Genomic DNA, 52,762 nt, shown 5'->3' on the forward strand with positions numbered 1-52,762 from the left:
CAAGAAAAAAATCTAGCGCAAAATAATAATAATCTTATAGTACTATAACAAGGTCGTGCTTTGGTGCTATATAAACATCATTACATTTGTTTAGTTTAAATTTGCCTCCATGATTGATAGTAAAAAGAAAAATATTAATAATTTCATCAGAAGGGATCTTAGCTGTTAATTTTCAATTTTTCTTTTTCAAAAAGGGGTTTCCCCGCCGCATTTTATTAGAAAAACGAGGCATTTACTAATTATCTTTCAATGTAGATTACCAAGCAATAACAAAGCAAGCCGTCTCACATTTTACTTCTAAGACACGTGTTCATAATTTTAATAGTAAAAAAACTGGTTTGCACTTGTAGTTGAGATTGGGAGAATTATAACTAATTACAGCAACATGCTTCGAAATGAATTAACTTGATGATGTTTGGTAGTACTAGCGCTTTTCTCTTCGTGGCCGCTGAACTAAAGTTTCAAATTCGCTATATTGTGTATAGGATTGTCATATAAAATCTTTGCACCACATATAGAAACTAGTATATACGATAATTTGCATTACATTGATTTCTAGAACAAATACAATATAGAAACTATCACGGCATCACAGATCACCCAAACAAAATAAATAAAATCTGGTGTTCGACACATACAAAATAAAGAATCGAGAAAGATTAGAATATACTGCAGGGTCTTAACCTTGGCAAGTTTACTACGTTGGCTGGAGCCTAAAGAATCGGCGAGTGGCTGACCGAGGTGCATGTTTCTTCACATGTGGAGCTCCAGCAACGTGCATAGGCATCTTGCCCTTGGCAATATCACTAGCTGGGTGGAACTGAATGCACAACAGCAAGTTGACGTACCCCTGAAGAAAACGGCAGGAAGCTTCGGTTGGCGGAGGGACTTTCTCATGAGTTATCTCGTTACGTACGTGCCAAACACGCCAGAGAGTCATCAGCAACACCATTCGGGATGTCTCTGGCAATGGTTCCAACACACCCAACAGCCATTCCGGGCCGGTGTTTTGGATGAACTTGACCAAACACAGATTAAATAGAAACAGAGGGAGTATATGTCTATGGTCTATTGTTGGATGGATGACTAAAATATCCATTGTAGGTGCAAGGATGATCTTCGTTTGTTGGTTTGCATGTCAACTGTCGAATGGGTTGGGATAGCAGATGTGGTGGATACCTCTCGGACTAATAAATCTAGATGGAGGTAGTATTTGCTAAGCGCACCAATTAAGCCAACGATTAACTGATCATATGCATGCATGGTCGCAGATTGTTAGTATTACTACTAAAAATGTACTGGAATTCATGTAGTTGTGGAGTGTGGATTCTATGGTTGAAGCCCATGGCAAGTGATTGTCCTTTTCATGTGCTTTTGGTTGGCCACTTTGTAAGAGACGACCACCGGCCGTGTTAGAACAAGGAGTATCCATCCTCATGGCTCGTGACCAGAAACAACAAGAAAAATCAACAAGCGGGAGAGAAGATGCGATGAAAGAGGAACGGATTGGGAAATGTAATGGGTGATGATAGGGAAAAGGACATGTCAATGTTTTCATGAGAGAATAACTACAACTACATCAAAGTTGATGTCTAGCCCAAAAAGTCCCTTCCTCTCTCACCTCAGCTAGCTCCAGCCTTCAATTCATGCATGGCCCCAACATATCTGATGTGATGGGTCCTGCCATGTTGTGCTGGGGTTGCTACAACAATTGGCAATTCATTGCACTTTACTAGGTTTTTGTGGATCCTTTGCTTGCCCATGCTGTTGAAATACTAGAACCATGTTTGTGTTTTGGCTTTAAAAGACAAGAGGTTCTTCTGCTAGCATTTCTTAAGGTTTTGTTTGGCTGTTGAGGGAGATACTCCCGTGAAAGAGATGCCTTGGGTGAAATATTCTTGACAAGATTAATACCCTGTGGAATATTCACATGACCATTTGGTAGACGAGAGCGCCCACGCGAGAGTGACGGAGATTTCCTCCCACGGCCCTAGGGTAGATTTTTCCTGTCCCGGGGGTTCAGCAGGGATGGGCCGAGATTTCCCTCCTCCAAGGACCAACCAAATGAACCTAACGAATTCCATAGGTGAGTTTACCTCGTGCTTTTTTATCCTAGGGATCGGGCTGGGTTCCCCGTGTTTTCCCTGTTTACCAAGTGAGCCCTAACGGTATATGCAGGAATGGTTTTGATCAGTAAAAATTATCTCTCTTGGATAAGTTACCTCCATTAGTGGAGAATTAGTACGTACTCCACTGGTGCTAGTAAATAATAGTAGGTAGTAGTACCATACTACTACAAGCAGTGTTCAAAAATACTAATGGAGCGAACCAGTCACTGTGTTCCCGAGGCGAATTAAGAATGAACCATGAACCCAAGAAAGATCTATGGTGAATATACATAGATCCACTGGTTAATAGTGTACATTATTTTTCAAGGGGAAAAAACACTAAGCCATACTCCCTCCTTCCCAAAATATAAGGCACGGTTGACTTTTTACGGTCTTTGATGCACGACTTTGATCACTAATATATATCAATGTATATGGATTGAACGTGTATAAATGGCATCATTGTATTTGTCTTGCAGAACAATTTTATTTCATATGTATGTATACTAATTTTATAGACATAGAATACATGAAAATCATAGTCAAAGTTCCGTAACGAAGACCAGAAAAGTCAAACCGCGCCTTATATTTTGGGCAGGAGGGAGTAATATATATTACGGTTCTGGATGGCCAGCAGGATTCTCAGAGAAAGGTAGATTAGCGAATTCATTTTGATAACTTTACCTAATTATTTCCTGGCTGTTTTTTAGCATCTGAATGATGTTTTGTTATGCATGGATCGATCTCCCTAACTTTACTTAAGCATGTACTATTCGCTGGAAATCCCCTTGAAATGTGTTAGCCTGGCTCTTCTCATTCCCTGGCCAGGCAGGCCCCAGCGGTCTTAAAAAATTTGTTTGTCAGATGGTAATTTTATCTTTTACCCTACGTGTCCTACGTCGAGGGGCCAGGACGTAGACTTGGGACAAACAAAAATCTACTAGTAGGACGTGCATGCAACTGTAGCAGTAGTAGCTGCTGTTGACCAATCAATCCGCCTTGACAAACAACTGATTAACGAAAGCTCCCGTGAAGTAAGTATAGCCCATCGTACTCTTTAGAGGGTAACAGTGGATCAGAGATGTCATTACAGAGTGCACGCTGACGCTCGAGCATTGGTTTCATTTGTGGTTGCAGTAGCATGGTACCGCTTGCGTTTAAGGCATGCCTCATTATGCATATGTCATGTGATGTGATAGGCACATTGAATCGAATAAGATTCAAACAAAAATTAAAGGAATACTACGTTTCGTATGTCAGCTGGCGTGCGAATCTCCAGGCGATGATTGATCGAGGATCTATGCCTGCGTGCGTGCATGCATGTGCTCATGTGCAGCTGAAGGAGGAGACAGCACTATCATTACTCTTTTTTTAGGAGCACTAATTATTACTCCACCTTTTTTTTTGCGGAAAAATTATTACTCCACCTTGGTGATGATGTACCTAGGCTGCCAAATCATACTTGCCGCTCTGTGCGGCAAACTCTCACGGCCTGCCGTCGAGAGACGGTGAACAAATGCAAAATCATAACATAAAAAAACCCTTGCTTGGGGTTTAACAAAAAGTTCATATTTTCAAAATGGTTTTCTGACCTGTGAAATATTAGTGTTTTAAACAAATATTTAGTATTTCGAAAATTGATTCAGTTTTCAAAATTTGTTCGGGAATTTCCAAAGAAAATGTTCGGAATTGAGCAACAATATTCATGGTCTAAAATAAATATCAATTTTTCTAAAATGTGTAGAAATTTTGAAGAATTTTATCCACACTTTCAAAATGTATTTGGTTTTATTAAAAAAGCTTCATTTTTTTTGAAAATGTTCAATTATTCCACGATCGCTCAAGAAAGGACAACAAGCCAGTCTCTACAGTACAACGAATCGCTATAGTGTGTCACTCGCTATATGGGACGGCCCAATTAGGAGCGCGCATCTGAGATCGCTCGCGTGTTTGAAGCAGCGATAAAAAAAAGAATATTTGACGCAGCGTGTTTCAACCTTTTTTTGTATGTAGTAGCGAGTGTCAAACTGGGGCTCCCCCTGAGCTTGTCAGTGCTGATCAAATGAACGAATATTGATCTACTTTAAGCCCACTTAAAATATTATAGTCTCTGCTCGGGTCCAAACTACAAGATGTATTTTTTTGGGATTCCTAATTGGTTGAGGGGTGCAGCTATGTCCCAATTGTTACAAGCCAGTAGCTGGAGTCACCTAGGGATGTGTTACTGGGCTGGGTTTTTTCCTTTTGTCCTCCAGTTTTTTCTTCACATTTCCCCCGTTTTTTGTTGAATTCTTTTTATTTTTTATTTATATTTCAAAAAATAATATAATCAAAACAAATTAAAATTTTATTTTCAAAATGTTAATATGGCATTTAAAAAAAGTAAAAAAACATGTGTAGAAAAATTTGTAACATTTTTAAAAATTATTTGTACAAAGAATCTTTATGCAATTTTCAAAAATTCACGTGGTAGAAAAAAAGTATGTGCCTATTAAAAACTGTTTATACAATGTACATTTTTTTGTGGTATTACAAAATATGCATTACATTTTTAACATATGTGTTCGTCACATTTTGGAAAAAAATGTTCGCACAAATAAAATGAAATGTTTGTACACGAAAAGAATGTTTTAATCATAAAAAATATAAATTTTTATTTAGGAAAAATGTTTAAGACCTATTCGAAAATTATTCAATTTAAAATTGTAAAATTACATGTTTATTAGTGTTAAATGTACATAAAAATGTTTTTGGTGTATACAAAAAATGTTAGCCATGTACTTTATAAAACATGTTTAATGAGTACAATAAAAATGTTCCTACCATACGCAAAAAATGTAGAGCGTCTCTAAAAAGGTATACATATGTCTTTTCACGAAAAAAGTATACATATGCTGAAAGGAGAACCCGATAAAAACAAAGCATGAAAAGAAAAACATAAAAAATGATAAAAACCACACTGAAATAAAGAAGCAAAAACAAAACCGAAGAAAACCAAAAAGTAACAAAGGACACCACGGTATATATAGAAGAAAAGAAAGGAAACCAGAGAAAACCAGAAAAAAAAGTAAACTAAAAATATAAAGAAGAAAAAAAGACCAAGGAAATACGGTGAAAAAAAGAAAAATAATAAGAAAAAGGCCGAAGCACAGTGTGTGACTACAATGACGATTTCTAAACGGCTGCAGCTAATGTGCTGGCCCGGTTACTTCGCCGCTAGGCGATTTCTGAACGGAATCAGTATGGGGCACCCTATCCCTCGCCCAAAGCGATACGTCGGGGACCCTCTCTTCAAGGGGAGGCCATAGCCTCGTTTTTTTAACACTTTTTTTTTGATTTTTTACATCCGTTTATGTTTCGAAATGCTCTAAATAAATATATTATAAAATGTTTACCATGTCTTCAAAAAATGTTAATCTTGTATTTGAAGTTTTTAGTCAAGCATTTGAATTGTTTTTCAATGTTCATAGAAAAATGTTAAATATTGTTAATCTTTATATGAATTTTTTAATCAAGCACTTATAACATGTTAAATTTGTTTAGAAACAATTTCAACCTTGCATTCAGAAAATCTTACTCTTGTATTTGAAAAATGTTAATTAAGCATTTGAAAAAAATGTTAAATATTTATATAAAAATTGTTGACTATGTATACAAAAAAGTTAATCTTGTATTTGATAATAGATAGGAATTTCTTTTTCGAAAAATGTTAATCATATATTTCAAAAATATTAAAAGGGTACATACGAAAAATATTGAATGTGTACTGGATTTGTTTTTCAAAAAATCCGATGAGTTCGACAAAGAAAGTTAGAAAAACAAATAAACCCAAAAAAACCAAAGATAAAACAAAGAAACCTGAAAAAATAGAATGAAAACCGAAGAAAACAATTGCTAAAGAAAATAAAGATAGCCGAGAAAGAAACAAAAAACAACAGAGGAACCAGATGGAAGCCAAGATAGAAACCAAAAAAACGTAGAAAATAAAAAAAGCAAATAAAGAAAGAAAAGTATAAATACAGTGAAAAGCGAGAAAGAAAAAAATATGAACAAAGAAAAAGCCAGTGAAAATTGTGAGGAAACGAAAAACCGGTGAATTGAAGAAAATGAGAAAAAGACCTGAGGAACAGATCAAAGCAAAAGGAAAACATAAAAGAAAACAAAAAAGAAAAAACCCGGACAAAACCTGTTATGTGCCCTGCATGATACTGGTTTCGAGGGAGAATGCTGGGGTCGTCACAGAGGTCCATCTTGCCCATCGCTCGCTACCTTGAGCTGATTCCACATGTGAGATGATGCAGATTGCTGCCCGCCGTGCCAACTTGTGGTTTCATCCCATGGTAAAGCAAAGCAGTCCGCCTGGCCTTCACATTAGGATTGCACATTGATGTTTCTAGCAAATATATCTTGGTTTTGCTAGTTCTCTCTCATATTTTTTGATAAAGAATTCTCACTCCATAAAATAATACTTGTTCACAAACTTGAAAGAAAACACTCTTGTTTTGATATATATATATAGACCACCAAAAATATATTACGTTTCACTCAAAATATATTTCTCAGGCTGTTTTGATGAGGTGAGAGAGGGATGTGGTTGCTTTCAAGATAATAAGGGGTTTTCTACAAATTAAAGCAGAGAAGTGGGCTATTGTTGCAAAAATGTCAGAATTTACCTCGCAGCCGTTAGATGCAGATCTAATGGTCAGAAATGACGGATGACAGACACACCATCATCACCACCTGAGTCTTTTATAGGTGTAGAGAAATCTCACTCGGCCTTTCCACCGTATGATTTTACATGTATATTCATGCGGATTTTCTCTTTTTGTCTCCTCTTTTGTCCTTTGTCGATTGAGTGGTTTACATTTTCTCATCATTATTTTGGGTTTTTTCCCATTTTGATTGAGTGACGCTTGAAAATTGAAATGCATGAAATGTGTCACTCAGCTGAGATCTAGCTACAACCATAATATATAAATAATCATAAAGAAAAAAACCATGATTGATTGACGCTTGAAAATTGAAATGCATGAAATGTTTGCAGATTAAGCGTGCCGAGGAAAATGGCAGCGTGATGTTCCAGGAAATTACAAATCATAAAACCGAGGGCGATCGGCATAGTGCAATACCTTCGATCCCGAGATTTGGCCCTTCAAAAAGGGTGAAATTTTGGGGGGACACTGCATTTTCTCCAGCCGGCAGGTGCTACTCTTGCAACCGATTCAGAACCTGCCGAAGCATCAACCAGCAAAGAGATGGGGGGCTCAACCCCCTAATGCCGGGATGGCGCACCTACCATGAGCCCCGAGGGTGGTCCGAGGGCCGTGTCGATGGAGAGGAACCCCGTGGTTGCATTGATGGAGAGAAAGATGGAGTTCGCAGGAGCATGTACCAGATTTGGGCGGTGGGGTGGTTGTGTGCTCGAAGACGAGGTAACGAGGAAGCGGGCGATGTACGGCGCAATCGGAGAGGTTGAGGTGACGCGGTTGACGGCAAGCTCCGGGCGACACAATTGACGGCGAACTTGGAGGCCAGAGGACGAGGGGATTGCATAGCGCAATTAGCGAGGGCTGACGGGATTTTCTTTTTTCTTTGGGAATACGAAGCAACGAGTGAACCTGTTTCTACACCGTGGGATCCAACGAGAATCGATGGTAGTCAGTCCGTCTGACGATTTGCTTCCAACCAGACTACTGATTAAAAGCGTTTCCCATGATAAAAACACCCTAGGACAATTAAAACCCAATCCAAGGTACATAAAACAAAACAAAATAACCGACTGCAATAATCTGCTAGAGAAATAAGAGCTAATCCCATAAATGCGGTGAAGCACGCGTTAGCATCTAGTTTTTCTTCTATATATTCAAGAGCTAGTAGAAACCTTGAGATTGCACACAACCAAATTATTAAAAAGGAAAAATAAATAAATAATACATGATTCCCAAATGCCTACCCAAAGTGATCAACGCCCGTTGGTAGCACCCTAAGCTATGTGAAAGATTCTCCAATAAAGACTTCCTTTTGGGCTTGTTTCTATGTGCAATGTTATCTTCATCTTATGCAAACCAAACTGAAATGCTTTAAAGTATGATTTTCTTATTCCTTGACTTACGAACTTATACAATCTATATACATCATCATTGTCGTGGCAGAGCACGCGCTAAGTAACTCGGTCTTAGAAGACAAAATGTACATCCACGATATTACCATCGAGAATAAAATAGAGAGATTCCTTTTGAGAACAATAAAACACTATTAGAATGAGCTACAACAATCAAACCATGGAAAAAATAGCTTATGAAAACCATGGTGGGTGCAAAGAAGCCTGAAGATCTGCCTACCGAAGAAGTATAATAAACGATAGCAAAAGGGCTCGTGCGTTGCAACGGGAGAAAAGAATACCACATGCTTTTAATTTATAAAAAATGGTCTATAATATGAGTATTTGTAGTTACGGTCCAAACAATGATGGTCTTACGGGCAAGTGATCTTCAACTTCATCTTCAATCCTGATCTTCAATTTCGTCTCCAATCTATTTAAACACCCTGCCGCTAAACACTGACGAGGCGCCCCCTTCCCTTCGCCGCGGTGACACGCAAACCCGAAATGAATGAAAAAAAACTCAAACAGAGCAAAAAGAACCCGACACAAGCAACCCGGTACGCGAGAACGAGGACCCTCGAGCTACCGAGATTCGTGCGGATCGGACGGCCACAAAGAAAACCTGAGGCGAAATATTTTTTTGTAGGAAACGTGCAGAATTAAAAGCCTAGAACAGCCACGTGCAGGAATAACAAGCCAGCACGTGAATCTTCAGCCAAAATTGCTTTTCGTCATCATCAAATCAAAAAGGGAAAAAAAGAAGGCGGCTGTGAAGACAGCAGATTTTTTTTTGAAACTATAATGATTTTTATAGCAAATTCGGAAACTATACACCCTAATGCAGAAAAATCAAAAGTATCACCCCGTCGGCCTCCTGTTGGCCGAAAAGAGACTTTTCGGCCTTCTGTTGGCCGAAGAGGGACTTTTCGGCCAACCGTTGGCCAAAAACGACTTTTCGGCCAACCGTTGGCCAAAAAGTACTTTTCGGCCAACAGTTGGCCAAAGAGTCCCTCTTCGGCCAACATCTGCTCTACTTTTTAGAAAATTCATATCAAATAGGATTTTTAGTATTTTAATTTGATTCTTTTTGCATTAGATTAGAAATTTTATGAAGTTTCTGTAGATATCAAGTTTGACTAGATTTGAAAGTTTGAATTTGAATTTTCATGAATTTTCTTAAATCACTAGATTGCCTATAATTTGAGCTAGGAGTATTATTTTTAGATGATTCTTTTTGCTACTGGTTCTTTGTGACTTTGTTTATCAGTAGTAATTAATTGGTGAATTTTAGGATTATTTAAAATTAGGTTTTTACGAAAACAGTTCTGTTCTAGTGTTTTATAGGTTTTCTGCTATCTCTTTTAATTTTAATTGTTTTAAATTGTTTTCTTTATTTTTTGACATATTCTTTTAGTTTCTGTTAAGTTATCAGTAGATATTTATTTGTAGTATATTTTTGTATTTTATGTCTTTTATCCTCCATTTTCTTTCCCGTCGTTCTTTCCCTCCATTTTCTCTCACTATTTTCTTTGCCACCATTTTCTCCGGCCATTCTTTGCTGCCATTTTCTTCGGCAATTCTCTCCCGCCATTCTTTGCTGCCATTTTCTCCTGCCATTTTCTTTCCCGTCATTTTAGTTGCCGCCATTCTCTCCCTCCATTTTCTCCTGCCATTTTATTTCCCGCCATTCTCTCCCGCCATTTTCTTTCCCTCCATTCTCTCCCGCCATCTTCTTCCCCGTCATCTTCTTTCTCGCCATCTTCACTTCTCAACTTATAAAACAAGCCTCGTGGTGTCCACGATCGTAGATAACATCGTCTGACATGGTCTGTGTCTCCTGCGTCGGTGCTGCTGGTGGAGTGTGAAACACTGTCTGAGAGAATTCATAAGTGTTTGCAGCTTCGTCATCATCATCGGAGAGTGTTTCACACTTATGACTTCTCTCACACAGTGTTTCACACTCCACATGAAGGCATCATCGTCATCCTCCGTTGATGCAGCACTCCTTAGTGTGGCGGGAGAAAATGGCGGCAAAGAAATGGCGACAAAAAAATGGAGGGAAAAAGGTTGCGGGAAAATATATTTTTCATGTATAAAACGGCAATTGTTGTACAGGATTTACAAGGCACTTTTAAATATTAACTCCTATGAAGCTCAAATCAAGTTTTCTTGTAGGATAAAAAAAATAAAATACAAAAAAATACTACAAATAAAATAGCTACTGATAACTAAACAGAAACAAAAAGAAGATGTAAAAAAAACTAAATAAAAAAATTTAAAGCAATTAAAATTAAAAGAAATAGCATAAAACCTATAAAACACTAAAACAGAACTGTTTTCATAAAAACCCAATGTCAAATAATTATAAAATTCGCTAATTAATTATTACTGATAAACAAATTCACAAAGAACCAATAGCAAAAAGAATCATCTGAAAAAAATACTGCTAGCTCAAATTATAGGCAATCTAGTGATTTGAGCAAATTCATGAAAATTCAAATTCAAACTTTCAAATCTAGTCAAACTTGATATCTACAGAAACTTCATAAAATTTCTAATCTAATGCAGAAAGAATCAAATTAAAATACTAAAATTTTTAATTGATATGAATTTTCTAAAACAGTAGAGCGGGTGTTGGCCGAAGAGAGACTCTTTGGCCAACTGTTGGCCGAAAAGTCCCTCTTCGGTCAACGGTAGGCCGAAAAGTCCCTTTTCGGCCAACGGTAGGCCGACGGGGTGATATTTTTAATTTTTCTGCATTAGGGCGTATAGTTTCCGAATTTGCTATAAAAATCATCATAGTTTAAAAAAAAAAATCAAGACAGCAGAACGCGACTTTTCCTCCTCCTGCGATGCCAGCCGATAGAAGCTGAAGATTCGCGAGCAGAGCACGCCACCGACTTCCCCCCTCCTCCTCCGATGCCGTCCCGCTCGCGCGTCGCCGTCATCGGCGCGGGCGCGGCGGGCCTGGCGGCGGCGCGCGAGCTGCGGCGCGAGGGCCACGCGCCCGTGGTCTTCGAGCGCGCCGCGGCCGTCGGCGGCACCTGGCGCTACGACGCCGATGACGACGCCGACCCGGCCGACCCGCTCGGCGCCGGCGGCGCGCACTCGAGCCTCTACGCGTCGCTCCGCACCAACCTCCCCCGCGAGTCCATGGGCTTCCTCGACTTCCCTTTCGTCGCCGATGAGGGCTCCATTGACCCGCGCAGGTTCCCCGGGCACCCGGAGGTGCTCCGGTACCTCGAGGAGTTCGCGCGGCGGTTCGACCTCCTCGCGCTGGTCCGGTTCGAGACGGAGGTCGTCAGCGTCCGCCGCGGCAGGAACGACGGCGCGGGCGGGGCCGGCTGGAGGGTCTCGTACCGCTCGAGGAGGCCCGACGGCGCCGGCGGCGAGCCGGAGGAGGAGGTGTTCGACGCCGTGGTCGTTTGCAACGGCCACTTCACCGAGCCGCGCGTCGCCGCCATCGCCGGTAATTAGCTCCGCCCGATCCATTCTATCCCCGCATCATCGGCGAGCTGGAGGCAGTAGGCAGTAGGCAGCTAGTACTTCGATCGATCCGTCCGACGACAGCACTGTCAACTTGCAGGATCACCGAATCACCGGTAAACTTTGGGTAATTCTTTCAAGCCAATCAGCGCTGCTACTGTCTCACTGTCGAGCAACGATCAATGGCTTGGCATACAGATTGTTCTCATGATTCCTGGCTACCGCAACAATCTATCTGTCACCAGATTCAGAGAAGGAGGCGGCGTCAGAATTCAGCTTCACCAACAGTTTTTTCCTTTTGCAGTATCAGTGTTCTGCGATGCTTCATTTAGCTCCTCAATCAAACCTGTTTAAGAACACCACTGATTCTAAGACTGTATCTTTTTCATCCCCACGCGCCATGTTGTTTCTTAGGTGCCAAGCTTGCCAGAGTAGCAACAGAGTTCTATTTCTGCCAGTTTCAGATTGCGGATCCAGCAACATCTGAAGCCAGTCCTCTCCGGTGAACCTGAACGCGTCCTCCATTTCATTGCCGCAAATCTCACACGTGTTCTCCTTGAAAATTGTTCTCCTGAAAGCATTCTGTTTTGTGGCAAGGGATTGTGTGGCAACACGCCAGACAAAGATTTTGATTTCATCAGGAATGCTAGCTTTCCAAATCAGCTCCCAAAAGTTTCTGTCACCCACATCCCTAGAAGAGCTAGAGGCTGCAGCTGTATCATTGTTTTTTATCTCATATTCCAATTTATATGCACTTTTGACAGTGAAGACTCTGGGACTTTTTCATAGTGTCATGCTACACACTCCTCTACCATATTTGAGGTAATTCTCATTTTGCAGATATCGTCCGCACCAATTGGTTGGAAAATTTGGTTGATCAACTTTGTGGTCCACTCACTTGTATTTGGATGCGTAAGTTGATTAACCAACCAAAGCCTCGATCTCCTTATAAATTCAGCAGTATTGAGCCCCTCTTTCCTAGGTATCGATTGGTCCCTCTGAATCTGAATGCTTCTTCCGTGTACCACTCACGGACTCACCAAATCAGACCCCATTTTAAGAGCTCAAAGCCAAATTTGATGCCTCTCCAGGCTGGAGACGCGTCCGAGGAGAAGACTGTATCCAGAAGGTTTCCATGTGGGTAGTATTTGGACTTCAGCACTTTAGCACAGAGGCTATCCGGTTTCTGGATAAGTCTCCAACCTTGCTTAGCCAACGAGGCTTGGTTGAAAAAATGCATCTCATGGAAACCTATGCCACCGTCCCTCTTAGGTTTTGTCGTGCATCCCAGGACATGCAACGAACCTTGTGCTGATCATCTTTATGTCTCTTATGATTTTCTCATACTTTTCACAAAAGCCTATGTTCAACTTGAACACTCCCATGACAATGTTGGCAATGCTTGGGCAACAGCTTTAATGTTGACTTCTTTTGCCGCCTGAGACATTATCCTCTCATTCCAGTCATTGCACCTCTTCCCAAATCTGTCCATGATTGGTTGGAACTTGTCATTCTTCATTCTTCCTTCAGACGTGGGCATGCCCAAATATTTACTTTCAAATGAGGAGGATTCCATGCCCAAGATTATCTTAATCTCTTCTCTGACTCGTTACGAGCAAGCTTCTGTAAACAAAAGAGAGCATTTACTTTGACTGAGGAGCTGCCAGGTACATCTTTGGAATAACTTCAGTACATCATTGATTCTCGTGGTATGCACAACTAAGGCCTTCAAGAAGAGCATGCTACCATCCGCAAAGACGAGATTTGATATTCCTGGGCTCCCTCGAGCAATCTTTAAGGGGAGAAGAGATCCGTTGTAACCTCCTTGTTAAGCAAGCTAGCCAGCCCATCAGCTACGAACAAGAAAAGGTAAGGACTCGATGGGTCACCTTGTCTTAAGCCCCTTGAGGGTGTAAAAGCCTCCAACAATTCACCATTGCATCTCACCGGTCGATATGATTTTCTGACGTACAATTTCGTAGTGCAGGTATCCATTGCTGGCCTGGGAAACAGATGCACAGCCACAGCTACCGTGTGCCTGATCCATTTCGCGGTCAGGTGCGTCGTACAGAATGCATACTATTGTTCATTGTTATTACTTATTACTCGATCGTGATTAATGTGCTAACAATTAGTTACTATTGTATTATTGGTGTCTAGGTTGTGATGGTGATAGGGTACCAGCCGAGCGGCATGGACATCTCGAGGGACATCGCCGGTGTGGCCAAAGAGGTCCATGTCGCCATGAGATTGGAACCTCCTGATCAAATGCACACTACTACTGCCACTAGCCATGCTAACCTGTGGCTCCATTCCTGCACGGTACCCGCCGTATATTATATACTATACTACACACTTGTTTGAAAAAAAATTAATATACCTAGATGATACCCCATGTATTGCAACAGATTGTCATAATATACACATATATATTTCAGTAAGATTTTGTTGTATATATATACTCCCTCCGTCCCATAATATAAGATTGTTTTGCAAGCTGTTTTAGCATGCAAAACGATCTTATATTATGGGACGGAGGGAGTAATTTATTGTATCTCTGATTATTGTATAGTTTCAAAATATTTGTTAAATATGAATATCATGACATACCTTTTCTCATGCATGATTGCATATGTTAAGGTGGTGCTTTTCCCCTGCATGGTTACACATGCTGAGGTGACTTATCTGAATATCTGTAAGACAAATATGTTAGCGAGGATCACCTAGCTAGTTATTTAGAATTATGTTCGCACAATGTTCAAATGCGAACGTTTGGCAGATTGAGCATGCGGAGGAAGACGGTAGCTTGGTGTTCCAAGACGGCAGCAGGATCAAAGCTGATGTCATCCTGCACTGCACTGGGTACGTTACAACTGATTGTCAAATTATGTCTGACATGATTGACGGATTGTTTATGCTAATTGCGTTGATGGATTGTTGGCTTGCTTGCAGATACAAGTACAGCTTCCCATTCCTAGGCGGCGACGATGACGAGCTGGCCAGTGCAATCTCCGTGGACGACAACCGCGTTGGCCTGCTGTACAAGCACGTGTTCCCGCCCATATTGGCTCCTCACATCTCCTTCATCGGATTACCCTTCAGGGTCGGTCAATCAACACTTTCAGTTAATTTGATATTGTGCCAACTTGGCAATTAATTTAGCAGATTTGCTAATTCTGAGTTGCCTGAAATTTTCACAAAACCTCAATCACGTGAAATTGCACATTGATTGGCCTAAACTTGCACTTCTCAAATCATGCAACTTTTTTGCAAGTTTAATAGAAGTTTTTGTTTCCAAGTAGATTATTTTTATACTTGTTTTTGTTTCTAGGAGGGCAAAACTACTCCAGAAATCCTATCTATTTTCCATTCATTTTTATTTTGTTTTCCGGTTATAGCACGTACTCCCTCCGTTCCTAAATATTTGTCATTCTAGGAATTTCAACAAGTGACTACATACGGTTGTATATAGACATATTTTTGGAGCATATATGAAATAAGCTTGCTTACTAATTTGATATATGAAATTAATTAATGCATATATATGTTGATATGTCCGGGCTGATGTATCGTCCATCTGGGCAGACGATCCCTTTTCTAGTGTTTCAGCTCCAAAGCAAGTGGGTGGCTGGGGTTCTGTCGGGAAGACTTGAGCTCCCATCACAAGAGGCCATGATGCGGGATGTGGATGCGTTCTACTCGGACATGGAAGCTCGCGGATGCCCCAAGAGACGCACTCATGACCTGGGACAAGGCTATCCGGTACGTGAATGCATACATTCTTGCATTCATCCATGTACATATACATAATCAATCGATACTTCGATTTGGGCGTTTGTAGTTTGAGTATGAGGACTGGGTGGCGGAGCGATGCGGGCTGGGGAGGATGGAAGGGTGGAGGAAGGACATGTTCGTTGCGACGTGTAAGAACCTGGCCGATCGCCCGGACAGCTACCGGGATGAATGGGACGACGACCACCTGTTGCCACAGGCTCATCAGGATTTCGCCAAGCATTCCTGCCTGGCCGATCAATATTGAATAGCAGCAGCCACTGAGTTGTTTGGCTTCGAGTCACTTGCTCTTTCTTTTTTCTTTTTAACACAGGGAATCCCCAAAGATTCATTCAACTCATAGACAGTATACAGCATGCATTACATGGCCATTATTTATAATGGCTGGCCAACTGTTTCAGCAACTCCTTCAGTTTCCAATATGCGAAATGCTGTAACCTGGTATTACAGTGTTGTACAGTACTGTTCCTCTCCCTCTGTTTTTTTTTCCAGTGCTATCCTTTCCATTTTAGGGGATTTTGAGGGCTATCCTATCCTTCTGCTTGTCCATGCATGTGCCCAGCAGGCAGGCAGAAGGATCAAAGGATACGGGAGCTCTTGTTCTTTTATCTTTTTATAGGACAACAGGAGCTCTTATTCTTTTTTTCTAACCCCATATTGCGCGGGTGAGCTGGCCCAACAACAGCGCTCCGATGCACTATGCACGATATAGTAACAAGAAAGAAAAAGGATAAACTGGTTCCTGCTGTTTGCCATAATATTTTTTATAATGGATTAAAAATATATTACTAAAAAACTGCTAAATTGACAGTTTTTTTTAAAATTACTGAAGAATTAAGAAAATAGTATTGGAATAAATATTTACGAATTTCATAGGAAATATAGAATTTAGAAATGTTTGTGAATTCTTATACTGTCTGCAAAATTTAGAAAAATACAGGAATTTAATAATTTTCATGAATTTGGAACCCAGAAAAAGGTGAAAAAAGATAATCAAAAGGAAGTAAACTGGCGAAAAATATTAAACAAAGGTACCAAAAACAGCTAAAAAGGGAAAAACACATGCATAAAACAAAATTATAAAATAAAAAAGAAATGGAAAAAGAAAGATAAAAGCAGATTTTTTTTCTATAATACATGAATTGTTCTTTTTCATGCATAACTATAGTTATAGACATGTGTACATTTTTCCCAAAATACACTAACATTTTACGTTTTACATATATGTGAATTTTTCTTCATTTTAAATATGAACTTTTTTTTTGAAACATTTTACATAAAATCTAGGAAATACTTTTTTGAAATTAACGGGTCCTAATAAGCCTGTTCATAAGGGCATCTACAACGATAGATGTTAATCGAGGCCCTAGAGAGAAAAATCAAATTCAGGTAATTAAAAGAAATCTAATTGCTCTGTCTTTCATTGGTAGGCGCTAATCAGAGTCGCTAAAAACATATCACAAAAAAGGCCCAGTGCTATGTGGCTTGCTCATGTATGAAAGAAAAGAGGAAGCGCTCGAACATCAGGGGCGTGTTTGGTTGCCGTAGGCTACAGTAGCCGTATTGCATAGCCTTCTTAACTCAGCCTGGCTATGCAAATGCACCCTCAAATACATCATATGCAAGTTGTTTGATTACCTGCATGCCCTCTTGCCTGCATGGGCTGAACCACACTGCCTGGTGTTTGGTTGCCTGCATGTTAGTGGACAAACCAAGGCATGGTGTTTGGTTATATGCAACGCCTGGTGTGTGCTAATCTCTTTGGCTAGTTGGTGAGATTATCAGTACACTTCGGCACAACCATGTAGCACACATCATAAACAGAGCAGAGTATACACAAAGGATCAACTACTTAACATCATATTTCATATAAGCAGTACCACACTTCATAACAGTTCAATGCATAAACCATAAACAATTCAAAGTAGACTCAATAGTAATTAGGAAGGAGGTGCCCCGGCCCTACTCCTTGGCGGTGAAGGCTTCGTCGTGCTTCCCGCACTTGTTGACGACCTCAATGCCATCCTCGTCGAAGATGATGACCTTGAGGGTGTCGGGAGTGAGGAGCTTGAACGTCACCATGTAGCCGATCTTGATCTGATGAATGACTGCGTAGGTGGCCCAACCCTGATCCAGGGTCACCCTGTCGTTTATCAGCTTCACCGTCACCTTCCAGGAGCAGCCGGTGTTGTTCCTGAGCTTGAACTCCGTCGGCACCGCGACGAAGTGCTTGGTGAAGTCCAGGGGCATGGGGATGTACTCAAGCTTCAGTGCAAGGATGACCTTGCACAGAAGTGAGTTGGGCCATCCTCCTCATGCTAGTGGCCGTAGTTACAGCGCTTGTCATCGCCAACCTCAGCGTGTTCGGGTCTTCCTCGGCGGTGGGCAGCAACACAACCTCCTCGGGCATTGGATAAAAGGGCCGCTTGCCCTTGTTGTCAACGGCCGGGAGCTCGATTTGCACACAATTTATGGAGTCAGGCACAACACAGAGTTCATGGCTTATTGAAGAGCATGTGTTAAAATGACATGACTGGCACTCTTCTCCTCCTCTCCATCGCCCCTATATTTACTCACCCTGCCCACCACTACTTACCCACCCCCTCTCTTCTCTCACTGTCAACCTTCCTCCTCTCCATCGCCATGATCTCTAGCTCCAGCTCCAATGCCAACCCCTTCCCTTGGGGTATTGGCTGGAGGGCCTTCTTCCTCGGGTGGTCGGTTGGTGACCGCACCAAGTTCGAGAACACCATGGAGGTGTGCTTGTACTTTGGCTCCATGCCTAACAGGCAGAAGGAATCTGATGCAGTGCTCATGAGGGCCACTACACAAGAACTGAAGACGCTGACCCAGCGAAGGAAGAGATGGCAGTCGACATCATTCGCTGGGCCATGAATCAGGCCGTCTCCGACGACGCTAAACAGAGGAAGAAGTGGTCTAAGTACAAGAACTACTGGGATCCTAATGACCATCGTGCCGCGGTGTACTGGGAGACGGCAATCGTGCCGCCGGCGGTCATCGGTGGGGAGCCTAAGGAGGAGGAGGAAGAACCGGTGCAGATGATAGCGGGGGCGTCGGAGCTAGGATGTCGTACCTGGCAGATCGACCTCGACTCCATCGAGGACGACGATGATGACCCGCCGCCCCGCACAACGATGAAAAAGAATATGAAGGCCAGCCACTCGACCCGCCGCTCCGCACGCCGGTGACGGCGGCCGCGGTTAGCCAGTCTGTTCTGTACCCCCAATCCCCTAATCCCCCTTCTACTCCAACCGCATCTACCTCTATTCCGATCTTGCATGAACTTCTAAGAACTCGTATGTACTAGTATGAACTACTATGAACTGCCATGCTTATCTACCTCTATTCCCCATTCCCCTCTCCGTCGTGGATCGAGAATCTACCACCGTATCGAACGCAAAAAAGTAGTGCAGGACGAACAGAGAAGTGTTTACCACCATTGCCGCCGGCCAGGTGATGATCCGCTCGCTGGTGATGGAGTCCGGTGGTCTTCTTGCTCTCCTCCAATCCGGTGCCGCCGGTGAGAGTTGGGAGAGTGGGGAGAGGGATCCATGAGGGGCGGTGAGGCTAATAACTGTCGGTGCTTCGCGAAGCAACGCGGCTTCTCGAGCGTGGTCGCGCGCGTGCAGCCACCGCCGCCCACGTGCACCGCTCGGGCCTGGCCCTGGAGAAATTGCCGATTCGGGCGTTCCCAGGGAGCCAGGCCCAGGAGTGCTTTAAGGTTCATGTCATCCAGACCGAACAGTAAAAGCAGGCAACCAATCGGCCCGTTTGCGTCCCGCGCGAGCCAGGCCGGGCCTCATGCAGGCAACCAAACACGCCCTAGTGGCTTCGATGCCGAAGGTGACACGAGGAATTAAAGGCCGAATTGCCGATCGGCCGGGAATTATTCCCTGGCGCTCTTCGCTAGCGCAGCGCTGGAGATGCCCTAAGTGGTTGCTGCAGGCAAGCTGTTGTGTGCAATGGACGAGTTATATGAGTGCTCTTTTGGTGGAGGCCACCTAACTTAGTTGTACCCACTCTAAAAAAACCTAACTGATATGTACACTCATTGACTAGGTGCTTGGAAGACAAGGCAACGTGTTGATGATCAGGTTCAAGTACCCAAGTGATTAGCTACGATCGATAATTATCCTTATGACAAACTTGGAGATGATGTTGAAGGAGAAGAGATGGTTGTGCAAGCCATTTGAAGAACCCCGTGAAGCTCAATGTCAATATGTCGTGTGACGAGAGCACCAGAAGTGGCGCCACATGCGTCATCACATGAGATTGCAGGAGTTTCTTTAGTGGCGCCACAAATCAACAAATTACATACGCATAAGATGTTGAATGTGTGGAATCATAGGCTTTGAAGAATGGGCTCCCGTTGGCAATTCATTTAGGCTGTAGTATAATTGTTGTTAACTTTGCCAGTTGGTGATCAAAGCGATGATGCAGGGCGGAGCATTTCTTTCAAAGTAAAGCTCAAGACAACCCTGGCTTCAAACTAACGAGACCATCAATCAACTAGGAGTATAGTGATCACCAACTTAAATAGAAGAAATAACGAAAAGATACATAGTGTTGTGAAAACAGCCAACAAGCTTAACATTTACTACAAGCAGGCAGAGGGAGACGGAGGGAGTACGTAGTAGGGTTCCCTGATCATCTTCATCTGAGCCGGCTGACGATGACTGAAAAATGGAAAATGTAAAGAGAGGCGACTATGCAAAGCAGCAGAAGCAACTAGTTTCTGATATCTCAAAGCGAGAAATCTAACGATGAAAACGGTTTGGGATTTGGACGCACGGTTCAAGCTATAAAATATTTTGAATAAACAAATCTAAAAAAAGGAAAACACACAAGCTGCAAAAAGTAGTGTCACTTGTTAGCGCCTGAGAAAGTGGGATGACCATTGCCAGGGGTACCTGATGAGGATATAGACCTGGGGTAGGGTCATAGGCCTGACCTATAAGTCCTACCCAAGGTCACTACCCTAGAAGATAAGAGGTCCAAGAGACAACAAGAGACCATCAGCCGAGGACGTCGAGTGCAATCCACTCGACGGTCGTGTCACTCGGAGGTCTTCCTCCCTACCATCACTCGACCATACAGAGAACCACTCGACCTATCGAAGACCAAGAGTCACTCAGCAGGGCAACGGACAGGCGTTCACTCCGTAGTCTTTAAGGTCATTAACAACACTTAAGGCTGGCGTTTCCAGTAACGCCCCCACTTTATGTACATTAAGTTCCTTGTAATGGAGGATGGCTGGGTCCTAGCGCACTCTATATAAGCCACCCCCTCCTCTGGCACAAGAGTTCGCACTCCCTGTAATATCACACACATAATCCAATCGACCGCCTCCGGGCACCGAGACGTAGGGCTGTTACTTCCACTGTGAAGGGCCTGAACTCGTAAACCTCGTGTGTACACCTTCACCATAGCTGGGATCTTGCCTCTCCATACCTACCCCCCTTTCTACTGTTAGTCTTAGGACCACGACAGTTCGTGCTCACCGTGGGGCAGTGATGACCCACAAGTGTAGGGGATCTATCGTAGTCCTTTCGATAATTAAGAGTGTCGAACCCAACAAGGAGCAGAAGGAAATGATAAGCGGTTTTCAGTAAGGTTTTCTCTACAAGCACTGAAATAGTAAGTGATAGATAGTTTTGTGATAAGATAAATAGTAACGAGCAAAAAGTAAATAAAGTAAATAAAGTGCAGCAAGGTGGACCAATCCTTTATGTAGCAAAGGATAAGCCTGGACAAATTCTAATAATGAAGAAGGAGCTCCCGAGGACACATTGGGAATTATCGTCAAGCTAAATTTCATCACGTTCGTAAGATTCGCGTTCGGTACTTTGATAATTTGATATGTGGGTGGACCGGCACTTGGGTACTGCCCTAACTTGGACAAGCATCCCACTTATGATTAACCCCTATTGCAAGCATCTGCAACTACAAAAAGGAGTATTAAGGTATACCTAACCACAACATTAAACATATGGGTCCATATCAACCCCTAACGTAGCAACACAGAAACTAGGGTTTAAGCTTCTGTCACTCTAGCAACCCATCATCTACTTATTACTTCCCTATGCCTTCCTCTAGGCCCAAATAATGGTGAAGTGTCATGTAGTCGACGTTTACATAACACCACTAGAGGAAAGACAACATACATCTCATCAAAATATCGAACGAATACCAAATTCACATGACTACTAATAGCAAGACTTCACCCATGTCCTTAGGAACAAACGTAACTACTCACAAAGCATATTCATGTTCATAATTAGAGGAGTAATAATATGCATAAAGGATCTGAACATATGATCTTCCACCAAGTAAACCAATTAGCATCAACTACAAGGAGTAATCAACACTACTAGCAACCCACAGGTACCAATTTGTGGTTTTGATACAAGATTGGATACAAGAGATGAACTACGGTTTTGAGAGGAGATGGTGCTGGTGAAGATGTTGATGGAGATTGACCCCCTCCCGATGAGAGGATCGTTGGTGATTACGTTGGTGATGATTTTCCCCTCCTGGAGGGAAGTGTCCCCGGCAGAACAGCTCCGCCAGAGCCCTAGATTGATTCCGCCAAGGTTCCGCCTCGTGGCGGCGGTGTTTCGTCCCGTAAGCTTGCCCACGATTTTTTCCAGGGTAAAAGTGATGATATAGCAGAAGATGGACGCCGGAGGCCCACCAGGGGGCCCAGGAGATAAGGGCCGCGCCCTACAGGGGGGCGCGCCCCCTGTCTCCTGGACAGGGTGTGGGCCCCCTAGCCTATTTCTTTCGCTCATAAATTCTTAATAAATCCAAAAGGTTGTTTCCTGGAGTTTCAGGACTTTTGGAGTTGTGCAGAATAGGTTTCCAATGTTTGCTCCTTTTCCAGCCAGAATTCCAGCTGCCGGCATTCCCCATCTTCATGGTAAACCTTGTAAAATAAGAGAGAATAGCCATAAGTAATGAGATATAATGTGTAATGACAGCCCATAATGCAATAAATATTGATATAAAAGCATGATGCAAAATGGACATATTAACTCCCCCAAGCTTAGACCTCGCTTGTCCTCAAGCGGAAGCCGAAATCGAAAAATATGTCCACATGTTTAGAGATAGAGGTGTCGATAAAAAATAAAATACGGACATGAGGGCATCATGATCATTCTAATAAGAGTAACATATATAGATTTGTCATATGGTTTCCTATGCTCAAGTAATAAGCAATTCACAATGTCAAGTATGGTTCATAAACTTCATTGGGAACTAACAAACTATAATCTCAGTCATTGAAGCAATTGCAATTTATCGTAACATCAGAAAGAGTCAATAATAGAGCTTTTCAACAAGCTCACATACTCAACTATCTCGTAGTCTCCCATAATTGCTAACACTCACACAATACTTGTGGTTATAGAGTTTCAGCCGGACACTGGGAAAGATAGGGGCTTATTGTGTTGCCTCCCAATGTATTCACCTTTAGGTGATGTCAACAATAATAGCCCATACCAACTTACATCCAATTGGATATATGTATCATGATCTTTTAAACACGAGGAGCTTGCCAAAGTATAAAATGAAAAAGGGGAAAGGTGAGGATCACCTTGACTCAAGCATAAAGTAAAAACATAAAGTAAAAGATAAGCCCTTCGCAGAGGGAAGCAGAGGTTGTCATGCGCGTTTAGGGTTGATGCACGAAATCTTAATGCAAAAGAACGTCACTTTATATTGCCCCTTGTATGTGGACCTTTATTATGCAATCCGTCGCTTTTATTACTTCCACAACAAGTTCGTACAAAGATTATTTTCTCTGCACTAATAAGTCATACATATTTAGAGAGCAATTTTTATTGCTTGCACCGATGACAACTTACTTGAAGGATCTTACTCAATCCATAGGTAGGTATGGTGGACTCTCATGGCAAAACTGGGTTTGAGGATATTTGAAAGCACAAGTAGTATCTCTACTTGGTGCAGGGAGTTTGGCTAGCAAGAGGGGGAAAGGCAAGCTCAACATGTTTGGAAGGTCAATGACAATATACTTTAACTGAGATGTCGGAAAACATAAACCATTACGTTGTCTTCCTTGTCCAACATCAACTCTTTTAGCATGTCATACTTAATGAGTGCTTCACAATCATAAAAGATGTTCAAGATAATATATCTATATGTGAACCCCTCTTTCCTTATCACTTCCTATTAATTGCAACGATGACCAAGGCTACGTTCATCAACTCTCAACAATTTTTATGCCTCATACTTTCTATGTGTGAAGTTATCACTATCCATAAGATCAATATGAACTCTTTTGTTCTTTCTACTTTCTCAAGATCATAGCAACATAGCAAAGCCCTTGACTCAACACTAATCTTTATTATAGATAGCACACGGACTCGCTTACATAAAGAGATCACAATGCAAAACTCAAAACTACTTGATATCAAAACTTCAATCTACTAGATCAAGATACTACTAAAAGGATCAAACTAAATAAAGCGATAAAGATAGGAGTGTGATGGTGATACGATACCGGGGCACCTCCCCCAAGATTGGCAGTTGCCAAGGGGAGTGCCCATACCCATGTGATTATTTCTTCGGAGGTGGTGAAGTGGGAATTGTTGATGATGTAGGCTTGTCGTCCGTATTCCAAGGCATAGGCTCTCCATCATAAAAGGATGATCGAGTCTCCGGGATCCTTAGATCTGCAGCCAAACTCATTCTCTTGAATCTATATTCATACTCACAGTTCTGGTTTTGCAGGTCATAAATCTGGGCTTGGAGGTGCTCGATTTTCTCTTGAAGCTTGAAGATGGTCTCCCTAGTGACTTTGGCATCCAGCTTGTGGTTGTTGGTGAACTCCGTGATCATCATCTGTTTGGCGTTGAATCCACGCTCCATCATCCCTTGATACTTGAAAACTTCTTGCTCCATGGCTTTGAGCTTTGTCTCCATGCTCCAGGTATGCCTTGGTCCCTCCACATCATGGATGTGCAGCACCCCCTCATGCATCTCAATGGGTTGAGGGTGATGCAGCACCTCCGCGAGATAGGAGTTGATAACCCTCTCGAAAAACTTGTCCCTGGGAGCGCTTGGAGACGACATGATGCTCTAGATCTGAAACAGAAACAGCTCGAAACGAAAATAGAGGATATTTGCGTGATACGGTGGTCAAAACCTTCGGCAGTATATATAATGAATTTTTACCGACCAAAATACATAACATACAAGAAAACGGAGTCCGGGAGGCACACGAGGTGCCCACGAGACAGGGGGCGCGCCCTATAGGGGGGGGGGGGCGGCCTCCTCTCTCGTGGGAGCCTCGTGTCCCTTTCGAACTACTTCTTTCTTCCTAAAATTCTTAAATAATCCAAAACTGATAAAAATTGCCATTAGAGTTGTTTTGGAGTCGGTTTACTTACCGTACCACGTACCTACGCCTTTTCGGGGTCTGGAACGTTTTGAAAAGTGTCTCTTATGTATTCCTCGGGGGTTATGGTTTCAATAATATTAGTTTCAACATTGATAGGATTACCTAAAATATAATGTTTAATTCTTTGACCGTTAACCACCCTCGGATTTGTGCCTTCGAAGTTGTTGATTTTTATAGCACCAGAACGATAGACCTCCTCGATAACGTAGGGACCTTCCCATTTTGAGAGAAGTTTTCCTGCAAAAAATCTTAAACGAGAGTTGAATAATAACACATAATCTCCTACGTTAAACTCACGCTTTTGTATCCTCTTATCATGCCAGCGTTTGACTTTTTCTTTGAAAAGCTTGGCATTCTCATATGCTTGGGTTCTCCATTCATCAAGTGAGCTAATATCAAACAACCTCTTCTCATCGGCAAGTTTGAAGTCATAATTGAGCTCTTTAATAGCCCAATATGCTTTATGTTCAAGTTCAAGAGGTAAATGACATGCTTTTCCATAAACCATCTTATATGGAGACATACCCATAGGATTTTTGTATGCAGTTCTATAGGCCCATAATGCATCATCAAGTTTTTTGGACCAATTCTTTCTAGATCTATTCACAGTCTTTTGCAAAATTAATTTGAGCTCTCTATTGCTCAACTCTACTTGACCACTAGACTGCGGGTGATAAGGAGATGCGATTCTATGATTGACATCATACTTAGCATGCATCTTACGGAAAGCACCATGAATAAAGTGTGAACCACCATCAGTCATAAGATATCTAGGGACTCCAAACATTGGAAAAATAACTTCTTTAAGCATTTTAATAGAAGTGTTATGATTAGCACTACTAGTTGGAATAACTTCTACCCACTTAGTAACGTAATCAACAACAACTAAAATATGTGTATAACCATTGGAGGCAGGAAAAGGTCCCGTATAATCAAAGCCCCAAACATCAAATGGTTCAATAACAAGAGAATAATTCATAGGCATTTCTTGACGTCTACTAATGTTACCTATTCTTTGACATTCATCACAAGATAAGACAAACTTACGAGCATCTTTGTAGAGGCTAGGCCAATAAAAACCAGATTGTAGTACCTTGTGTGCAGTTCTATCTCCAGCATGGTGTCCTCCATAAGATTCAAAGTGACACTTGCATAAGATTTGTTCCTGTTCATGCTCAGGCACACAACGTCTAATAATACCATCTACTCCTTCTTTATAAAGGTGTGGATCATCCCAGAAGTAATGTCTTAAATCATAAAAGAAAATTTTCTTTTGCTGGTATGTGAAGCTAGGCGGTATATATTTAGCAACAATGTAATTAGCATAATCAGCATACCAAGGAGCAGTACGAGAAGCATTTACAACCGCTAATTGTTCATCAGGAAAACTATCATTAATAGGCAGTGGGTCATCAAGATCATTCTCTAACCTAGACAAGTTGTCTGCAAAGGGGTTCTCAGCTCCCTTTCTATCAATAATATGCAAGTCAAATTCTTGGAGCAAGAGAACCCATCTAATGAGTCTAGTCTTAGCATCTTTCTTTTCCATAAGATATTTAATAGCAGCATGATCAGTGTGAATAGTAACTTTGGAATCAACAATATAAGGTCTAAACTTATCACATGCAAACACAACTACTCAGAACTCTTTTTCAGTAGTATCATAATTTCTCTGGGTAGTATCAAGAGTCTTACTAGCATACAATTCAATTTCTTATCGACTCTTTGCCCTAAAACAACACCTACAGCATAATCACTAGCATCGCACATAATTTCAAAAGGTAAATTCCAATCAGGTGGTTGAACAATAGGTGTAGTGATCAAGGCTTTCTTAAGTGTTTCAAATGCTTCTACACAATCATCATCAAAGACAAAAGGAATATCTTTTTGCAATAAATTAGTCAGAGGCCTAGAGATTTTAGGAAAGTCCTTAATGAACCTGCTATAAAAGCCGACATGACCAAGGAAACTTCTTATAGCTTTTATGTCCTTGGGACATGGCATCTTTTCAATAGCATCAACTTTGGCTTTATCAACTTCAATACCTCTCTCGGAGATCTTGTGCCCCAAGACAATGCCTTCATTAACCATAAAGTGACACCTTTCCCAATTCAGGACGAGACTAGTGTCTTCGCATCTCTGCAAAACTCGATCAAGGTTGCTCAAACAATCATCAAAAGAGGATCCATAGACGGAGAAGTCATCCATGAATACCTCACAAATCTTTTCACAAAAATCAGAAAATATAGCCATCATGCATCTTTGAAAGGTAGCAGGTGCATTACATAAACCAAAAGGCATACGTCTATAAGCAAAAGTACCAAAAGGGCAAGTAAAAGTAGTTTTAGATTGATCCTTCACGGACACAGGTATTTGAGAGAAGCCAGAATAACCATTTAGAAAGCAAAAATGTGTGTGTTTGGATAGCCTTTCTAGCATTTGATAAATAAAAGGTAAATGGTAATGATCTTTCTTAGTTGCTTTATTTAACTTGTGGAAATCAATTACCATCCTATAGCCTGTAATAATTCTTTGCGGGATCAATTCATCTTTATCATTAGGAACAACGGTAATACCTCCCTTTTTAGGGACACAATGGACAGGGCTTACCCATTCACTATCAGCAACGGGATAAATACTACCTGCCTCAAGGAGTTTTAGAATCTCCTTTCTTACCACTTCCTTCATTTTGGGGTTTAACCATCTTTGAGGATCTCTAACTGGTTTGGCATCTTTCTCCACTGAAATTTTGTGTTGACATAATGTGGGACTAATGCCCTTAAGATCGTCCAGAGTATATCCAATAGCAGCTCGGTGCTTGTTCAGAGTTTTCAATAATCTTTCTTCTTCTTTCTTTGAAAGGTTAGCACTAATAATAACATGATATATTTCTTTTTCATCAAGATAAGCATACTTGAGATTATTAGGTAAGGGTTTGAGTTCGAACACGGGATCACCCTTGGGTGGAGGGGGATCCCCAAGAATTTCAACGGGAAGGTTATGTTTTAGCATAGGTTCTTGTTTAAGGAACACTTCATCTATTTCTTCCCTTTCCTTCATAAACATATCGTTTTCATGGTCTAACAAATATTGTTCTAATGGATCAGTTGGAGGAACAACAATGGAAGCAAGACCAATAATTTCATCCTTACTAGGTGGTTCCCTTTCACGAGGTTGTCTGCTAAACTTAGCGAAATTAAACTCATGAGACATACCATCGATGCCAACAGTGACAATATTCTTTTCACAGTTAATCTTAGCACTAGCAGTATTCAAGAAGGGTCTACCAAAAATAATGGGACAAAAATCATCTTGTGGGTAACCAAGAACAAGAAAATCAGCAGGGTATTTAATCTTCCCACACAAGACTTCAACATCTCTAACAATCCCAATAGGTTTAATAGTGTCCCTATTAGCAAGCTTAATAGTAACATCAATGTCTTTTAATTCAACAGGTGCAATATCGTGCATAATTTCTTTATAAAGATCATAAGGTATCGCATTAGCACTAGCACCCATATCACATAAGCCATGATAACAATGATCTCCTATTCTAATAGAAATAACAGGCGTGCCTACAACAGGTCTACGTGTCTTAGTATCGGGTCTAGCAATATTAGCAGTTCCACCCAAGAAAGAGATAACATGCCCATCTAAGTCCTCATCCAAGAGATCTTTAATCATAGCAATACCAGGTTCAACATTAATTTGATCAGGAGGTGTATAGGTCCTAGTATTACTTTTACGAACAACAGTCGAAGCTTTAACATGATATCTTATCCTAACAGGAAAATGAGGTTTTTCAACATAAGCAGTAGGAATAATAGGATCACTATGTGTAATAGTCTTTTCTTCGACTGTAATAGATGCAACTACTTTCACTTCAACAGGAGGATTATATTTAAACCACTTCTCTTTAGGGAGATCTACGTGAGTAGCAAAAGTTTCACAAAAAGTAGCTACTATCTTAGAGTCAAGTCCATACTTAGAGCTAAATCCACGGAAAGCATCGATATCCATAAAAGATTTAACACAAACGAACTTAGGTGTCATACCTGACTCCTTACCATCGTCGGAACCCCAATCTTCAGAGTTGCGTTTAATTCTTTCCAATAAGTCCCATTTGAAATCAATAGTCTTCAGCATATAGGAACCAGCACAGGAAGTATCGAGCAGGTTGCGATTATCAAGAGAAAGCCGAGCATAAAAATTCTGAATAATCATTTCTCGAGAGAGCTCATGATTGGGGCATGAATATAACATTCACTTAAGCCTCCCCCAAGCTTGAGCGATGCTTTCTCCTTCGCGAGGTCAGAAATTATATATGTAATTACGATCACGATAAACAAATGCATAGGATAGAACTTCTCGTGAAATTCCAACTTCAGTCGCTTATAATTCCAAAATCTCGTATCATCACATAGCCTATACCATGTCATTGCATCTCCCTTCAAAGATAAAGGGAAGACCTTCCTTTTGACAACATCATCGGGGATACCTGCAAGCTTAAATAATCCACAAACTTCATCCACAAAGATAAGGTGTAAGTCGGGATGCAATGTTCCGTCTCCTGCAAAAGGATTAGCTAGCAGTTTTCCTATCATACCCGAAGGAATCTCAAAGTGAATATTTTCATAAGGTTCAGTAGGTTGAGGAGCATCTCTTTGCTCTTCTAGTTGGGGTGAAGATACCCCAAACAAGCCCTTCAAAGGATTAGTTTCCATAGTGACAAGTAACAGAAAATTTCAGCACACTATATAAATGTTTCCTTACCAAGTTCCACTCACCAAAAGCGCTACGCTCCCCGGCAACGACACCAAAAAAGAGGCTTGATGACCCACAAGTGTAGGGGATCTATCATAGTCCTTTCGATAAGTAAGAGTGTCGAACCCAACAAGGAGCAGAAGGAAATGATAAGCGGTTTTCAGTAAGGTTCACTACAAAAAAAAGAAACATCCGTGACATTTTGGGCCGAACGAATTTTTTCTGTCATACATATGACACTTCTATGACGATAATTGTGACAAAACCGGGTATCATCATAGATGTGGTGGGCTCCTACTTCTATGACACAAAATCATGACAGAAAATGGGCTTTTCATCCTAGGCGGGCCGGAGACGCAGCTGCATGACATTCTTTGGGCCGTCCATGACGGAAAAAACCGTGGTGGAAGCGAGGGGGAGGAAAATTTTGGGGAGTTCCCGATTACGGTGGGAGGTCGTGGGCCGAGCGATGCGCGTTTCTCTCATACACGTACGCGTGTGTGCGAGGTGTTGGCTCGAATTGAACCCGAGCGAGGCGTTGGGCTCTAACTGAACCCGAGCGATTGCACTGCAGGCTACGCGTTACTGAACCCGAGTGATCGATCGATGGTGTTAACTGAACCCGATCGAGCGATTCCTTCGCTACTGCTGCTAACTGAAGCGATCGATTGGATGAACAGTGAGCGTTGCGGGGGGGTGGTTATGAACAGTGAGGTAGCGTTGCCTCTGGATGAACTGGACCCCGTGGTGTGGTTGAACAGTAGTGGAGTGCCGCGTGGAGGCTGGATGAACAGGACCCGTGGAGGCTGGATGAGTCGACGGTGGAGGTGGAGGCCTGGAGGAGTCGACGGTGGAGATGAACAGTATCCCGTGGAGTCCCGTTTTGCGGTACGCCACACCCCTCCCGATCAACAGGACCCCCGTTTCGACCGTAGCGAGGTCCGTTTCCTCCGTTTTGCGGTACGCCACACCCCTCCCGATCAACAGGACCCCCGTTTCGACCGTAGGAGGTCCGTTTCCTCCGTTTTGCAGTGTGCCAGGCCCCTCCCGATCAATAGGACCCCGTTTTGAACGTGGTCGGTCGAACACAAGGCCCTTTCCTCCGTTGTGCGGTACGCCAGGCCTCGTTTCCATCGCCTGTTCCGTCCAAGCCCTCCCAATGAGCACGACCACACATTCCGTTCCGACCCAGCCGGTTGGCTCCCCATGAACACGATGACGACGCTGTTTCTCTGTTCCGACCCAGCAATGTACGTATGCGCGAGTAGGCGTTCGAGACCCTGCCCGTATGTAGTACGTGGCCGTATTTTCTTTCTTGCACCCTCGCCACTATATGTACGTGTACATGCTACGTGCGCACCTCTACTACGACACGTGCGCGCCTCTACTACGACACGTGCGCGCCTCTACATCGACCAGTATGTACGTACACATTTGCGACCAGAACGACAATGGTACGTACGCTTTGACCAGGTGGGTCCCGACTCTCAGGCACTTCCTTGCCTACGAAGATGTAGCTGGCGGGTCCCAACAGTCAGGGGGGCGAATCATTTTGGTTTTTTTTGCCCGGACGCACTTCCTTGCGTGCGAAGATGTAGCTGGTGGGTCCCAACAGTCAGGGTGGCGAATCGTTATTTTCGGACGCACTTCCTTGCGTGCGAAGATGTATCTGGTGGGTCCCAGCAGACAGGGGAAACATTTTTTTCACGAAATACGGTGGCCCGTCCGGTGGGTCCCCGCTGTCAGGTGGAGGAATAATTATTTTGCGCGTAATAAGGAGGCACTTCCTTGCTGCGGCCGTGGACCCAGCTGTCAGCCTCTCCATGTACAGTCCACGTTCGATGGAAGCCATTCCTTGACCACGTTGACCATGCCGCGCCGAGAGCACCAGGGCTGTGGATGACGGCGAGGCCTAGGAAGGGGACGACGCGGAGCCGGGGAAGACGCGGCAGTGGATGCCCACGCATAGAGGAGTATGAGGGTTCACTCGTTCGGCTGCGGTGTGAGGTTGCCGTCGCCGCAGAATAACAGGGGTGTGGGTGCATAGAGGGTGGCCTGGCAGCAGTGGGAGTAGTAGGGGGCGGTGAGGCCTCCGCGGCATCACAGCCAGCCACGGGCGGCAGGAGTAGGCGGCACGATCGGCGCTACTTTGGGCGGCTGGAGCAAGAAGACCAGAGGTTGAAGAAGCACTACGGCCGTTGGATGGACATCGTACAGTCACTCTAGCTAGAATCATTCATATATTGACTAAAGTTGACAAAGGCCTCCATCCCAGTCAACTTAGTAGGCCCACAAGTCAGCCTCCCACCAAGGTTGGTCCCAGCTAGCAGGGGGGTATTCATTTTTTTGTGCGTAATGAGGAGGCACTTCCGGTGGGTCCGAGCTGACAGCGGGGGGAATATTTTTTTCGCGAAATACGGTGGCCCGACCTGTTGGTCCCAGCAGTCAGGGGGAAACATCTTTTTGCGAAATACTGGTGGCCTGTCTAGTGGGTCCCAGATGTCAGGTGGAGGAATAATTTTTTTCCGTGTAATAAGGAGGCACTTCCTTGCGGCTGCCGTGGACCCAGCTGTCAGCCTCTCCATGTACAGTACTCTTCCGATGGAAGTCGGTTGTTGACCACATTGACCACGCCGCACCGACAACACCACGGCGGTGGACGACGACGAGGCCTAGGAAGGGGACGACGCGGAGCCGGGGAAGACGCGGAAGTGGAAGCCCGCGCGGAGAGGAGTACGAGGGTTCACCGATTTGGCTGCGGTGTGAGGCTGCCGTCACCGCAGAATAATAGGGGGTGTGGGTGAGTAGAGGGATGCCCTGGCCAGCGGTGGGAGTAGTAGGGGGCGCTAAGGCCTGCGCGGCAGCACAAGCCGGCCACGGGAGGCGGAGTAGGCGGTCCCGCCGGCGCTGCTTTGGCGGCTGGAGCAAGAAGATCAGAGATTGAAGAAACACGACGGCCGTTGGATTGACATCCAACGGTTACGTCTGCTAGAATCGTTTGTTGACGTATATAATAACTAAAAAAATCTTGCATACGCGTCAACTAAACAGGCCCACAAGTCAGACCACTCCCTCTTTTTTTAATAATTTATATATAGCTCATGGCAACTTCTTATGCAATTTATTGCAGTCGTTTTTTTGGTTGGCCAGGGCCAATTTCGCATATTTCTGTGGGTTCCAAACTATTTTTAATACCGAAATGTCGAGCCAGATTTAAAGTACTTTGAAGATATATTTGAATTAGGTTAATGCCTAGTGAAATAGGAATATGAAAATGTGAAAAAAATTCAGAAATTATAAAGTAATTGCCAATTTGTCATCTATTTTTATATTTACAACCCATTTCATATTACTTTCAAGGCATAGAAAAATAAGTAGGCCTGGATTGGGTATTCTTCAGAAAAAATAAACTGGGCTCATTTGCACAGAAAGAAAATAGCTGGGCTGGTCACATGGTGAACATAAAATATAAGCCTGGGCTAGACGGGCCACAACCCAGTTCAAACCCTGCTCCGTCTCAACAATACCAAACAAAAAAAATACTGCTCGAGTAGCTACGTCCCAGGTGTCAGCCGATCTTGTGCTGTTCTCTTGTCTATTGACTATATACGATCACAATGTCGTGGGTCCCAGATGTCAGGAAAACACTAGGAGGAAGCATTTTATTTTTCCATACGCTGACGTGGTGGGCCCCTACTGTCATCCTCTCCACGTATTTCTGCCGATTCCTGTTGTTTGTTGACCATGTTGACAACGCAAGAGGGTGGCGCCGCGGCAAGCGCACCAAATCCCACGGAGGACATCAGCGTTAACGATTTAGGAGACGATGGGGCGGCGATGCGTGCAGTGAGGCGGAGCCAGCCGTGGGAGGTGGAAGCAGGCGGCCCCACCGGCGCTGGTTTGGTTTTGGCGGCTGGAGAAAGACAGGACTAAAGAAACACGACAGACTGTAAAAGCAGCAAGAGTACTTAACAACCTTAACTGAAACCAGCAGGGGCACTTAACAACCAAAGCTGAAAGCAGTATGAGTACTTATACAGGTTCAACCGTACAAAGCACGCCTCGAATAGTGCTACTTTGCCTACATGCTACAGTTAACCAAGGGTGAGGCCGCCAAGCCCCAGGACAAGGCCCAGGCGCCACCCCGCGCATCCACAACCTTCTAAAAGCGGCTTCATCTCGCAACGTGGTCAATAAATAGGATATTCGGTTTAGAGCCATGGAAAAGCATGAACATAATCTTCTGCCCTATTCTCCAAGATGGACGTGCCTTCATTATCTGAGACTATCCACGAATAAGTATCTTTTCGCCTCCAAGGGGAATTGAGTAGGTCGACATAAACATCATGTTGTGACCAAGCGCAAGTCTGACCCGACCATGGTCAGGCATCTGTATAGGAATAATAGAACTCGGCAGTTCCTGTTTCAAGAAGATCACAACTGTAAAACTGTGTATAAGCAATAGTTTATGAACAACATATATAACAGAAAACAGCTCATACCATAAGTTTCCGGACACAATTGGACATGTTCAATGAGTGCAACAGTGGCACACATATCCCACGTGGCCTTCCACCATTGAAACGCCCCACAAGGACCTCAAGACGATCAATAAAGTGTAGGAACATGTGGATGTCGATCCAGTCAACTTCAGTGCCATTAGTAATAGCCGAGTTACTACAAAGTAACAAACGAGCAGACTGCTTAACTCTAAAAAAACCTACACGTGCCACCAATTATAAGACAATATTAGTTAGAAGTAGCATCTTCATGAGAGATTCGTTGCTACTTCTAAAGTTAAATTGTGATTAGTTAGACAGAATAGGTGGATTAAGAAGTAATCGAGGCAACAAGCAAGAACCAGATACAAAACTAACATGGATGAACAATTGGAACGACGTCGGGGTGGAAGATCGCAGTGAAGATGAGACCAGGTTCTGCTATTTCCATCAACATTCATGCGCCAACTTTCAATCCGTAACACTTGAGAAAGTTTATCCAAGTTTGGCCATAAAAAAAGCAGCGATCTTCTTGGTTCATGAACCCAACTCGGAAGCAATATCCATGGATTGTCTTTGCTGTGACCATTAAACTAGTGTATTCAGTTATGGCAAGGCCGAGCATCTTGAGTACATGTGTTCTGGCAGAGCAAATAATACACTACAGGAAAAATAATATGAGAACACAACATGTTCAAAAAAAACCACCCTCCCGGATAGAGAAGAGGATTCTAGGAACATATTGTGCGTGTTTCAAAATGTTGTGGTAGGATGAGAAGGAACAAGTGTGGCGTCTCGCCGTGGGCGCAGAAATCTGTAGGGTACTCGCACTTTGGGCACTGCAACTGAAACACACTAGATTCAGTACGAAGAAAAATGCATCAACGGCGGCGGCTGCCATCCTAGGATTACCTGCGACCAAGGGACTTGGATTTATCGGGGATGGATGAAGAATTCGTACCTGGTTCTCCATGAGAAAACCCTATGCAATCGCCGAGCGGGGTTTTTCTCTGAACAAGCAGACGAGGGAGAAGGGGATTCAGGCCCAGTGAAATATTGCCGCTTTGTCCGTCCAGCTTACTGCTAAAGCTGGAAAGGGGGGGGGGGGTTGTGATTTGACGGCTCATTGGGCATTACTGCGGCACTACGACCGGGGTGTGTCTACCGTGAAGTTGTGCACTCTAATTTGTGCATATGGCACATGGACCCCGTTGCCGGTTTCCCCACATATCAGCGAAAGGAAGTAGAAAGACAGGAGTAACTAGTTACACATAAATATATTTTTTGACAGAGAGATACTCCCTCTGTAAAGAAATATAAAAATCTTTTATATCACAGGCTCACCTTGCCGAGAAATATACTCCCTCTGCAACGCACGGGCATTATGGGGGTTCAGCTTTTTTTATGTGGGTCCAGCTGAGAATATAATACTCAGATAGGCTCACGGTTCTGGACTTTGGGCCGCAGGCCGACCCTTCATGTTTGGGGGCCCATGTGTTCTACCTCAGCGCTTTTCATATTGCAAGCGATCGGTACTGCGCTGGTTTTAGATGCTGTCGCAAGGCGAATACACAAAATTGAATAAAGCACGACAGCTGTTGGAATGAAATCGAACGACAGTTCGTAACCAGCAATCAGAGTTGAAATTCTATCAATGATATACCATGTGATAAATAATACTGTCGTACTACTTATACACACAGGACACTTGTTTCACCATGCCAAATTATTACATCAAAATCTCTCGGAGGATAGATCAGTTCGGCAGTTGCATGCTGCTACTGAAGAATTTCAAAGTTGATTTGGACCAGCTCTCCTTGCCGAGAAAGTTCGATTTTGACATCACCCCCTATCGCAAGATATGATTTAGATTTGAACCTTGACCATCCTTTAGCATCAATCATCATGCGACCATCCTTTGTACTTATGGTATATTGAGCAGGCTCATTCACACAAAGGCTGCGCATGGTAAGAGAAACTTGGCCGCGGTCGCCCGGATTGTTGAACGACTCCCTCGTTGCTCTAGGAATTCTCTGTTTGAAAACAAGAAGACATACCCAAACAGTTAGATCAACACAGTGAATCATGTGAAACAACATGGAAAGAAAAAAGAATGAAGCACTTGGGCGGCCAATGCGTACCAAGAAGGTGGACATGTCGGTTTTTGTAAGGACTGGTATATGAAGTGCGAACTGCAGCCCAGTCTGTTGCCGGTGCAACTGCATGGGCCGGACCAAATGCAAGTGCAAGTGTTGGTGCAAGTGCCGAAGCCGCCGCTGCTTCCGGAGATGGTGCTCCTTGTAGAGCTGGTGCCGGTGTCGATGCCTGATCCTCCGGTAGATCAGACTGATCCGCTGACGCGGTCAGTGCCCAATCCTCAGCTGGATCAGACCGAGCTGCTGCCGCTGTCAGTGCTAGAGCAACTGCCGGTGCTCGATCTGTGTGAGACAGCGGCGATCGTGTCTGGTCTGCTATGATCAGCTTTCTAACTTGACTAGGATTCGTGACCGTGATCCAGTTTTTTTCTTCATTTCTTTTAAACGCGAGAAGGAATAATTGTGGCGTTTTTGTTAAACCAAACCGCAGTTCATCATAGGGATTCAGCTTGTACTCAGACAACATACTGATCCAATTGTTTCCAGTAATATAAGTGATGGATAGTGCCTTCGTTACTGACACGACATAAGAAGTGAAACCTGCAAAAATAGCCATCGTAGAGCAAACCAAACGGTTTATTCTGTGATGAATGTCACATGGCAAACCTGCATCGTAAAATTGCAGGAAAAGAAAGAAAACATGACATTAAATCAATAATATTTAGACAGTAAATCAATAAGATTTACTTGATGTGACACGAGTGAATCCTTACCAGGAAATCACTATGTTGAAGTACTAAACAGAAGATTGATCATCCAACTACGCGTGGCATGCAGGGGCCCTGCCTACTCCCACAAGCAGGATAGTCCAAAGGTCGTGACAAATCGTATGGACCGAACATCCATGGGGCTGGAAATCCTGGTGGGTGCGATAAACCCTGCAATGCATACAGATATTGGAGTGTAACCATAATTGATATACCGTCCTCACAAAAAATATGATCTGGATACTTCAAAATGTACAGACTGGATTGAGTGGACAGACATTAACATAGACCATTCTCAGGACTGGCCACACACCAAAAGCGGCAGTACTAATAAACAATACAGGGTTCACAAACACAAATCAAGTACTGAACAATAGTACTTACTACAGACAAGCAAAGTTGCACTAACTAAACTCTGCAGACTATTTCTTGCCACCGACCTACGGGATGAACCCCGCATAACTGACTAGGCCATGGACTTCGTGTGAGATGTCTACATGCACCATCACCATCTTGTCAACCTTGGAGAACCTAACAGAGTGGTCTTTCCACTCATAAACATGATGATGAAGACAGGCCGTATCAGATTTGTTGGGAAGCTTTACAAGAACCACACCCTTCGTAATCGAAGGCACAACCAGGAAATTGTTGTGGGCAAGTACAACCTCGAGAACACGCCTGACAACAATGCTACAGGAAAACACTAGTTCAGGACACATGGCGACAAGCACACATCAGCTGGATAGTTTAGCAGTAGAACTCATCATCAGGTCTTCCAGTTCACACGACATGACTTTAAGAACTTCATCTCCACCGCAGACCTGGTTCTAATTCAAACAGAAACCATATTTCATTACTACATCCGTTCAGAAATATAAGATGATTTTCGATATTATACTCCATATATGACTACATATACGCACAGAAATGAGTGAACAAAGACACTAGAACATGTCTTCAAAGGCATGAGAGCAGAGGGATTACATGCAATATCCATAACACAAGTTACTGAGGCAAATATACCCTCTTAAAAGGTAGCATTGATGTTCATAAAGTACTCCCTCCGTCCCAAAATTCTTGTCTTAGATTTGTCTAGATACGGATGTATCAAGTCACATTTTAGTATTACATACATCCGTATCTAGACAAATCTAAGACAAGAAATTTGGGACAGAGGGAGTAGTTGAAAGTAATCTATAAGAAATCAATGTCAACCTCTCGCATGTTTTGGTCAAAAGAGGAATTTAGAACCGTCATTTGGCACACTAAAATCACATGCAAGATCACCCAGAAAGTTTTACTACCAGTACTAGTACTACGTGTTAGATGAAAAAACACGATCAAGATCAAGAAAAAGATCGTTAACAAGAGACATTACTTGGACTTGCTTAATGAGGGATCCCGGAGAGGGGGGCTTGGACAGGGCGATGGCTTTGAGCTTGTCTGCGGTAGTATCGGCGGGGTGCTTGCGCTTCTTCGTACCATGAGCCTCGATGGTTTTGGCCAGAGCCATAGACATCACGTCGGCCGGTGCTCCGGCGTCCATCCAAGAGAGGAAGCTGTGAGAGAAGAGTGAAAGGAGGAATGAGATGAGGGAGAAGCGAAGCGAGTGGGGGTTTTCTTCAAGAGAGGAAGCTGAGAGAGAAGAGTGAAATGATGGTTGCTTCGTCCGTCCAACTTACTGCTGGAAAGGAGGGGGCTTTGTGATTTGACGGCTCATTGGGCATTACCGCGGCGGTTCGATCGAGGTAGTCTACCGTCACTCTACTACGGAGTAATTTAGTGCATGGCTGGTGGACCCAGGTGCTGGCTATCCCACACGTCGGCGAAAATGAGTACTTTAGTGCATGGCTGGAGGAGGATCCGCACGGTAGAGCGTGTCCACTGTTTTTCATTCTGAAGAAAAAAATGATTATAGCAAGTGTTTCCACTCTTACGACGGAGGAGTGCGAAACACGGCAACCACTTGAACATACACAGTGCTCCTACTACTGGGCATGTGCAGTGGTTCATACGTCAGTACTACAAAATCTTGTTGCTGTGTTGTGCGCATGTCAACTACTCCTATATGTAACATAGTACCGCTTTTTCGATTGTCCGGTCGAGAATGAACGGTGAGATCAATGTTAACAGAACTAGGTCCACAGCGCACGGAGAGTACGGTGCTACAGTACTCCACGAAACATGAACCATATGAAGCACATCCTATAGTGTTAGACAGGGTGTATGTAGGGTGCACGGGATGGGAGCAAAAGTTCCCTTCTCGACCCACTTTTGGGTGTTTGGCAGAGTGCATGAAGGGTGCATGAGTCCACACTAGTAGGTTGACAAAAATACACGAAGAGGAAACAGCTATATTCAGATGAGAATGCAACCAAACACACCCACACGCTTTGTGCTACAGTGACGGATCTGCACCGTCTAAGTTTGATCCAACGGTCATGTTGCGCCGAGACATGGACATGCCCATGCAGAGGGCGCCTAAACACCACCGAAGTCCCTCTGCTTCTCGAGGCGCACGACGTTGTGATGCAGGGTGCAACCGCCCGCAGAGCCCGCTCCCGGTCGACGGGAGCCAGCTCGTCAAAGACGGCGTCCAATGGCACGAATGGATTCCGGTGACGGAGCCCTGAAAGGATTCGCCCGGCAACGGCGATGGCAGCACGCAACCCCTCCTTGTCCAGCTCAGCCCCCACCATCGCGTGGAGACGGCTCAGCTCCTCGGAGATATAGGTGAAGAAGGAGACCAGGTCGGGAAGCCGCAACTCGTTGAAGTCGACCGGGTGGTCGAACGAGTTTAGCCCGACGACCGACATCGTCGCGCTGGCACGATGGTAGGCATCGCGCAGCCGCAACACGTGCGTGGCAACTTGGTTCACCAAGTGGCTGAGGCGATCCTGGACCTCGTCACGATCGGCCCACTCGCACTCCAGCCGGTTCCCCTGACGGCCTATCGTATCTCCCGCTTTCTGCAGCAACGCCGCCGACGCCTCGAGCATCTTTGTGGTGGACGCCTGCCGCTTTTGAAGCTCCATGAACTCCCGCACATAACAGAGGATCATGGCACTCCTCTCCTCCTTGAGCTCACAGAGCTCCACGTCCTTGGCCCTGAGCTCCGCATCCTTGGCATGGAGCTCCTGTGTTAGGCGCCTCACCTCGGACTCTGTGATCTGCTGCGCCGCCATGGCACCAGGTAGAAGCAATGGGGAGAGGAAGCAAAGGGGGGGAAACGGTTGAAAGGTAATGCAATCTACGGGAAGGTGGAGGGAGCCAGCCGAGGAGCGGGGAATCTTTTGGTTTTCACCACGGTAAAACACCAGTCGACGACTTCTCACATCAGGGAGCAGTTTGTTTTTACAGGCGGAGTCATCGTGACTAATTGCTACCGCGCCTGCCCCCGTCAATCAAAAAATTAAAAATCCTGCCGCGCCTGCTCCCGCCAATCAAAAAATTTAAAATCCTGCCGCACCCAAACACCAGAGCAACGCCGCGGTAGATATTTAAATTTACTTGCCGACAAGTAGATAAAAAAAGGGGTGAAAAAACAAATGTGGCGGCGGCCTAGCTAATCGGTCGAACTAGCCCAACTAGCTAGCCACCGTGCTTCACTGATGTACTCGGTGGGAAAGGTGGTCTTTCGTGATTTGACGACTCATTTACTTGCTTCGGTGCTATGACCGAGGAGGACCCAGAAAACGCGCGGTAGGGTGTCCCATGTCAGGAAGAATATATGCGTGCACCACCCGGGAGGACCCCGAAACTGCGCGGTAGGGTGTGCCAAGTCTCGGCACGGAGGAAAAATGTGCGTGTAAAAATATACTGTATCAGATGTAGTACCTATGGTTCGACCTCGGGACCCATCCAGTCGGTCGAAAACACCCCACTAGCCACACAACTTCATCATGCAAACGTGGCACGGTTAGCTCCGTCTCGACCAGCCGCAACGTCTCTTGTTCTAGGCGATTCTTCTATTTTCCGAGCTTTTTTTTAGTTGTAATAACACCACGGCAAGCTAGCACCGCTCTTCGTGTGTGCCCGTGCAAAGGTTAGACGATGGAGAGAAGAGAGATTGAGATCGCAGACATGGGACCACCCGTAAGTGAGACAACGGTCATGCACGTGTTCACGAGGCACTCCCTCTACTCTACTCAACGCAAGTACTGTATAAAATCAAGTTATGGGACAAAGCCAACAAACATTCGTTTCTTCAGGCTATTGACTTACGCTTTGTAGTCCAGGTTGCCAGTTCGAATCTCGTATTTCAGATTTGTTAGTTTTAGGTCCAAATTTGATTAATGACAAGTGGGACCCCCGTGTGTTGTTCCGATATTTCAGTGTAGGATGGTTTTTTTGAACAAACACTTTGCGCGGTTAGACAAGTAACGGCATGAGTTACACGTATTTTGCAAGTTTACGAACAAAAATGACAGCGGCATAGAATATCACATCCACCCCGCAGCTTAGATACTATGGTGATACGCGTTTTTACACCGTTGGAAGTGAGATCCAATGGCTTGGGAGTAGTCTTTGTAATTATGCGCAATTTCCAAACTCTCCAAAGTTTTTTTTACAAATAAAACATTCAAGCCTCGTGTGTGCCTCTGCATCTTCGATCCAACGGCTCCCCGGTGCAAATATTAGGTGCTCCCCGTAGCTTAATTACCCGCTACGATGATATGAGCATCTAGGTCGTATGATCAGTGATCAGATGGCACATGCATAGTACTTGTACTTTCTGCGCATTTCCCAAACTCTATCAGCCGTATATTGCAAAAACATTCAAACCTCCTACTGTGGGCCGTTAGATCTCAGTGAACTCGTATCACCATAGAATCTACGATGCAGGATCACCTCATACTCTCCCGTGCGAGAAAACATATGGTGCTATCGCAGCTTGGATGTTACGGTGATACGAGCTTGGAGGTCGTTTGATCTGAGATCCAATGGCATCTGAGCAGTCTTTGTGCTTGTAAGCAGTGGCCGAACTCTTTTGGGGCTTTTCTGCAAAAAACCATTTGAACCACCGAGGAGGTGTTGGGTCACAAATCCAACGCCTCCGAAGAGCTTGTATCACCAAAGCATCTAAGGTGAGGTGGCACATGATATTCTTACATACAGGAGAATATGATGTCCTCCTTCATCTTAGATGCTACGGTGATACGAGCTTAGAGGTCGTTGGATATGGGATCAAAGGGCATCTAAGTAGTTTTTGTACAAATTGTGTGCAATTCTCAAACTCATCAAGGTTTCCTGCAAAAAAATTAAGACACATCATGTGAGCTGCTATATCTCAGATCTACAAGCTCCAAGCAACTCGCATTGACATATAGCATGTAAGGTATGGGGGCACATGATATTCTCTCGGGGAGGAGGGGTGGGGGGTGCACAACCAATCGGTGGTTGGGAGGGTGGGAACAAATATAATCTAAACAACCCTAAACAGAGCTCCACAGTTTTATCTAAGGTCGAGGGGTTGACCCCCGACAATCATAGCTCCGCCTAAACACAACATTTGCATGTACTGTAGTACTAGACTTAATATTCATGTTTCAGTTTCATGTTCATTTTAAATATTGAACTGAGGACCATGGATGTCTTACATTTTACTCCCTTCGTTCCTAAATATTAGTCTTTTTAGAGGCTTCAAATGGACTGGCAAATACAGATGTATATAGACATATTTTAGAGTCTAGATTCACTCATTTTGCTCCGTATGTAGTCACTTGTTGAACTCTCTAAAAGACTAACATTTAGGAATAGAAGGAGTATTTTTGAACTCGTGTCATACATGCATGGGTTGGAAAAATAGGTGCACTATACTTATTGGATTGTTGTTGTGTTCGTGCGTGTGTGTCTCTCTCTGTGTGTGTGTGGTCATATGCTTGATACATACAAAGTTTTCTCACCTCCATATTGTTCATCTTTTAAATTTGAATTTGCATTGGAAAACTTACTAGGGATACCACGAAATGTGAAATCCACGTTGAGATCACTATATCACAAATTCACTCTAATTCAATGACTCGTCATAAATCAATTACCACGTTGAGATTAGTATTTGCAAGGAAAATACGGGTATTGTAATACACATAGATTCATTCGGCAATTTAAAAGGTTCCTTTCGTATTCTCAAATGGTAGGACCCAACGGCGTACCAGCCAGACCTTGGCTCGTGTTAATCCTAAAAAAACGGGCTCGTGTCCTTCGGTGGCATGCGTGGTATGCAGATTAGGCAACCCCAACCAGTCGAGCCTCAGCGTTTCAAGTCGAAATATCTGGCGGCCAGAATTCTAGCCCTAGGAAATTCCCCTCATGTCCCCGGTCCATAATGACTACCGATGAATAATGGAGGGATGCTTTAGTAACTAGACAACATTACCTACCGTGCCGAGCACGATTCAATTCCCTCGGTCGCCGCTCGTCAATGTCACCTGTCAACTGCATTGCCTAGGACTACTACTACTACACCAGGATGAGCACATAATTGAGCCCGTTTGTTCGTGCCTAGTACTTTTTTTGTTTGTGCCTAGTACTTGAGTTAATATATCAGGCAATGCACTGGTACGGAGGGATTATCCTTTTACTCCCTCCTTTCCGGTTTATAGGGCTTATCTCAAAATTTTAGTTTTCCCATTTTATAAGTCTCAATTTGGTTGTTCCCCATCACATGTTCAGATTTCAAGGTGCAATAAATCATTACATGCAAGTATTAAGAGAAAATTGACCAATGCATGTACTTTATGCATGCATGCATTGCAATTAATTCATTTGTAAACACAATTTTTGAGGAAAACAAGTGCATTAATTGAGTGGTTTTGCAAACTACAACAATTGTTCCACCACTCACCATCTACCTTGGTTGGTGAGATTTTTGAATTGAGCCCTATAAACTGGAAAAGAGGTTTAACTAAGCAAAATGTTTGACCAAATCCTTTCTTAAGAAATACAACATGACAGATGTACGGCTTGAAAATTTATTGCATGATGCAGGTTATGATATTGTTTCAAATCCTGGGTCTTAAATTTCAGAAAATCCAAAAGGGATCATAAATTCTTGAAACTGAGCATGGTCACGTGATATGGCACAAATATTACTTCGTAAGTTTATTCTTCAATTCGAGACAAGCTGCTTATGACAAGTTGCACAAATGAAGAGCCAAGGTATTTTGGAACAAAGACATGTCACGTTTTTTTTTGAGGGAAAAGACCTGTCACGTTAAGGCGAACACTTTCACAATTGAAACTGTGGGCGTTTACGTGCCGCCACGTGTCCCCGCTTCTCATCGGAAGCTGCCATCCCAGCAAGCGTGTGAGTCGACGGGAGGCGTGCGAGCAGACCGCTGCGCCGGCTGTCAGGGAGGCGTGCGAGCAGACCGCTGTGCCCATGCGCGCCCGTGCTGGTGCCCATGCACACGAACGTCTCTGTCGCGCCGTTGACAACGCCTGTCCCCGCACGGGTGCCAGTGCCCCCCTCAGTGGCATGGATGGCCGCCGTCGACCGCTTCCTTGCACCAACGCCAGTCGCCTCCTCCCGCCAGTTGACTCGCTCCGAAGTCCAGAACATTTTGGCCTTCCTTGAAGCTAGGCCAATGTCCAGGAGTGCGCCAACAACGGTGCAAGACGCCGCCGTCACCGTCGGTCAGTGGCCTGACGACACACAGAGCACGGCAGAGGAGCCGCTTCCCACCGCGAGACGCCCTCGCCGCTGCCGCGTAATCTAAATTTTCCATGAAAAACGTTCGGATTGCCATGCTTAAAATACGAACGTTTATCATTTCCGTTTATTTTATATCGATCGTCGTATAATTTAAAGTCGGAGTCAGACTGAATGAAATGTATGGTTTGATCAATTGAATGTTCTGCTAGAGCGGTATCTAATAAAATATAAAATATCATCAAGCCACATGTATTCCTTGTCATCCAACGACCTAGACCGCTTCAATGTCGAGCGCTCAACACGTTTAGCGTGCAGTTAATTTCATGCCAAAAATAGTGCTAATCACATGACAACACGCAAATAATATCCTAGTAGTTAATATCCGCATGCACTTACTATACTTCCAAATTAACGTGCATTGCACGTACACACTGACTAGTGCTGCTAGTATGTGAAACTGGTGCCGTGACTTGTGAGTTGTGAACGCGCCCAGATATGGTCAACGGCAACATCGCCCGCGAGTTCTTCCTGTTGCGTCTAAACGCAGAATGGGAGGAGAGAGAGAGAGAGCACATATGGAACCCACCAGTAAGTGAAGGCGAATAGTACTAAAAATAATATTACATGTTATCCATTAATTAGGCTGTGGTAATATAAAAACATTATGTGAACAAAGGGGGTACAACAAACATTGCTATTCTACGTATGTTGCCTATTGACGTGCGGCTTGAAGGCCCGGTCGCATGTTTGATCCTCGTCCTTTATTTTTTTAATTTGTATATGGGTCCAAATTTGTTTCATGACATGTGGGCCCCTTGGTGTGTAGTTTGTAGCACTTTAATTTGTGGGTCGAAATTTGTTCCATTCCAAGTGGACTATCGGTGTGTAGTTTTGTAGCTTATTTATAATAATTAAAGAGAACAACATAGTTTTTTCAATAATACCATGGTGCGACGTTGAAGGTGAGAAAGGACGTGCGAGAGAGCGATGACCGAGCCAGAGGGAAATCAACTAGGGGAGTTGCGTGGGTTGCAACGGCGTTTGGAGTAGTTGTGGGCCAAATGCTACGAAAATATAATCTAAACCGTCCGGAATAAATGCCTACACAAATTAATCCAAGGTTGGAGTGCCCCTTGCAATATAAATAGCTCCGGCTTTGCGAGGGATGGAGAGGTATTAGCTTCAACGCGTGGAAGATATGGTATGAGAAAGCGAGGTCAATTGAGAGACATATAGATAGAGAGACAAAGTGAGTGTGGTCCGACATTCATTGAACAAATATATATGCTCCGGAGAGATATTGTCCGATTGAGCTTTTGGTAAGGGTGAGGGCTGTAAGATAGAGCTTGAGAGATGATCCAGTCACAGACGTGTAGATATATTTTGTGCGTGGGAGGAAGCAAGGTCAACCGATCACATAGGGTCGTCGTGTGATCGAAAGAGTGAGACGGGTTGGAGAGAGTGACCTAGATAGACAATGTGCGTGAGAGAGTATACAATGTGAATAGGTCGAATTGGGCTCAAACATGGTGATATATCGTTTTTGTCCGAGAAAGAGCGAGGTAAATCAAGACATACACACACACACACACACACCGAGAGAGAGAGAGAGAGAATTAGTGAGCATGGCCCACCATGAGGTCGAAAGAGTGGCGGCGGCTTGGATGGACTGACCTAGGTAGACAATCTGCGTGAGAGAGTATAGAATGTGTCGATCGAGGCCCGAACAGGGAGATATATCATTTGTGTGTGAAAGAAAACGAGGTTAAACGAGACTCAGATAAAGAGAGCGAGATTGAGAGAGTGTGGCCCGTCGTGCAGAAGAAAGAGTGAGACAGTCTCGAGGGAGTGACCTAGATATACAACGTGCATTCGTGCGCACGAGAGGTTGGGGGGCTAGATAGGCAATGCATGTATTTAGAGCGAGAGGGTGAGAGGGAGAGGGGGGAGAGAGAGAGCTCGGCATGGGGTGCAATGAGGGGTGTGTGAGGTAAATACATTTGGTCACAAGAGTGGAAAAAGGGGTTGTGTAGTTGAGAGACTTAGAGATCGAAACATGGAGAGAAAGAATGAATGTGTGTTGGAAACCGATATCTTGCTAAGGTGGTTAGGAGAGGAAGATTGACCGATACGGGAAGTATGTACCGTTTGTGCACGGGGGGGGGACTAAAAACAACATTTGAATGTACGTAGTACGAGACTTAATATCGATGTTTCAATTCAGTGTACATTGTAAGATTTGAACCGAGGACCAGGCATACGGGTAATTATTTCGAATTCGTGCCATACTAAGTTTCGAAAAGTTGACATTGGCTCAATTTGTTGTGCTATTTTGTAGGTCATATGTTTGAATCCATCCAAAAGTTTTCTCACTACCATGGTGTTCATCATATACATATGAATTTGTATTAAAAAAGTAGCGTGGATACAGTGAAATGCGAAATCCACGTTAGAATTGGAGATCGCTACGTGACACACACTCTAATTCAAATAACTAACTACGTGGCACACACTCTAATTCGAATAACTAATTATGTGACACACTCTAATCCACGTTAGCGTGGGTATCATTTTGACTTTTTTTCAAATAACTCATTAATTAATTTATAGTACTCCCTATGTTCACTTTCATAAGACCTTGAAGACATTTCAAACAATGTGCAAAACAGTTCATTTTAAGTTGTCTGAAACGACTTACAAAAGTGAACGCGTGGAGTATCTCGTTTCGAATGACTAATTATTGCAAGGAAAACACGGGCATGGTAATACATACAGATTCGTTTGCAAATGAAAGAAGATTCGTTTGCATTCTCAAATGTAGGCGCACCAGGCAGACCAGGGTCGTGTCGGGGTGGACGCTGCTTCGGTGCCTTAAAGGCAACAGCCCTTGGGTGACTGACATGTGGGCCAGCCACGTGTTGGGACCACATGTCATGGACACAAAGGCAGGTGCCTTAAGGCACCGAAGCGTAGTCCTGTCAGGGTGGTCGCGTGTGTCGGACGGACGCGTAGCACCCAGCCACCCACCCCCTCCCTCCCAAAAAAAGGACGAGGAAAATATAAGTTCGCGCTTCCAAGTTTCGGATTGAAATATATGGTGGCCCCAATTCCAGCCTTGCAAAATCTCTCTTCTCCACCGTCCCCTTCCGCGCCCAGATTGCTCAAATCCCTAATTCACCGCCATCCCTCGAATTGCCCCTCGTCTTGTCTCTTTCCTCACTGTTCCCCACCTCTGTGCCGGACGACGACGATGAAGACGACGGTCGCACTTCACCACTACACCAGAGCTACCTCATCTACGCCCTCGTCCGCCGCACCGGGTGGTCCACCGACAACGTCAGCCGCTACAACTGACGTGCCTCACAGACACCGAGTTCCACCGCATCAGGTGTGTTTCACCGACGTCGTCTCCCAGCTCACCGGGGCTACTTCGCCGAGCACATCGTCGCACCTCCGCCCCCCGAGGTCGTTGGGGCTTCACCAACGGTCTTGTCCACCGCATCGTAGCGCTCCGCTGCCACTCAAGATCTGCATCCGTGCGCGGCCAGCCAACGCCAGCGCATCACCCTCAATAGCTCTGAAGTGACCCGCACTCTAGCTAGGAGAGCATGCCCAAACGCCGGCCCGAACTAGGTATCCACACATCACTCCCTTGTGCACTGTTCCGACGATGTTTGGATATCCTTTCACTGCTCTCTTAGCTTACACGCCTATGCAACTCTGACTTTAACTCTTATTTCTTCTGGAGATATCATCTAAAACAAGCAAATCCATTTTTTAGCGAAGCATGACGGGGCTACGGGATCTAGTACACATCCTGCACACCCGTATAACCTTGTAAGTATCTGTCCTCCGGTACAACATCAAGGTTGATTCCTATTATTTTGATCAACCATTTGCCGTGTCAAAAATGCAGAGGGGGATGCAAGGAGCATAAGGCCTGCACATCCAAGCAAGTGGTAACATGGACTTGTACATGGAACATACCAAGCGCAAGCAGAGCTGCAGCAAGCCTGTACAACGAGCTAGCGTAAGTCCCCGCATTTCATTTAATTCGTACTGGCATTCGTGTATGATTTGTGTGCAGTGGCTGATCCACGAATTCAAGTTACCAGGGGCGAACATTTAACTTAAAAAATACGAAGGCACCTGCACTCCGGAAATCAACATAACATGAGAAATGTGAAGCTATATGCACTTTGAAAACCAGCTAATGATTCAAAGTAGTTCAGGTTATAAACACTAAATGATGCAAGCACCAAAAAACACAAAATGCAACATGGTGTACAAGGACTACAAACATGGTCTGTACCTGCCTGAATTATTCGTTCTCTGGCTGAAAATATCGAAGTGTAATTGCACGTATAACCAGTGTGCAAACTGCATATCAATATATCTATCCTGCACAAGTATGCCAATAGTTTCAAACAATAGATTAGAAAAGTATTTATGCTATGTTGTCATGATACAGGGACTTTCTGGTAGATGGCCTCGACGTTTCCTCAAGCTATGAAAATGCACTATAATTTGCTTGTCAACAATGCCTGCAAATCTCTGTCTCTCTCAACATAGTAGATCATCATTAGACACTAAATCCTTCAAGGAGCTTGCAAAATGCTTGCATTAGATCCCACATTAGACACTATATGTTCATCACCAGGAGCATGTAAAATGTTTGCATTAAATCCTTCATTAGCAGTCTATTCATTAGACACTTCAGGCTCAAGAGCAACATGAGATTGTATGTTTGCACCAGAAACTTGATTAGATACATCAGATTCAGTTTGTTCAGTATTGATTGGGGGGGGGGGGGTTATAAAATAAGTAGAAATTGGTTTCATTTTCTCATAGATTCCCTACATACAAGCAGTTTTACAACACCGTCAGGTTTAACTATTGGCCAGAAATTGAAGAGTTGAATTAGATATAATCAGGGATGTGATGTACCTGCTTGTTGCGCATGCTACTCTTGCAAGCTGCGACTGTCCGTTTGCGCAAGCTCAATGCATGCCCGTGCTGCCGCCGTTGCCTCCCACGCAGGCTACACCCAGGGTTGCATCTCCATCTTCTTGTCCTTCCGTTCGCTTGAAGCCCGGCGACCTCCCTCCAACGAGGGCGCGAGGAAGTGCTGTGTCGGTCTGTTCAGCGGCGGCTAGGTTAGGAGCAAACCAGACTGGAGGTTGGAGCGAATGAATTGGGATTTTTCCTGCTGTCGATCGATATGGGAGGCGCTTGTTTGGGCCGCGAGCCTACTATAGGGCCTGCCTTGCACTTATGTTATTGGCCCATCCAAATTGAAACATTTTTCTTCATTTTTTACATTGCCTGCTCGTGTGTTGGGACGAACAAAACTAGCGTGGGCCAACCTGGACGACTCAAACTAGGTGCACACTTTCTAGCCACCTGAGGCAGCCGCCCATACCAGCCCCTATGGTGGCGTCGCCCCTTTTTGCGTGTATGATTGGATAGTGAAAAATATTCCAGTGGCACTTTTGATTACCCACAGAATGGTTGAATTGCTTGTTTTTATGAACTGAGTTCGCCAATAATGTGAAGGATGCGAGTCTTTTCATCCTATTGTAGATTGCTTAGATCTCGATATGCCAAAAGTAATCGCATGAAATATACAGTAAAAGCCAGTGTGATGTGTTTGGCTACAACTAGTCTGACTACACGTCCTCATATAACATATCAAGGATGCACCATCTTACCAGATTAACCATTCAAGTTACCCATGCAGTGTGGGAAGAAAGAAGTATTGGGACTGCGTGTCCAAGCAATTGATGCCATGGACTCCTTTGTACAACCTTGTAAGCAAAAAAGAAGTTGCAGTGTGCCTGTACAAAGAACTAGCGTAAGTTCAGTTACCCGCTTCTCGTAATTTTAGTTAGCCACTTATTGCAAAATTGTTCAATTATGTTGCTTGGCTTAATTTAGTTTGCTACTGATTACATAATGGCACAGCCTGTTAATCATATTGTAGACTGCGCCTATCTATGTGTTTGATACTTACTGTTAAGAATTACCTGTTTGCCTTAACTTAAATATCTACTTGTTTGTTTAACTACTTGGCTGCTGCAACAGCGGGTTACAATGATGTTAATAACTACTCCCTCCGTCCCATAATATAGGACGTTTTTTGAAACTAGCATAATGTTAAAAAAACGTCTTACATTATGGGACGGAGGGAGTACTTTTCAGCATCCAATTGAAACTCTTTAATTCCTTGTTTGTTTAATCGGTTTGCTGTTATAACTCCCAGTTGAGATGTTTTGCTAACTTCAACTTTTCTGAATCCAATCGGAACTTTAATGGCAAAACAAGTTAGCCCAAGATCAAAGAGTGAGGTCCCCATGGACATTGCATCATCCCACAACAATGGCACCAGCCCAATCGTGCATTATGAATTGCCAACTGCTGATGCTCTAGAGGCTAAACTAGTGGTAGAAAGAGATTCTGCTTCTGCACTTAGAGATGAAATTGACATGTTGAGGAAGCAAACAACACAATCACAAGTAGTACTCAAGACAACCATTAAATATTTGGTGGATTTCAAAACGAAGCAAGCTGAGACTGACCAGATTGTTAACGTCCTAAAGGAAAAAAGGAAATTAAATTCCTACTTGGTAAATCATAGGTGAAATGTTCTTTCCATAGTTGAATAATCTTTGTGTTGTCTGTTCATGTAATCAATCAAACCATTTGTTTTAGAGATCATGTAATAATTTTTGTTTTGTTTTTTGGTTTGTAATTTTTTTAGCACAAGTCTGTATTAATTGATAAGACTCGGAGACACTTCATTTGGATTGCTGTGCCAGACCTACAAATATGCCAATCGGGCTGAATGTGCATTAGCAATAGTAGTAGTATAGATGGACCATAAGTGGCACGCATCGGAAAGGGCCGAGATGTTGGCTAAAAAAAGATGCTGTTGTAGCCAAAAAAAGTACAGCGACGTGGCTTATGTATGTTAGTTGATATTATTGATCCATATACTCTATAAGTGTTTATATGTCTGTTAGTTCTGTACATTCTTGGTTGATTGACTCGGTATTTGAATCTTGATACATCGCTTGTGTACATATCTAAACGGGAGTACACATTATGTTGTGTGTGACATTTGAGTTGGACATGAAGTGTTCCAAATATTCGAATTCACCTTAAACTGGATACTAGTTTCTGAATTTGAGTATCAGCATTTGTAAACCATATTCATATATGACAGTGGAATACATCTTTGTCGTCCTTTTGAAGATATATAAAAACACATAGAACGATTTATAAAGATTCATATAGGAATACAAAATGGATTCGAATTTAGTTGCCAGGGTAAACGTGGATGCTTATTGTCCCAAAATTCGAAAGAAGCTGCAAAATGTCCACTCCCACGTCGGCTGCCCGAAGCCAAGTGTTTGGGAGATGGAAATTACTGTCTACCCATTACACGGACAATCCATCGGCCCGATTTCCACTGCTCTAAATAGGGGTAGGTTAGTAACTTCAATTAGACGTGACACGACCGCCTCTGAGCCCATTCCGAAACGGTGGGCATCAAACATGGGCGGCAAAACACATTTGATTCAAGATCGTCCGAAAGACCTCTGTTTCTCCCTCCATTCCCCATTCATACATGGTGGGCGGCAAAACAAACTCGACTCGGCCGAAATCGATGTAGGCAAATATTTTCAATAGGGGCAGGTCTGTAACTTCACTCAGACGTGACACAACCGCCCTACCTGTCAGCCCCATTCATATACCGTGGGCGCCAACCATGGGCGCCAACCACCCTCTCCTCGCCCGAAATCGCTCTGGGCAAATATTGGCGAGATGCGAGATTACCGTCCTATCCCCAATCGACGAGACGTCCAAATTTTAAACGGGGGCTAAGTTCGTAACTTTCCCATATTTCAGACAGGCGCGTCCCAAAAACATGGTTCCCCGTACCTCTCCCTCCATTTTCCCATTCATACACCATCCGCGCTAGAACACCCCATCCCCACACCAACCTCCGTCCGCCACCCCATCCATCGCCGCCGTCCTCCACCACA

General features: G+C 43.7%; 1 protein-coding gene across 1 annotated transcript; it reads left to right on the forward strand.

Moving 5' to 3' along the window:
• The first annotated feature begins 11,053 nt into the window (after positions 1 to 11,053).
• LOC123093920 (flavin-containing monooxygenase FMO GS-OX-like 2) lies at positions 11,054 to 15,980 on the forward strand. The gene is made up of 7 exons (XM_044515981.1): positions 11,054 to 11,680; positions 13,685 to 13,755; positions 13,858 to 14,019; positions 14,477 to 14,559; positions 14,650 to 14,800; positions 15,283 to 15,459; positions 15,539 to 15,980. Exons 1-7 carry the CDS (start codon positions 11,131 to 11,133, stop codon positions 15,734 to 15,736), a joined length of 1,392 nt encoding a protein of 463 aa, XP_044371916.1. The 5' UTR covers positions 11,054 to 11,130; the 3' UTR covers positions 15,737 to 15,980.
• The last annotated feature ends 36,782 nt before the right edge of the window (positions 15,981 to 52,762 follow it).

This window comes from Triticum aestivum, chromosome 4B (assembly GCF_018294505.1).
Source record: "Triticum aestivum cultivar Chinese Spring chromosome 4B, IWGSC CS RefSeq v2.1, whole genome shotgun sequence".
Taxonomy (NCBI): Eukaryota; Viridiplantae; Streptophyta; class Magnoliopsida; order Poales; family Poaceae; genus Triticum; species Triticum aestivum.

Coding starts and splice junctions, on each gene's coding strand:
- LOC123093920 (XM_044515981.1), top strand. CDS start 11,131: ATGCCGTCCCGCTCGCGCGTCGCCGTCATCGGCGCGGGCGCGGCGGGC. Junction 14,560..14,649: donor GTCATCCTGCACTGCACTGG/GTACGTTACAAC, acceptor GCTTGCTTGCAG/ATACAAGTACAGCTTCCCAT. Junction 15,460..15,538: donor ACCTGGGACAAGGCTATCCG/GTACGTGAATGC, acceptor GGGCGTTTGTAG/TTTGAGTATGAGGACTGGGT.